Below are 72,089 nucleotides of genomic sequence, written 5' to 3' on the forward strand. Positions count from 1 at the left end.
ATGTTGGTTGGTCATTTACATTGAATGCAAAGTGTGCAGATTCATGTGGAGTGTTGAGATTTCTTATATGCCTGACTCAAGGATTTACATATACAATTTGCTACTACTTCGTCTGATCATTTTCACTGTCTTCAAATTGTTTAGGATATGCTGACAGTTCCTGCAAACTACCATACATATTTCTACAAAATTAAGACGTGAAAAAAAAAAACATTAAAACTGGTTGGCGAAATTTTTAATATTGTCACCCATGTCTTTGTATTGTGTTCCGTATGTTACAAGATAATAACACAGGAGTATCTTTTCCTTGTATCATTGTTTTGGAGTGTTCAAACCTTTTCGTTATGTTCAAAGAAAAAGATACGCAATAAAGCGAGACTCAATTTAATTATGACTGTATACCCACTGTTTTAATTTTTTTAAAGCAAACATAAATTGATACGCTGGAATATGTATAGATATGATTAAAATTCTGAATAAAAAATGTGTGTGCGTGTATATATATATATATATATATATATATATATATATATATATATATATATATATATATATATATATATATATATATATATAAGTTGTAAATTATGTTTTTAAAACAGTTTTATAGAATCAAATAAACTTTAAATTTATTTTTTAGAGATATAATTCATATTAATTATTTATATACTATTTTGGAGAATATATTATCTTCTGTAGATTCATATAAGACAAAAAGTTTTGTTTGGTTATTGATTGACTAAACTATTGAGTTTTACTTGTTATGTTATTTCTTAATATAATTATTATAAAATTTGTTTTCACAAACATTATTTATATGTTCTTAATATAATCATAGTTTTCTCACAAAAGTTTCATTAAACACTTTTGGTCAATTACTTAAAACCTATAATTTGATATACACAATATGTAAAAGACAAATCAATATATGATTGTGGAGTTAACTAACAGAGGGTTGGAGAAGGTTTTCCCTTCTACACATCCAAACACTCTTATGAAAAATATATATTTAAAAGTATAACATAGAGCTGTAATAATTTATGTTTCTTTAATTTAAAATTGTCATCGTGTTTATTATTTTAAAGTCATTGTCAAATTTCTTAAGAAATATTTCAATATATTTTTTTGGATGACAATAATATCTCTCTAACTCATAAAATTACATTTATTTTAAATATTTTATTCTAAACTTAGACCTCATAAATGTATAATTTTGTTCTAACATTGTATATTTCAAAAATTAACTTATCTTCTTTTTAAGATTTAGTGTATACACATTTATTAACATTATTAGTATTAAAATTATTATAAAATAAAATATTATCAAGATTTTTGGTCTTTTAATTTTAAATTAAAATTAAAATTAGTTTATTTTCAAAAATTTGAACTAATTTAATTTTTTTAACCAAGTTTTATTAAATTTATTTAATGTTTTAAACATATTTTTCAGCTAACATTAAAATAAAAATGTATTTAATATTATTTTAAAAAGAACCTAATTATAATTTTCATTAAAAATTAAGATAATAAAAATATAATTAAACTTTATTTTATTTTAGTGTCACTTATACAAATTTTATATTTTGTTATTTAAACCAAGACATATCGATTGAGTAATAAATTATTATTTTTAATTCACAATTTCAAAGATTACCTTAAGACGAATAACTTACTTACTTATGAATATATGTTATAACTACCAATACTCAAATAAAAGAACTTTAGATAAGGACAAATGTATTAAAATAGCTACTTATGACTAAGAACTTACTTATGAATGGATGAATAACTACTTAAAAAATATACATTAATTATATCTTCTGTCAATGATGAAAGATATTTACACTTCACATCATAGTTTTTATAAAATGTTATAAATATTTCCTGAAAATAACACACAATAATTTTACTTTAAAAGTATGATTTTTAATCAATGATATGATAATTATAGTGTTTGTCGTATTCATTTCTTAATTCTCAATCAACTTGAGGTAATAAACAAGAGTATGTTTTTATAAATAAACTGTTTAATCACTTAATTTTATGATAAAAGTTATTTTAGTTTCTCACTTAATTATTTATTAATCTCAATTTCTTAGTCTCATGGTTTTCAGTTTCTTCCCTAACCTATTAAAATATCAGTAAAGACACAAGCTTAATTATTTCTTTAAAATCATTGATGATGTTCTTGAAAAGTATCATTAAAATAATTTCAATGACGATGTATTATTTGCATAAAAGGTTAAGAGTCAATTAATACAAATATTCCTTATAAAAATCAACAATTTTATAGTTGAGGTCAATTGATAATTAGATAACTTAAAAATTTCTTCAGAAAAAATTAATTAATGAATATTTTTAAATGACTGACTTATTATAAGTGAAATGGTGAAATAAGTTAGTGTGGGAGATTTGACCGAAACCAGTAACACTAGAAGCAATAAATTGTTGGGTCCACTTCCCAACTCTCCTTGCTATGAGACTGGTTGGTTGGTGTTGTGTTGTGTGAGCAGAGTTGGGACTGAGTTTCACGCATTTATTCATTTTACCCAACCACACGAAACCTTTGACTTTTGTCCTAAACAATTAGCTAATCTTTCATCGGTGTCTTCGAGAACCTTGGTAGTAGTTTTATTTTTTAATTAAAAAATTAAAAGAAAAATATTAGAAAAATGTGAATTTTATCATGTAAGGAGGGAGAGAGGGACCATTTGAAATTGATGACAGAAGTGGAAGGTGCAAGGGACCCATAAGTGATCTTTTCACGCCGTTCAATAAAAGTGATGGTTGTTAATTTTGAAATTATTTTTGTTGCAGAAAATAAAATAATTGATAAATGGATAGAGATGAGGAAAAAAACATGAATATAGTAAATGGCAATTGTGATTGCATTGGTGCAGGGACAGCTTGTCTGGCTCAGAGGGCATTAATAAGGGAAGCAAAGTTGGAGGGAGAAAGTGTCTTGTGTGGTGCAGTGCAGCGGTGCTTTCTATGGCCAATGCTTCAGAGAAATCAATAAATGGGAATCTTATGATTATTATTAGGCCCACTCTTCAACTATATAAAATCACACATCTCAACTTCTTCCCTCTACTCAACTCTAAAAAAAAAAACAATTTTTTTTTTAAATTTTAATATATCAATGTTAACTTTAGATGGAAATCCATGTATAATTCTCATGTGAGTTCTCCATAAATTACATATTATTCACAATTCTTTTGTAAGTTTAATATAATTAAATTTATAAATAAATATATTTTACCAGTTATGTTAATTGTTAGACCTTGATTCTTTTATTTTGTGGGTATACTAATAATCTACTATCTCAGTTACTTATTTTATAAGGTTGTCTCTTCTTAACTTAACTCAAAAGTCAAAACAAAAGTTGTGTTGACTATGGATACTTTCTTGCATGGATATATAATCTAAATTTGTCTTATGCGTATATGGTAATGAATAGCAATGGTTCCATGTTAAAAGAAATAACAATACTATATGTTAAAAGTAAAAAGTTTTAAACTACGAGACATAATTTTGTAACATACTTTAGAAAACAATTTTGCAACTTTAAACATATAACAAAATCGTGCAGGACAATTAATAGATTTATTAACAATTTTTCATAAAAGAAATTATTAACAATTTTTTTATTACTTATAGATTTATTTTGGTAAATTGATAATTCCATCTTTTGTCTCGTAGTAAAATAAAATTCTAGTAGAGAGTAATACACATTTATCTTAAAACTGAGTGTATTAGTTAATTAAATAACATTGAATTAAATAATTTTTATTGTTTGGATACTAATTTGTTTATAAATTAGATATTCTTTTTATGAAAATTAACCTAATAATTTAATATTTTCTCTTACATATATTAAGAGAAAGTAGTATTCATTATGGGTAATTTTACTGAAAAATTCGTACTCTCTTAATTCTTATAAAAGTATCAATAGATGCTATAGAAATTTATCTGAAAAAAATTGTAATAGAAATATGTTAGTATTTTATTGAAAAAACCCAAACAACAACCAAGATAAGTTTTACTGTTAAAGTGTCAAACAATTTGAAATGATAAAATACAAAAGTATAACTGGGACTTAATTATGTGGTAGATTTAAAAATCTTAATAAAATTAGCGAAATATAAATTTTTAATATATATATATATATATATATATATATATATATATATATATATATATATATATATATATATGTATGTATATGTGTGTGTACACGAAGGTAAAAAATATAACAACTCCTCTATTGGTACGGTATAATTTATAATTACAAATTCTCATAAATTATACTTTATACAAATATATATTCTAAAAATATAAAATAAAACTTTTTAATTATAATCCTTTATTTTATTTTTTATTTTTTTAGTTTTTAGCACTAATTAATCTCATGTCTTTAATATTATTTACTTTCATTTCATTTCAACATATCATTACTTAACTCATATGACAATTACAAAATGATAAGGTAAGTAATAATGCAAAACAAATGACAGAATTTAAGATAAGTGAACTATTATATTATATAAGTAAGTATATTTCTTATTTTAGTAAATTAACTTTATAAATTTGAGTTAACATGAAGTTATTCTTTTAAATATCATATTATATAAACGTTTGATTTAATTGAGTTTATAGTTGAGTTTATTATATTATCTATTGTTAGAATTCTATTTATTCTTATGTTTGATGTTCTTAAAAATTGAATATTTTTAACGTCATAGGATATATTAGATAGTATATAAATAATTATAAATTTCAATTAAACTTAAAATTCACTTTTCAATAAAATAAATATAAAGAAATATACAATTAATTTCATAATATATTTCATATCTTTTACAAAATATATAATCATCAAATTATTTATATAATAATCAACTTTTTTTTACCTTAGTTAGAATCTTATAAAAGTAAAATAAACCTATGATATGATAGAATAGTTGTTTAGAAATTTATTAAAATTCCTTTCTCTCAAATATATGACAAGAAAATTGATATGGTTTTCACCATCCAATGCATTCATATATTATCTCATTGATGTACGTTTTATAATTTAATACTCACATTATACTCGTACTAAAATAAATAAAAAATTGCATATATTAATACTCATTCATATAAAAAATTAAAATTGTAAAATACAATCTAAAAAGAGTTGTTCATCAATGTGATTTATTGACAAGTATTCGCCAGTACACCAAGTCACTTGTAGTATAGTCGAATGATAGTTATTTTATTCATAAATATTTAACAAAAACATATTGATAGTTTATTTTAAGGTTTTTTGTATTTGAAATATATTGATAGTATTATATATTATATAAATAGAGTGGAGTAGAGACTAGGAATGAATTTGATCTCATTCTTTTTCACTGCACCACTATTGATCTTGTTTATGTACTTACGCAAATAATTTACTATCCCAAGAATGCTCTTTAAATGTAACTTAAATCATCAAATTTCAATATGATTCCTCAATAACTACTGAGTGAATCACTTGTATTACAATCATAACTCTATAACCAACTATAATCTTATATCTATTCCTAGCATATAAAAGCAGAAGGAAAATTAATTGGATTACAACTTGAAACATGTTCTCACTCAATCTTAAGCTAGTGAAACAAGACGAGTGATCAGTTCATCCATAAATAAACACAAAATAATTCAAATAAATTGAATTAAAGCATAAATAAATATTCAAGAAGTAGAAATAATAGAATTAGAATTGATTACATCAAACCCAACCACATTTATACATAGAATTTACAATAAGAACATCTTATATTGAGCCTCCAATACTATTCCTACTATACTCAATGCCTAAAATGAGAACATGATATATGTATTTATAAATTATCTAGGACAGTGGTCAGCTCCAACTTTAACGCTTAAGCCACAAAGATTTTATTCCAAATTATTTTTCTTAAGGCTTAAGACAAATATTTTGGGCTTGAGCTTTAAAGTTAGGTTTAATAGCTTATTTTGTCCCTAGTTTTGTGGAATTTTGTCAATTAAGTCATTCCTTTTAAAAGTGTGTCAAATTGATTCTCACTTAATAAATTTTGTGTGAATGTCGCCTTCCGTTAAATACTCACAAACAGCGTTAACTTTTTTTTTCTCTTCTCTGCTCTTCTATAACACAACAGACTTTTTTGGACTTTTTTATTTTTTTTTGTCAATGTTTTCTTTTCATACTTTTGCAATACCTAAAAAAGTTGTAATTCAAGACATTCCTTCTAAATCATAGAAAGAAACATTTCACATTTTTATCATTTTTCAACCTACCTTTATAATACGTCTTGTCATTAAATGCATGATTAAAATTGTTCAACTAAAATTAAAAACTTTTAAATATTATATTTGAGATTGCTCTTTCATTATTCCATTTAGTTATTAAATAAAAATAACAATATTTTATTATTATAAATTTTAAGAAATATGGAAAAGTATAGCTAAAATTAAAACGATTTATCTTAACGAAATAATACCAAATTGGTGTATGTTGGATTTGAGATAAAAAAACAAAATGAATTTAGGATAGTATAATTAAAAAAAAAAATCTTTTAGCTTTGATCAATTAGTTTTAGTATATAACAAAGGAACTAAAAGGTAGAAAAAGATAAAAAATTATAATTATAATATTGATATAGATTATGTAGTATGATTACATTTTTAGTTAAGAATATATTTTTCATATTTATATTATTTATGAAAACTATATTTTGTTTTTAATTAAATTAATTATACATTTGTTTTGTTTCTATATGTAAATATTATTGTTGATATACGAAGAAGTTTTATATTATTTTATAAAATTAATATAGATGAATTTGGAAGACTCAAAATGAGAGAAAAATTACAGAAAGAAAAGCGAGAGTGAAGGTGTTTGACTAAAAAATTACAAGAATTGAGAAAAAAATTTATAATTTTTTTTAAACAATTTGATAACATAAAAAAACTTTGTAAACAATTTTTATATAAAAAATCCTACAAAATAAACATAAAATTGTCAAATATTTAATATGAAAAAGAATGTTTAATATGAGTGATCCCAAATAATAAGTAAAACTAAACTTAGTTAATAACCAATTACAATAAACTTTAATATTATTAATTTCATTATGATAAATACTCGTAAGATATTATGTTAAAAGATATTTAAACTTAACTCAATATTATATAAATGAGTTATAAAATAAAATTTGCAATCATTTGGATTATCAAATAATTTTATTCTTAACATATATAAAATTTTCAACCATTTTTACTATCTTTAATAGAAAAAAAGCATTAATTACAAGAATATTTATAAGGACTGATTAAAAAGAAAACTGAGGAATAAGATATGAGAAGTTTTGAAGAGTGAAAGAAAGAAAATTGAGAAGTGTAGTGATAAGTAGTAGTGGTGCAATGAAAATATTTTGGGATTTGCAAAAGTATGAAAAGATGACACTGACAAAAAAAAGAAAAGTCTGTTGTGTTATAGAAGAGCAGAGGAGAGAGAGAAAAAATTTAACACCGTTTATGTATATTTAACGGAAGGGACGACGTTGATGCAAAATTTACTAAATAAAGATAAAAGGAGAGACTTAATTGACAAAATTCAGCAAAATTAGGGACAAAGTAAGCTATTAAATCTTAAGGTTACATTCCAAATCTTTACAAAGGTGAGTGCTTAAGGTTTCTTACTCACGAGAATTTCCTTAACCATTTTTGTGGCACTCAACACCATTTATATCTCCAAGCCACATCACTTACAATTTTTCCAAGATTAAATGATTTTAATTTAATTTCTTTATTTTTTTTACTTTAACCCTCCTTTAATGCTTAAAGCTACAAACCAAAATAAATAAGAATGAATTAAGCAAAATCTAAACAAAATCAAAATAGATAAATGTTGAAATTATCTTAAAATTCTCTTAATTTTTAAAAACTAAAAATTATTGGTATATAAAATAGTCTCTATTTTTTTTTAAATATATAATTGAATTATAAATTAAATTATAAATTGGTCTATAACATTACATGTTTTAATTAGGAAAGAGTTATTACCTAAAATAGTTCGTCATTTGTTATTGTAGACATTAATTGCATGTGTTAAAAAGAAATCTAGATTCTAATTCACAATTTTTTAATTTTTAATTTATAATAAAAATTATTTTAAATCTTAATAATTTTGAGTTTATAAATTAGTATTTAAATTAGTAGATGTAATAATTAATTATTTTTTTATCTCTAAAAGTAGATGTTTAATAATTTTCTTGTATTCAATACATTATCATAATAATTTAATTCCACAATTAATAACATAATCTAACAAATAACTTACTCAACACTCACACAAGAAATGTTGACCTAGGAATAGAACTACTTTAACCCAACCAATTTGAAACAGAAAATATCAACTTTATTCATAATTATTCGCATACAAAACTCTCACTCAAATCATTATTGACTATCAATTGTAACTAAAATTAAAAATTGAAAAAAATACTATTTTCCTTATTTTAACTTTTCTTATGCTTAAAAATTATAAATGTTTAGCATCTTAAGAATCTTGAATAATCATTCTATATTTATATTTTTGAAGTGATGAATATAAAATTAATACAATTTTTATTGTTATTGTACGGAATAACAAGATTCAAAGTTTTCTTTATTAAAAATTAAATGTTTTTATATATTTTTAGTATCTTTATTAAATCATTAAATGTTTTACAAACTTAAAACATTGAATGGCTTTGTACTTAAAACATTTTAAATGCTTTTACACTCGTAAAGCATTAATGCTTTATTAGGTAAATAAGAAGATATGCAGGATTATATAATAAATTTGTAATTAGTGTGTTTTGTTTTTAACAATACTTCGTCTTTTTAAGTGTATTAGTTTTTTTTTTCACTAGTTTTTTCAATCTTAAAATAATTTTAAAAGATTTACTGGGAATACTTTTTTTAGTTCTTTTATTTCAATAAATTTCATTGTATTTTCTTTTTTTGTTGTTATAACAAATTTTTCTCTTTTCATATTCGCAAAATTAAGTAAATTAAGGGTACAATTAAAAAATACATTTTATTTTGAAATTAAAAAAAATATTATTTAAAAATCAACATTTTAAAATGAACAATGATGTTTGAATACTCAGTTTTTATATACAATAATTTTAAAATAATTAGTCTTCCATTTTTTATAATTGAATGATACTAACTCATATTTGAATATTTAAAAATATGAAATAAAATTAGCTCATGTAAAATTAGTTAATTTCTCCCTCTTTCTCTAAGACCTTTTGTAGTAAAATAAGAAATATAAATACTAATAATTATATTTTTTAGTAAATGATACTTTTTTTACTTTATACACATATTTTAATTGATGATATATGACTTTTTAGTTTTTGACCTTTTAAGTAGTCAGGTTTACCATTTTTTCTATTTCTAAGTCATTCTAAAAAAATATATTTATGTATACATATACAAGAATTGAAATAAAATATATGAAATATTAATACAATATTCTTTATTTTGGAAGCGGTGGATAGAGAATAAATACTAGTTTTAATGTTATTGCACAATTTAATAAAGCTTAATGTGTTTTTTAAATACTATTAAAAGCATTAAATGCATTTTGGTATTTTTAATATTTTCATTAAATATTTATTTAATAATGTTTTATCATGAATAATTGATAATGTATATAAATATATATAACATCCATTTAATATTGAATATAGTGTAGTTAATGCGAAACACAATTTAAAATAAAACTCCTACTACTTATATATATATATATATATATATATATATATATATAATATTTTTGTGTTTTTTGTGCATAATAAAGGTTCATAAATTGGACTATGCTTTTTCTGATTTGCGCGTCACAAATGTTTTCGTGGAATTTATTATATTTATGTTGAACACTTTCATATAAATGCATTATATATATACATGTTTAGCAATTGTTCAAGTGCTAAATACACTGTACAATGTGTTACAGAACCTCTTTTTATATTTGACAACGATGTTCTATGTTGTTGAATTGAAAGAGTTACAATAATAGCCAAATCATTATTGATCATCAACTATGCTTGATTCATTTATTTCACCAAATGTATTTCGGTTACTCTTTGTACTTAGACAAGATACAAACTACGCATTTGTAGTATGTATATGGATACGAACATACATACATTAATTTATATGTATGTATTTATATATATAGTATACAAGATTAATATGATTCAAATCATTTTGGAGAAATTACCAGGTACAATCAATTAAAAGAAAAAAAAGAGTCTACGAACAAAATGGAAAGTTTCTTGTTCCAAAAGGACACTACCATCTGTTGGAATATATGTGATGTCATAACATTTCAACCTGTGGAAAAAGAATCAAAGGTAGAATCAAGGTAGTCCTCAACGCCATTACAACGGATGATGTAATGCAATTAACAAATTATCAAGTCACGGATCATGGTCATTTATTTAATAAATATGAAATCCTGTAATACATGGTTACGTACAAATTATGATATTTAAATAGTCCTTGTTGCATTTAAAACGATAATTACCCACAGAAAAAAAAAAGATGAAACTATATAAAGGTAATTTATCCCCAAGTTAATTGACTTTGGAATGATAATAACGTGCAACACAATCATCATGATTGGTTCATATGTAACATGGTCTTAAGTCATATTCACCATACTTATAATTAAATCATAATGTCTGCTACAATAAGCTTGTCTAGATATTATGAAGATTAATATGACAGAATAAAGAAGAATTGTTGTTGGAAAGTGAAGGAAAATATCATCCAATTTATTTAGAAGATAAAAAAAAATAAAAATTAATTACAGTAGTTACAGAGAAAGTTATTATACTGTTATTAATTCAATTTGTTATAGCAGAAGATATACAAAGATGTACTTTTTTGGAGCTGAAACAATAATAACACAGAGTACGATTAACTTTTTAATTTTATCCTATCCCTAACCAGTTACCATTAATTATAGTTTGTGTGTGTATGAACGATCTTTTCATTAATGCAGCACAGAGGTGTAGGATAACCAAGTCAACAAAATTTCTTACAACATAACATGCAGATGCGTTTTCAAAATCCAGGCTAGCATCATCTCTTTGTGTTCACACGTCAACACACTTTTTCAAAAATAAAGAAACAAACTTTACAATGAAGGTATCTCCATAATGAAAACCTTCGTCTTGGTTCATACATATGTCTGTGTTTTTACTGTAACACAGTATAAGAGAAAATCAGAATTAGAAGCTGAGCAAAAGTGTGTAGTGTTACAGTATCTATGGTAGAGTATGTGAGAAAGTAAATGGAGTGTATAGAAGCAACAGAAGGAAGTTTGGTAGCCGTCATTTGTTGCACCATCTACTCTACGGAGGGCAAAAAAATTACTTGCAAAACAAAAGAAAAATGTCACTCTCTCTCTATCTTTTTCTTTCTCTCTCATTCACTAGCAATTACACCTCTTTGGCTCACCATTAAATGCAATTGCACCATCTCAATGCCCTCAGCAATAACTCATCGCTGCCACATTTTCTCCATCTGTTTCCCTCTTTCTCATCCTCCTTTTCTTTACTCCTTCAATTCCTTTGTCTTCTCTCCTCTTCTTTCTCCCCTCTCACTTTCTCCCTTCAAACCAAGCTTTTTCCCATCACAACACTCATCAAGCTTTCTATACTTCCCACATATAACCAACTTTATTTCCATATCTTCTTTCTCCAAGTCTTTTTCTCTACTATGTTTAAAAGGCTCCCTTTTTTGGCAACAAGCTTAGCCCCAAAGTAGATCTAAATACTCATCTTCTTCTACCTATAGCTATCGTCTCCGGCAGTCACCATCCACTGGTAAGTGCAGGAGAACTCCTGGTACATGTTGCTTTCCTACACGGTCGGTATATCATTCACGCCACTTCAGATCATTGTTTTGGCCACACCAAACTGTTCATACAGCTAGCAATTTTTTTTTTTTAAATCTTACTGTTTTTTTGTGCATTTGGCTGGCTAGGGTTGCTAGAATGCGAAAGGAACGGTAGGTTTGCCATATATATATATATATGTATATATATATATGTATATATATATATATATGTATGTATATATATATATGTATGTATATATATATATATATATAATTACTGGAAAGAAAAAGAAGGTTGGATGGATTCTCCTATATGTTTAGTTGATCCTTTTTTTTTTTCACTTTCGGATTCTGTTTGTCTCTGGTTTTGCAGTATGAGAAAATTTTTCAACACTTTCTTTCTGTGCATTTTAATGTGGCATATACACTATGCATTTAATTATTTATTTTTATTTAATATACATGCGAAGTCAGTTTCTGTGCCTGGGTTTTTTGGCTTATTATGTTAGCTTGTTTCCTTTTTGAAGTGAGCTTGTCAGAATCCAAGAAGAAACCCAACCTGTGAAATTTTTCAACATAAAAGCGTCTCAGAAGATCAACACAACACTGGACACCAGAGAGAATTGAATTCTCTAGAGTTTGAAATATGCCAGCTGGTATTATGATTCCAGCAAGAAACATGCCCTCGATGATCGGAAGAAACGGCAGCGTTGGTGGCTTTGGATTATCTTCGGGGCTCTCTCTTGGCCAGGTCAGTGTGCAACCTTCATCATTTAATGTCTTCAATAATCTCTTTTTTTTTTCTCTTCTTTTTCCTATTCTTTTTTTTTTTTCAATCTCTCGAATTTTGTCCCATTTTTGTCATAATTTGGTTCTGATTCTGATGCCAATTGATTGATGTGTTGGGTTTGCTCAAATTGACTTTATCCTTCAAAAGAGACCTTGTTTTTTCACAAGTCAAAATTGGTCTCAGTATGAAGCCAAGCCAGCTCAAACTCTCTCTTCTATCCTTCTCGTTATTCGTAAAACGCGTTATTCCTTCTCACTGTGTGAAGCTACTTGCTCACTTTCCCCAAAAAAACCATCAACCTAGTTAAAATCCCCGTGTTTTCTGCACAACCTCATACCAAATAATTTAAATTATTCCATCAATTAGTCCCCCTACCTATACATGTGAATTAGACACAAAGCCAAAAAGAAACATAAAAAAGTGTTCTTGTTGCTGCTATTTTATATATACCTTGTCTCTTTGTGGGTACTATACTGTACTATATACCTCGTATTCTTGTGTTGTTAGATTGAAAACCATAAGGGTCCAGAATCTCAAAGATCTGTAGAAATGTTCCAGCCAAACCTGATGGAAGCTGGTCAACTTCTCCCTTTGGACATGCCCCAGAACACTTCAGAGAGCGATGTCCCAAGAATCCGCGAAGATGACTTTGACAGTGCCACCAAGTCAGGAAGTGAAAACCAAGAAGGTGCTTCCGGTGAAGACCAAGACCCTCGTCCCAACAAGAAGAAACGCTACCACCGCCACACTCAACATCAGATCCAGGAAATGGAAGCGTAAGGCATCCAAAATACACTCATTTCTTTAATGTAATCTCATTGGGTACAGAACCAGACTCACAATCCTGTCTCAGTCTTACAAAACCATACAGTGGAAACTTAGGGCTTGAATTTCATCAGGACTTAAATTTGAGACTATTGACTAAACTGGAATGGATTTAGTGAGAGTTATTGAGATTAATTAGTTTTTTCTTTCAGGTTCTTTAAGGAGTGTCCGCACCCTGATGACAAGCAAAGGAAGGAGCTGAGTAGAGAGTTAGGGTTAGAGCCTTTGCAGGTTAAGTTTTGGTTTCAGAACAAGCGCACTCAGATAAAGGTACACTCCATTTTTAGCTTTTGTTTCTTTTGTTTAAAAGTAAAAAGGAAGAACCCTTTAAAGTGTGATGCTTTGTGTTACAGACACAGCATGAACGCCATGAGAACACACAGCTCCGAACTGAAAACGACAAGCTTCGAGCTGATAACATGAGGTTCAGGGAAGCTCTCGGCAATGCCTCCTGTCCTAACTGTGGAGGACCAACAGCTATAGGGGAAATGTCATTCGATGAACATCACTTGAGGCTTGAAAATGCTCGCCTCAGAGAAGAGGTATATTTGGGAACTGCTGCATGGTAGTTGTATCAAGATAGCAAGGACTATTTATGCTGAGAAACCTTTTCTTTGTGTATAAAATTAACTAATTAATATCACTCCATCTTACAATACCATAATAACAATAATAAAGACAAGGTTCTATCATTTACACTATTTGTTTAGAAAATATTTAAAAAATAATAATTTAACAGAATGTTACTTTCATAATTATTTGTAAAAATAAAAAATAAAATTAATTAAATTATTCAAATTAGCCGTTTGTAAACGCTGAATTAGTTTTTAAATAAGGTTTTAGACTTGCATCTTTTGTGTATGTGTATCTTACTTAAACATAAACATGATTGTGTTTCTTGAAATATTCATAATCTAGAACTTATTTTTCTTAATTCTTATACATGTCGGTGTTCATGTTCAGATTGACAGGATTTCTGCAATTGCTGCAAAGTACGTGGGGAAGCCTGTGGTGAGTTATCCACTTCTTTCTCCTTCGTCTGTTCCTCCTCGTCCACTTGAGCTTGGGATTGGAGGTGGTTTTGGTGGCCAGCCTGCGGGCATTGGTGGAGACATGTACGGTGGAGCTGCAGGAGATCTTCTTAGGTCAATCAGTGGACCTACTGAGGCTGATAAACCCATCATAATAGAGCTAGCTGTTGCAGCCATGGAGGAACTCATTGGAATGGCGCAAATGGGTGATCCTCTTTGGTTGACTACTCTGGATGGCACAACCACTGTTCTCAATGAAGATGAATACATCAGGTCTTTTCCTAGAGGAATTGGTCCTAAACCAGCTGGTTTCAAGTGTGAAGCTTCACGAGAAACTGCAGTTGTTATCATGAACCATGTTAGCCTTGTTGAGATTCTCATGGACGTGGTAAGTAAGTGTACAGAAGTGTACAGGGAGAATAAAAAACAAAACATAAGTTTGATTATGTCACAACTTATATGTGTAACAGTTTCCGTCTTATTTTATCTGACATTGTTGTACTTAGATATTCTCCAAAAAAAAATTAATATTTAGCTTCTGACTTGTTATATATTTTGTTGTGCTCTTAAGAACCAATGGTCCACAGTGTTCTCTGGCATTGTCTCGAGAGCAATGACTTTGGAGGTGTTATCAACTGGGGTGGCAGGAAACTACAACGGTGCATTGCAAGTGGTAATGTATTTTATACAATAGAGTGTCCCTTTCCTCCTATGATAGATAGTGAAACTTAGTACATTCAATTTGTTTGTCAAGGATTCATATATAAAAATAAAATGCACGTCAATTTATATTATTACGCAGATGACAGCAGAATTACAAGTACCTTCACCCCTGGTGCCAACTCGAGAGAGCTATTTTGTAAGATATTGTAAGCAGCATGGTGATGGGACTTGGGCTGTAGTGGACGTATCCTTGGATAACTTGCGACCTAGTCCCTCAGCCAGATGTAGAAGAAGACCTTCAGGCTGCTTAATTCAAGAAATGCCCAATGGCTACTCAAAGGTTAGATATAATATCATTAATAAATCATTGTAAGGAATGAAATTCATTGCATGTCTTTTCCATGTCTCACTCTTGAAAAATAAGATGTCCTTTTTTAACTTGTAAGCTTGTTTGAACCCTGAGCATGAATCATATCATATCCTTGAGGAATTATATATATAAGTCTTGTGGTTGCATTTGGTAAATGTTTTTGCTCTTCATGTGGCTTAACTTGAAGCTAAATTTTATCCTAGGTCATTTGGGTTGAGCATGTTGAGGTGGATGATAGAGGTGTTCACAATCTATACAAGCAGCTTGTTAGTTCTGGGCATGCATTTGGTGCAAAACGTTGGATTGCCACCTTGGATAGACAATGTGAAAGGCTTGCTTGCGCCATGGCAACAAACATACCCACAGTAGATGTTGGAGGTATATATATGTATATATATATCACGGAATTCATTTCACACACATTTCTTGTTTTTCTATTTTTACATATCAATCTTCTCCTTAATCAACTAATCAATCTTACAAATATTGTAATGTAATAATTAGTGATAACAAACCAAGATGGGAGGAAGAGTATGCTGAAACTGGCAGAGAGAATGGTTATAAGTTTTTGTGCTGGAGTGAGTGCATCCACTGCACACACATGGACAACACTCTCTGGAACTGGAGCTGATGATGTAAGGGTCATGACACGTAAGAGTGTTGATGACCCAGGAAGGCCTCCTGGCATTGTTCTCAGTGCTGCAACTTCTTTTTGGCTTCCAGTGTCACCAAAAAGGGTTTTTGAATTCCTCCGCGATGAGAACTCCAGAAGTGAGGTAACATGCATTACTTATGTGTTCAAACCAGACAATAATCATGCACCAATGATTTTCTTCTTGTCCAATGTTCTAGGCTGCATTATTGTCTGCTCATAGATTACTAGACATTGTTGTTCATTGGGTAAAATTGCCTAGTTTGGTGTGTGATGTATCTCTATGTTGATATATGTAGTCATAATATTTAGTTATCATACGTCAAGTTTCTAAACTAAGTTATTTCATATCAATTACTTTTAATTGCAAACATCCTTTTCAAAGGGCAGAAGACAAAGTGATGATCATGTAGACCATGAAACTTTTTGTTCATATTATTTTATGCCATTTTACATTTCACAAATTAATTTTATCTGATAGCCTATTCTAATCCCTTTTGTAAATTAAACTCTTTTTTTTTAACTTTTCCGTCAGGAAATTATTTTTTTAAAGTTTTTAGACTTTTGTATATGACCTCATGTTGTCCGTCTAAATTGTCTTAGTTTTTTTAATTAAGAAAGAAAAATACTTGTGTACACTCATATCTTATAAATAACAATTTGAGTCGGTGCAGTTTATATTATATTATAAAAAATATTATTTTTTCAAAACATTCATATTTGTTTTTATCTGAAATTGTCATATAACATGAAATTGTCATATTTTGAAGTACTATTTTATTAAAAAAGTAGAAAGAAGATAGTATATGGAAGATTGAGGGAAGATTTTTCAAAAGTAAAATTAGAAGTGACTGCAAAATGAACAAAATGGTATAAAATTCTAAAATTCTTTTTCCAATTATAAAACTAATACACAGATTTAAAAATAAGAGAAATGACATTCAAATGATATTTAAGAGAAAATATAAATTTAAAATATTATTTTGCATATGGAAGAATTACATAAACTTTATTATATTTATAGCAGTTTTTCTTGTTTATTCAACTGTGCACGGATTTGTAAATACTTTTTATAAATATTAATGAATCTGTTCTTGTTAATAAAAAAAATGATGAAATAAAATATGGAGGGATAATAGGTGTTGATGTATAAGATCTTTAAACATAATAATATCTATGAATAGTTAGTCTTTGGATTAATATTAATTATCTTTTTCATCTCACTGAAATTTGTTTATTTAATGATTCATCTAACTTTTTCAACCCTTTGAAAACAGTGGGATATTCTTTCTAATGGAGGAGTAGTCCAAGAAATGGCACACATCGCCAATGGAAGAGACACAGGAAACTGTGTCTCTCTACTTCGTGTGAATGTAAGTTTATCAGAGTCACATTGAAACAGTTTCCTTTTTCATTTACAGTGAAACTAAGTGAAGATTAAAGCAACCTATGTAATATATGTTTACAATGTTGCAGAGTGCGAATTCAAGCCAGAGTAACATGTTGATATTGCAAGAGAGTTGCGCAGACTCAACGGGTTCATTTGTGATATATGCTCCAGTAGATATTGTGGCAATGAACGTGGTTCTGAATGGAGGAGACCCTGATTACGTGGCCCTTCTTCCTTCAGGATTTGCTATTCTCCCAGATGGGACCACTGCACATGGAGGAAGCATAGGTGACACTGGAAATGGTGGATCTCTTTTGACTGTAGCCTTCCAAATCTTGGTTGATTCAGTTCCAACTGCAAAACTCTCTCTTGGATCTGTTGCCACTGTTAACAATCTTATTGCCTGCACTGTTGAGAGAATTAAGACTGCTTTATCTGGTGAAGTTGCTTGATCTAAGGGTAGGTAAGAACAATATGGTTTGGTTCTCATTTTCTTCTTTGCAATTAGTCTCTTTAATCTTATTAATGGTTTGTTTATTTGTTAAGTTGGATGCAGTTTAAGAAAAGGATGCATTTTGGAGAAATGGGAAGGTGTTGGAAACTTCGGCTTATAAAAAAAAGATGAGAAGTCAAGAGCGCACCTTGCATGATCCTTTCTTAACAGTCAAAACGAGAGGATTAAGGTTCGGGAATTGACTTCCATGGAAATAGTAAATGCTATAAGAGCTTAAAAATCAATGAAGACCATATACTTTTCTTCACCTTCCAAAAATGCTTATTTATAGTTAGCTTTCTCGTTTGTTATTATTAGGTTGTAGCTTTGAGGTAACCTCTCGTGTTCCTTCTTCGGTTGTTATTATTTGAATTTCAGCTCAAGCACCAACACTATAGCTAGTAATTGGGAAGCTTGAACCTTTAGTGTAGTGGTTAAATTATCACTATACTATATGTTTGATCCTTCTAAGATTTTCAAATGAATGTTTCTTCCAATTTGCCAAGCCATCTCCCATGTTCTTTTATTTTTGTATATGTTATTTTTAAGTGTTGAATAACCTTTGTGTTTTAGTTTATTTCAAAAGAAATGTAGAAATGTTTGAAGGATCAATCCATTGGAAAAACACTTCAGACTGACCCCTAGGGTTTCAATTATACAGTGTTTTGGAGAAGATAAAATACAGTGGCCAAAGTTCCTCTTTTTTAATAAGGTATATTCTTTAAATGCATGTGTTACATAAAAGGACAATTAAGTTAAGGAAAAAAGATTTTGAAAATACCTACAACTCATTATTACATAAGAAATTTATTTATTATATGATGGAAAAATTAATATTTTTTTATAATTGATCCAATGGATAAAGAGTTGTTTGAAATCTATATCAATATCCATCTTAGTTAACAAAAGTTCAATGGTGAAATTTAAACCAACTAAAGAATTAAGGCAAACAAAAAAAAAAATCCATTAGTCTCATTTTAATTTTTGTGGTAAAAAGTTTAGTAGGAGTAGTTAGGCAAGCTATGGGTAAAATTTTGCTAAAAGGGATGGAGATGAAGAAGAATGGAATAGATAAAAACATGCAAGAATTTATTGATGATACATTGTTTATTTGTCAAGCAAAAATTCAAAGTATTTTGGCTATTAAGAACATTATAGGGATTTGGTTCAAAATAATCCTACCTTTTAAGGTAGGACCAAATGATATATTAAACCTATTTTTAATTGTCATCAGGGTTCAAGATTAATTTTTTAAAAAATTAAAGTGGGGCATGAGTAACCAGCTCACTATAGAAATATTTTTAATTGTAAAATGTCTATTTCCTTTACTTACTTTGGCTTAATAATGGGAAAGTGCATTCTAGAATTGTATAATACAAAAGATTAGAAAAAAAAGTAGCTAATGTGTACTGATAAAATTAGTCATATAGCCTTACCATTATTTTATCTATCCTGTTTAGGACGTTAATAAAAGTGACGAAAAAATAAAAAGGAATTTAGAAGAATTTTATGAGATTAGGGATATGATTGCAGGAATATAATGGGTAAATTTGGATAATATATGCAAATCTAAATATAAGGGGACTTAGGAGTTACATACGAGAAAACATTTAATTCGGTCTTACTTACAAAATGAAAATGATAAATGTGAAAGAAATTTTGGTATGAAAGTAAGGGTGTTGGAGAAGGCTGATGAACATTATAAAAGGATATGTAAGATTGATGAGTAATTATTCTATGAAACATGTTAAAAATGATATGTATGAATTTTTTATTCTAAAGCTTTTGATATAATCACTAGGCCAACCACATTCCTTTCAATATAATTGATTTTGTTTTCCATTTATTTGCATAAGATGAAAGTGCCGGAAATTGACACATGGTTTGTTATGATCTGTACCAGGAAGGGCCGGGTGGTCGACACAAAATACCGTCCGCCCATTTTAATGCCAAAGGACCAACGACCGTCCGCCTTCCGCGATATTGGAGGCGGACACCCATATCACATGGGCGGACGTCCGCACGCCATTAACTGCCCAAATCACTAATCATCGTGGCTTAGGTAAATTAACCTGGTTTAGAGGTAAGTGGGGATTAGAAGCTATTGGGCTACTTTGGGCCGTGATTAACTTTTCACTAATCCTAAGCCCATAGCAAAAACTATAAATACAGGTCCATGGTGAGTGGTAGTTAGATTACATTGAATGCACATTTATTGCTGTCCTTGAGAAAAGCCATTGCTCTGAAACTGACTTTGGCATCGGAGAGTCTTTTGCAGGTCTCCGCCCACCAGGATTGAAAGGAGAGCTAAGACTTGGAGGAAAGATCAGCAACTGAGACAAGAGCGCAGGAGAATTGGGAGATCCGGAATAGCACAGCCCTACACATCCGAAACATGATCCATTATATTCGAACCAACTCACTGATCACACATCTCCCATATTATTTTGGTTATTTTACAATCAAAGAAGAGATGTTTAACACTTTTCTCACTTTTTGCAAACAAATAAGTAGCAGAAATATATAAATTCTACCCCTCACATTCAGAAAAACATTCCAATGCCTACTCAAATACATTGTAGACTGATATAAAAATTAAAATAAATAAAAGTAGTTTAAGTATTGTTATCTACTAATATTACCAACTAATATAAAATATATATTTATTAAAAATTTTGAAAAGGAAAAAGTAATATTTTTGTTTGTTGAGAAGTTTTATAGCTAATTTCAAAACTTGTTGCTTTCTAAAATTGGAACCTCAATCTGAAATGATGTGGAACCTTGAGGTGGATATGAAATACTCTTTTAAAAACAAAGTTATACTATGAAAAACCTAAATCACTAATGCATTATTCAACTTATATTTTTTAAACTCAGAAATATAATTTATAATTAAATGTATTTTACGAAAAACTAATAAAAAACATTTTAGGTAGGTTCTTACAAAAAAGAAACAGAGCGAACATTTAATTTAGGTCTGATAAATATAAATATAACCAAAAGGAGTATAAAATTAAATTCCTTCCGTCTCATTGTTAAACAACATTTTATAATCAAATTAAAAAAATCATTATATGTTTTTAATCAGAAGTTATGATTAATTAATTCAGGTATTTGACACTGTTTTAAAATTTGGCTCGCACCTTATACTAAAAATTAATTATACAATTGGCCTAAGTTACTCATTATATCAGAAATTAATCATAGCTAGAGAAATTAATCAACAAATTGTATGATATGGACAGATCATGAGATGTGTTTATTAAATACAACAAGAGAGACACACTCAAACATTAGGAAATTTTCAATGAATTAACTTACCATTCATAATCATAATTATTTAGTTGAACAAATAATTATAATTATAATTATAATTATATCTATCTATATATAATTTGATTATCTTCCGTTAATTCAAACAATATTAACTCATTAATTATGAATTTCAACTTATTGAGAAGATATTTATAGTTCTCCTCCAAATGATGTATTATGAGATGTAATCATCATTTGGTTGAAAATTTCTCCAATTAATGGAACTCTTCTTTTAGAAAATAATAAAGTTAAATAAGTTTTCTTGTCCAGTAATTTATCATGATAGAGAGTACCTACTGATTTTGACAATTGTGATTGATGATTTTAATGATATGTCTTGATTATATAATTTTTTTACGCTTGTTTAATATCTTTTTAAAATATTTAACTAATGTTCTAAAAATACTTAAAAAGTTCCTTCTTCTTTTTATATATTTTTATTTGCCATGGACTTGTGTTGGGCTTGAAACGTTGGAAATTAAAACCAACTTTGCTTTTCGCACCTCCTGTGTTAATAATACGCTTTCTTTCCATTTCCGTCATGTTCAGTTTTTCTGTGTTCTATGAACTAGTTTATGAGGAAATCTATTTCTGAATGTTGGTATAAGTTTTTTAGAATTAGTTTCTTGAAATATTATAATTGTACAATTTAAAAGCGAAAAAATAATTTTAGGTGTAGGTGGAGGTTCTAGACTTTAATTTGCAGAAACTCTATTATGGAATGTATATATATTTTTTGTGTGTTTACATATCATAATGTATTTACAATAAAATTAGATAAGAAGTGACTTTTTACAATACTATCTTTTATTTTTTTTTATCACGTAGAATGGAAAAGAGTGTGAAAAATAATCGTCAGTGTATGAAACTGTGAAGGTAGAGTAATGAGTTATAGAATGTTGGGATCAGTTCTAGAACATATTCTGGAAACCAATGCATAATATGGAACTGATTTCATATATATATATATATATATATAATTAAGAATAGAACTTATTAGAAAATAAGTTCTTTGGATTTATATATACAAGCTCAAATACAAGTGTTACGCATTTTTTTAAATATTTATAAATTATTTACATTTTAAAAATGGTAATTAAAAAGGGAAAATTGAAAAACATAAGAAATATATAATTATAAATAAAATAAATTTTAGTTATTCAAGTAAAAATATTATAAGTAATATTGTGTAAATAATTTTATTATTATGAGTAATTATTTAAATATAAAAAAGTAATTATAAGGATAAAAGAGTAATTATTTAAATTTAAAAAATAATAATTAAAATTGTAAAATCAGAAAAATAAAATAGGACACTAAATAAGTGTATCCTTAGGTTAGTTTATATATATATATATATATATATATATATATATATATATATATATATATATATATATATATATATATATATATATATATATATAATATTAATTTTAACTATAAAGAGCAAAATAGTAATTTACATCTTAATTTATTAAAATATTTTTTTAATATATTACATACATTAAATCTTTCATAAACTTTCATATATTATATCCTTACGCCTCTTCACTTTCAAAATCGTAAGAAAAACAACAAAAATTTTAAGTTTAAATTCATCAATTCATTCTATTTCATATTACTTTTTTATAAAAACACAACCTAAGTGTTTTAAGTGACTTTCGTCTCGCAAATTCAATCCAAAAGAAAAAAAGTATTAGAGTAAATATTCACATACTTAACTACTAGGTTCCTTTTAAATGTAGTTTAAGATTATTTTAGAAAAAGTAAGAAATGGAATAAATGTTTTACTTGAATAAAATATTTAAAATACATTCTTTATCTTAAATATTTTCAATTTTACAGCAGAATAAATTCTATTTAAAGATTAAAAAAAATAGTTAATATTATGATCTAGCTAAAGTGTTTGAGGAATTTTGTAGCATAGTAGCCCAAACATTTAGAAGTGTATATCCCCTTAGACAAAATAACTATGCAAATTGAAAAGAAATCTTTGCTTTAACTTTTTCTTTAATATTAAAACAATTTGGGAAGAAATTTGTGATAATTATATTTTTAAATTAAGTTAATCTTTAATATAAATAATAATAATAATAATAAAATAGTAATAATAATTATTATTTTTTTATCAATTAAATATTTTTTCTTTACCCAAATTCTCTTAAAAAACAACAGGGAAATATTATTACTGAGTTACAGCGTGTTTGAAGAAGAAAAGAAATAGGGTTTTATTTCTCTTTGTTCTAAGGGAGTGTGTCCCAACAAGAGAAGGAGAGAACAAGAAAAGAGGAAAGATGAGTAAAGAATCAAGACCGGTGCCGAGGAGAGAGAGTCCATGGGGAATCACCGGAGACAATCATCCTGAACCCAAAGCTCACCGTTGCAACGACCGTGTTGAGGATGTTATCCAGGTTTAGCTTTTTCCCCTTTTCCATTTTCAATTTTACCTTCACTACTTCTCATCGATTTCTTCATGTGATTCGGGATCTGTCTTCACTTTTTCTTGTTTTTCGTCTGTTTAATTGGAACATTCTTTCTGTTATTATTATTATTATTATTATTATCCATAGGTCCTGAATAAAGGTGGTGAATTGTGTAGGCTTGCTTTGAGGGAAACCCATTCAAGACTGTTCCGGGACCTTTCAAGCTCTTCTGGCAGTGCATGCGTTCAAAACCTGGGTCAGAATTATAATCTACCTTGCAATTATATCTACTCTCTTCTTTTAAGATAATTTCATTTTATGAATTGAGCTCGATCGAGATATTATTGTGGATGGATATAATTTGGGAAGCACAAATGTGACAAGGGACATGGGTATGACACGATATGGGATAGGGAAATATGATACATTATATTAGACATAGCGCAGATGTAAAACTTTCTATAAAATACGAAAGAGAGAATCTGTGGTTTAGAAGTGAACTCGAATTGTTTTAAGCATAATAAAATAGTTTAGGTAAAATTACATTGACCCTTTTGTTAAGTTTCCTAAATAACGATCATACCCCTCTAATTTTTTACAACACTTGTTTTCCCTGAGATAGCACCAGAACATATGACCATCCTCCAAATCTCATAAAAAACATGCAATTAATAGAGAAATGAATGGAATGTAAAGAAAGAGCAAAGGCATTACTTGCAAATTGCAATACTAGCAGAACTCTTGCGAATCCAGGAATGCATAACATAGCTCCGCGTCTGTAATGTACAGCTGCTTTTATATTCTCTGGAATTATAGGATGATGAGTTGTAAAAGAAGTCTTTGAGTAAGTACCTTTCAATTGGTGGAGTATATGATCTTGCAGGGGATGTGCCCAAACAAAGAAGTGAATGCTCAATGTAAAAACTAGAGAGTATGATCATTAGTTGAGAAGACTTTAGGAGATATGAGTGCAGTTTTCCTTATAACTCATCATTTTGTCGCATTACTGTGATATTCTCTTCTGAAATGGCATACAAATTTAAAACATATAAGTAAAAGGATTAAACACAACTAGGAACTTTTTAAGTGTCCGTAAAGTGACTGACATATACTTGCGAGATAAGTGTGATTATCAGTTACCATTATTTCAAAACCTATGGTTATTTTATGTTGAATATATATTAATTCAAGAATAGTTCTAATAAAGTTACTAATCATTCTCATTTTCGTTTTCTCGTCATGTAATAGTTATGAAAGAGTTACTTATTAGATATACTTGATTCCTTAGAGATTCTTGCAAGTAATTTGATCCTTTCCATGTACGTGTATGAGTTATTATATTATTAGCAACATCAGTTCTTGAAACATTGGGAGGCTCTGATAGCAAAGAGTACTTCATCCCAGTTTGGGGTGTTTCTGTTTATGTAGGTAGATGGGAGATAGGAAAAAAAGAAAATGAAGAATATAGATTGATCTTGGATACTGGACGTTATATAGATTTGAACCTTTCTACCGATAATCATATATCCTAAGGTCCCAATGAATTAGAGTAGTTTCTTGAATTGAATTGGAATGTATGCATCATAACATTGGTATCAGAGCAAGGTTGGCTCATGTAATTTGTAGAATAACTGTAATGTAAAGGTTTCTAATGTGATGCTTATTAAATTATAAATTTATTAAAGTTATGGTAATTATTGTACAGTTATTAATTAAAATCAATTCCCTCTCTTCTCACTTTATTAAGGGTATTATGGTATTTAAATAAATATTTCAAATGGCTACCTAAGCTACAATACAGTTCATCTGTGAATGAGAGAGGTTACGTTCCTGAAGAAAAAAAAAAGGCAAGTAACTTGAAAGAAGAAACATTCTCCGGACACATTCTATATCATCAAGAAAGTCATCAAAGGAAATATATAAAGGGAAAATATGCATCAAGAGATCTTTTACAATAGATCCAAGTAAATTCTTGAACCCTTCTAACATATAATTTTGTGAGAATCATAGACCTTAGGTCCCTATGAAATAGAGTAGTTTCTTGAATTGAATTGGAATTTTCCCCAAATTGTAGAAATCCTAATTTTAAAATTATGAAATTTTGTGGATTGCATTTTGCTGCAACAATTCTTCGTTTTTATTAGTGGTTGCTGCATTTTAAGATCTGAATGCATTTGATTGAAGATTAAATGGTCATTTATACTGTTACAAGATTCATGCAAATTGAATTACTTGAAATAGAATTAAATGCTTTAAATTGAAAAGTGCATTCTCTTATCCTGACACGCATGGTGTTTTGCTTCATGAAGTAATTATATGTAATTTCTAGTTTCAATTGGATGAAGTAAAATTGAATTCTGCTACTGTATTGTGAGTTGCAATTCCGATTGGAATTGAATTGGAAGGTGAATTGCAATATAAGAATTGAAAAAGCATGTTCACTGTTACGTAAAAGTGTCACTGTCAATCATGACCATTTGTTTTTAATGACATTGCTACCTATATATATTTGGTTATGGAATATTGTATTAATTTAGGAATTAATGGTATGATAGATCTGTAATCTCCAAAGTGATTAAATCTTTTTGTTTTAATTAATTCCAACGTAGAGATGATTTTATTTCAATTAACCTATAAACTAATTATTTATAATTGGTAATTAAAATCTAAATTAATACAATATTCCATACCAAATATATATATATATATATATATATATATATATATATATATATATATATATATATATATATATATATATATATATATATATATATATATATATATATATAGAAAAGGGTAGCAATGTCATTAAAAACAAACATGTGGTCATGATTGACATTGACACTTTTATGTAACAATGAACATGCTTTCTCAATTCTTATTGCAATTCACCTTCCTATTCAATTCCAATTGGAAATGCAACTCACGGATACACGGATACAGTAGCATAACTCAACCCATCAAGTATTGGGACATGTGGATTGATCTTGGATATATATTTGGATTGGTGTCTCTATGTACCTGGATGTGCTAGAAGTTTAGTTTCTGTTGCAATGTTGGATACATTAGGATTTTATTTTAAGATTGGACACAATGTTTTTTCTTTATTTAAAGACACCAGTTTAATGATGTAGTTTCATACATCCCAATTTAATTCAAGAAACTAATCTATTTTATAGGGATCTATGATTCTCACAATTATATCGTTAAAAGGGTTCAAGAACTTACCTGGATCCATTGGAAAGGATCTCTGGATGGATATTTAATGTGTTCCGTAGGATGTTTTCTTCTGTCAAGTTACTTTTTTTGGTTGTTCAGGAATGTAATCTTTTTTGTTCACATAAGAACTATAATGTAACTTCTAGATAACTTTTTCTAAATATTTATTAAAATACCATAATATTCCTAATGAAGTGAGAAGAGAGGGAATTGATTTTAATAACTATGAAGTAATTCCCATAACTTTAATATATTTATTACTTAATAATCATTGCATTAGAAACATTTACATTAAAGTTATTCTATAAATTACATGAGCCAATATTAGATTAAAATAATCTAACAAGAATTACATGTCTTACGAATGAAAAGAAAGTGATAAGAAAATGGGGTGAAAAATATGATGAAAGAGAAAGTAAGCATTTGAGTATGATTATAGAATAGCAAAGGGTTTGCCCTTGTAAGGATTAAATCAACTGCTGCTTGGGGTGGCTCTACAGTGAAGATTAATGTTATTTTCATGCCTTGTCATTGCTTTCCTTTCCCCATACAGTTTTTCTATTACCTTGTTAACCGTGTGACATTTATTTTGTGGCTTTTGCAGTGAGGAACCTACAGAACCATATACTTATCTAGATTTTGATCCTCCAAAGAGAGAGGCGAATCTTGAGAAACCTGATCAGTAGTGGCACAAGATGGTCTTGTAGTGGTTTTCAAAATTTCCTTCCTTGTGGATGTTTTATGAGAAGGAAATATGTAACTAAATTGTTTTTGTTTCTTACAATAAAACAGACGTCCTATGCCTTATTACTTAATAAGAAATCATGGCTAGTTGCGTTTTTGAATAATTTGCATGATAATCGATTGGTTATTTGTTTGATGTTATGACATCATTAACTAAAATTATGCTGGATTGGTTTTAATTTTCCATGTAATAGAATTTGTATGGCAACAAAACAAGAGATGAAAGAAGGGGAGGAAATGGGGGAGGAAGAAAAACTTGTGAAGAGATTGACTGATATCTATTTATTCTAAATTCAAAACTGAGATTCAACCTTTAAATATAAAATAAGAAACCAAAATAAGAATGAAAAGTTAAGCAAGGAAGTCAGAAAACTATATATAGTCTTCTTTCCTTGCCTTTATTTTATGTTATTTATTTAAATTTTCTGGACTAAATAATACTTGACAAGTGAAATCTACTTACTGTTAAAAAATATTCTTGGTTGTCAATTTTGATATATTTGTATGAATCACGTTTATGAATTTTAACCTATAGAAATTGTACTCGAAATCTTACTAAATCCTTTTTCATTGAATAAAATATGAATAATGGTGTTGGTTTAATTAAAGAAGCTAACGAAAGAGTTGGTGTAGCTAATTTGTTCGTTGTGGGAGAGGTTTATATGGGATGGGACATCATTTCTTCATTCAACAAATAATATCCATTCATGATAGCAGGAAATCTGTTTCCCATTACAATGATTGAACATTTGATGTCTCTGTTGTAATTCAATTTATCTATCTACAACTTTGCATACTCAGCAATACTTTCTTTTTTAATTTATAAAAGAAAAATAACTAAACTAGTTCCTTGTAAAAAGAATTGTAGGGACCATATCATCATAGAAAATTTTCTTCCAAGAGGGTTATCACGAACATTTAATTTTTTTTTTACTGAATATCTTAATGCAGTAATACTTTTAAGATATTCTTCTGTAAATATAAAATTTATAGTAGTAACAAGTTTTTTGAAAAAGTAGTTTAATAATTAATAAATTGTTAAGGTCCTAGTGAGCTTCTGAACTAATTCACCAAAACTTTTTTTATAATTTTTTTAATACATGTTATGAATGTGAAGTTTTTGAAATTTAGAAAGTAGGGAGGTAAAATTATTTGCGAGAGTTGTTTACTATTTATAAAAATACACTATTTTAATTAAGACACTAGATTTACACTAATCTATCATGTATTTCTTTTATTTTGAAACTTGTTAAATTAAAGAGCACTCATTAGAAATAAATTTTCTGTCCTGCTTTATTTATTTTTCTTTAATTTGTATCGTATTCTCAAACATTTAGATGTTAATTCAGTCATATTAAAAAAAAAACCGGCAACTAGAGCAATAAACGTTTATGTTTATGTTCATGTAAGTTTTTTTTAAATTGTTTTGTTATGATTTTTTTTCTATAAAATCATTAAAAATAATTCAAATAAAAAAAATTTCAAACAATTTTAAAAAAAAATTCACAAATAAAAAAAATGCTTTTAAGCACAATTTAACTAAGAAATTTTTTAATAAAAAGTTAAAAACGTATTATCAAATACTTTAAGAATATTCATGTAAGCAAAGACGATATATTTTGATTACTATTTTTTTAAAAAGATTACCTTTGTCGAGTGTCCAACAAATTACACTATTTTTATTCATAAACCCAATAATAACCACACTATTATATTAACTCATTTTTCCAAGTCTGGAGACCATCCATTTAACTCGTTCCCACCGGAAACATGTGCAATGACCACAATGATTTGATGAATCATTTTCAGTTTTCGACTACAAGCTATGGGCTCCACATCGTCTATCATTTATTTAGTGCGTGTACTAACAATATAAAAAGTTTTGCAGGTTTGTGAGCTAAGAACTTTGTAATTAGTTTAACTTCATTTTTCAATAAAATAATTCAAAAAGTGAGGATCAACTTTTGAAAAATCTTTCCTCCTTAGGTCAACTAAGTAAAGGATAATTTCTACTCACAAAGAAAACCTTAAGCCTAGATAATGTGTGAACTTGGTTGGTAGGGTACAAAGATTCTCCTACAATGGGAGACAGAAGATTATATAATTAAACTTTAATTGGCTGCATTTGTTTTCTTCAAGAGAAAATACTTTTCTTAAATATCCCAATGCTATAAATATGACATAATAAAACAATGATATTTGAATTTATGTATCTTTTTCTTTTTTTCTTTATATGTTGTTCAAAATTTTTCACTTTTACTCACAAGGACTTACATTCATATTTAAATTCTCTGAACAAATAATTCTACTCTTAAACCATTATCTGAATGAAAACCTCTTATTCATGAACAAGTTGGAGACTTAAAAAACTTTTGTGTATGAAAGTAGATTTGTCTAACTCTAGTGTATATTGGCCTGAAGTAGACCGTGATTGTTTATTTTCTCTCTATATATCCTAGCAATCTCACAGGCCAAGGTACCTATCCAAGAAGGTATAAATTAAAGTATTTCAATGCTGACAAATTTGTGTGACTACTGTTATTATGGTATGGCCTAAACAAGAGAAGTAAAAGAAGAGGCTACAAAAATATACATGGATACTCAGGCGGATGAAGAAGATTGACCATCTGAGCTCAGACTGCGTCTTCTTTTCTTACTCTTCTGCTTAAGTATCTCTTTGATTTCTTTTTCTTTCTTATCCACAAAATAAATCAAGTCTCTGAAGCTACTAGTGGTTCCGAAAGGTCCTTTACCTTTAGGCCTGTCTGGTGAATTTTCCTCATCATGTTGCTCAGGTTCTGGGCTGAATTTTGTGTACTGAAATAGAACTCTAATGAAGAATGCAGTCAAAGCAAGGAAACATGCAGTGCCACAAACCAGAAAGAGACCCCAGAAGCTACTCAGAGATAGTTGGTTTAAATCCACATCACTTTCTTGTGTAGAACAATCCTGTTTTAAGAGCCATTTGTCATGGATTTTTTGCAGGTCACCATTCTCTGAGAGTTGAAGAATGGCAGTTGACATGTCAACAGCAAGGGGAGAGTCCCTCTGGAATGCCTGTTATCATAATGGTATCGAATAAGAGATGAATATGAGTTTTGTGTAAGGTATAAACAAACACTAGAATACTCATAGTAAGAGTATTCTCCATATTATTGATGAATATCTATGAATGTAAACCTTAGACTTGATAAGAAAGATACTTACAAATCCCCAACCACTTTTAGTGAACTCCTGCCCAACGGTTCTGAACTTGCAGTTGGTATTTGACATTAGTATTTCAATATAAGGAAGCTCATCAACAACAGCTACAACCCCTCCATCTTTTGGTCCACGCTCAAGAGCATCAATGTATGCCTCCATATTTTTCAATGTAACTATCCTTGATGGTTGTATGTTGAGTTCTTCTGTCAAATACTTTCGTGCAAACGACCCTTCTTGAATTCCAATGGGTTGATTGCTTGAGATCAAGCTGTCAATTCCTTCAATCTGTGATGACAGTTGCTGCACTGTGAGGATTGATGTTAAGCTAGCTGTGTAGCTTGAATTGATAATTAGCACCACAAAAAGCCATATGATTAGAACCAATCTCCCAAGACCACTCACTGTGTTCTCTCCTGCACCAAGTCAAAACAGGAAAGTCAGTCACAAAATATGGACTGTAACAAGCCAGAATTGAAGTTATGTCGTGAATGAGAATCTTTGGGCACGTACTGTGTGAGAAAAACATTGTTGAGAAACTAAACCTGCAAAAGAGGAGCTTATCTCAGCAAATGTTGAAGTAAGCCATGCATCTCCTAGTACTATGCATGCTATGCGAGGGTTGGAAATTCAGAAGGAGACACATTTATTCCAAGACATTCTTTCAAAAGAAAAAGAAAAGAGAGGTAGATATGAAATCATATATTAACCTCAATTCTAACTAACAAATTACACTCCCCTATAACCCTATTCAGTGGCTGCAGTATGTTATGATAAATGATGATTGCATTGTCAAAGAAAACCTGTGTCAGATTCCAAAAGATTGAGCTAAGGGCCATGAAATGGTCAGAATATACTAACCAAAAGACTGTCATGAGTTGTTTCTTTGGTTTACCACGGAACTCCGGATTGTGCCGGTGCTCAAGAATCCATACAACGGTTCCCACAAGGATAAAAAAGGCACCAGTAACACACCACATTTGAGGAGTGAATGGCTTGAGGAAAGACCAAGGACTTGATTTGATCTCCTTGACAGGAACAACAACAACCAGGCCTGATTCTATGTAAGGTTGTGTAAAATCCAAAAACCTTGTCCTGTTGGGGACAATTGTAACATCACCAACAGCTGCATCATAGTTCTGAAGAAGTAAAAAGAAGTAAAAGGCCAAATTAACATATCAAATTGAAACACAAAACTGTATTCTACAATCTAGATACTACATGGAAAAAACTATAGAAGCCTATTGGGCTGCAAAGTACTTTTAGAACCTTACATTTAGTGCAACTTGACTAGCAAGGTCATCGTAGCTAGGATTTCTATCACCAGGTCCAAATAATATGTATTGTCGAGGGACAGGATAAGGCAACAAGTTTATGGCAGCTTCAAATACATCAATGCAATAGCCTCTTACTCCAGGGGGGTTCTTGTCTTTAGAAACAAACTCCAAGTAGCTTACTCGGTTAGGCACTGCAATTCTCAGTGGCTTTCCATTGTTGGGAAACACCCATCCCCTTGGTTTGGCTGCAGTTTCTCCAGGCCAAATAACACCGTATAGTTGCTGGCTGCTTGTTGAAGTGTTAGGTGGCTTCTTATACAGAATTTCTGGAGCCACAACTGAGAGACCTGAGTAATTAGACCAATAACCAATTCTGCGCATTCCAGATCCACCTATGTTCAAGATATCATATGCTGGACGAATTCTATTCCTTTCATTATCAAACTGAACTAGTCCTGTCAGACCAGTGAAGTTGGTTCCCAAAACTGTCTGCAGAAAAGTAGGGCCTTCATCAAAAACATGAAGTGATTCTAAATGCAGTGTGCTTCCATTTGTATCGCTTAACTTAGGGTCAGAGGAGAAAGATACCACACCACCTTCGTTTAAAAAAGTATCAAGAGCCCGGGCTACTAACCAAACTGTATCATATGCATACACTGCATAGGAATTGAAGCTTGGAGTCTCCTTGTTTCTCAGTCTCTTCATTCTGGAAAGAAAATTCTTCTTTTCATTAGTATCAGGAGTGTGATGACGTAAAGCCAAAACCCCTTGTAGGAGATTCAATATCTTAGGATCAATTGGGTCTAATGAATCAAGTGCTGAAGCAAGCGAATCTGTTGCAATCCATACATAGCCACTGTCCATCATTCCCAGCTTCTGAGCAATAGAAAAAATGCTCAAACCAGTTTCAGGATTAACGTGCAAAACGAAGACCCTTGATTCCATTAAGTTCACTCCATTTAACAAGTCACTGATGTCTTTCCTGGGTGCTCCAGGAGGGAATGCAGCCTTGTAAGAGATCTTGGCACGTTTTTTTGTTAGAGCATCTCCAAGTACTGAAATTCCATTTCTTCCATTATCATCATCTACATAAATGGCTATTATCTCCCTCCATCTGTAATAATCAACCAAATCTGCAATTGCATACATCTGATAATAGTCACTTTGGGTGCTGCGAACAAAATATGGGTACTGAAGGGAAGATAGAGAAGGGTCTGTTGCCCCAAATGAAATAAGAGGGACATGGAGTTCATTGACCACATGAGAGATGACATGGGCTATTCCTGAGGACTGTGGACCAATTGCAGCAATCACTTCATCCTCCATTAACTGCAAAGCTGCATAAATTATCAAGAAAAATCAATGAAGCTTGTTCACCTCTTTTCCACACTTCCAGAGAGGGGACTAAAAGAGAGAATGTGCAAATATAGTCTTCAAAAATTCATCCCTAAATTCTGTCCCAATATCTATGCAAATGGCATAATATGAAGCTAATGAACTTAGTCAATTTTTTCCCACAAATTAAAATCAACATATAAACCTCAGTTTTTGGAACATTATAAAAAAAGTAGCTGTACTTAGTTGATTTTAATTCGTTTGAAGTTTGATTTTGTGTTCTCTTCTTGTTCTTAGTTTCACTTCTAAACTTGATTTAGCAAGATTGATAAGAACCCAAGTTAATGTGGAAGAAACTGAATGATAATCTTGAAATGAAAGATTCTCGAACATGACAAATCAAAATGTTACATTGTTGAACATGATCATACACAGAATGAAACATACCACGTGAAGGTAATCGGAAAAATCAAGAAGTTTAATTTGAAAATAAATAAACTCTTAACAAACAAGGCCTCAAATTGAACAAAGAAACAGCACCTTGGTAGCTTCATAGATTCAAGTTTTGACAAGTACCTTCCATTGTTCCAGCAAAGCCACTGCAATTTGTATCATGCAAAGCAGCTTCAAGTTTAATGCCAGGGAGAATGCTTGAATCAGCATTAACATCTTCGAAAGCAGCCACGATTGCAGGTTCAGCCGATCTTCCAATTATAGAATCAAGACTGAACAGTGCTCCAACTCTGAAAACTCTCGGTGTCGAAGAAGTAGAAGAGTTTGTGACATTAGTTCTTGTCCTTCCCACCACTGCCTGCGTCTGAATCCACAAGAACAAAACCAAGAGAAACAACACCCTTCCCACAAAAATTCTTCCATGACTTTTGACCCACATCACCTCCATCAGTGAGAAAAATCCTCAAAGTTCTTCAGTTTAAAGCAGCATCAGAACTCAGCACCTGTCACGTGCCAACCGTTTCATTAGCAGCACATGATAAAGCAAGAATAACCATAGCTGGAACTACCCAAAAACCAGAATCTTTTGGTCTTAAAAGTTAAAATCAAACCGTTCCTATTCCTGAAGAAAACATAAACACCCCCAGAAGACTAGTAGTTTCAAGCACCCAACAGGAACAAGCCATATGGTACTATCAGCAATTTGGATTATAAAATTCAGATATTCACTTACCCAGATGCAAATAAAGAATTCTATTATCGTATCCAGAACTTGTATTTTATTAAATTTATAATAAGCAAATCCAGGTCAGAACTTCTATGGTGAAAACCACCACTGAAGCATATAAAAAAGTTGATTTGTTGGTGAAGACAACACCCACATGCCTTGTTTCTTGAGAATATCAAGAAAGAAAGAAAAACATTATTTTATAATATAATATAATATGATGCAAGAGAAAGCACGAGAGGAAGACAATGGAGATGAGAGTATCTAAGATTACCTCAACACCAAACTTAATGTGTGAAAGCTTGCCGTGTTGCAACAGTTTTGAAGACTGGTTATATATGATCGAAAGCATGTGATTGAAGACTGAAACTTCCCTCTTCACTAGTAAAAAGAAGGAAGCTATTGTGTTTCACACTGAAAGCAAAGAATCACAGTGCCTTCAAGTTTAGACCATCAACTTTGCCTTCTCTCCGACTTAATTTTCAACAAGTGTGTTACAAAATCTTTGTCTTCTCGTGTGACAGAGTCATAACCATGATATTTCGTGAATCACATTTTTTTATTATGAAAAAGTGTCGGGATAAGTTCATAATGCTGGTGACGGCATCTCTACAAAAAATAACCACATCAACACCTCCATTATATATATATATATATATATATATATATATATATATATATATATATATATATATATATATATATATATATATATATATATATATATATATATATATGCATATGCTGCTAATATTTTTATTAGCACATGTTTTAATCAGGGGTACACATCGTCGAGTGTGACCCAACAACACAGTCAAGACTATCATAAAGGAAAGTTATAGTGAGAAACTAACAGTAAAGGTAATATTTTTTAAAGGAAAAATGTATGATAATGAATTTTAAATAAAGAAATATCACATTCATTTTTTTAATTATAAAATTACACTAATAAAATGTTTTCAGTGTAATTATTGTAATATAAATCTTACATTGACGATAATCTAAAAATACACGTTGTTTTAGTAGTACAAAAAATGTGGAATGTAGTTTAAAAAATCTGTGCAAACTAATGTTGAAAGTAAAAATTGTTGGTTGAAAATTTATTATGAAATTTAGAAATTACTGCTTTCGGCGTCATCAGCAAATGTGGACATCATAAATGAAAAGGTTGAAATTCTTTCTATCTCCAACTACTTCCCATCTTGGGTGCATTAATTTCTGATAATTTTTATAAATACATATCACAAATTTTAAATAGTAAAATAAAAAACAATTGCTTGTAATGTATCATTAAGCTAATTGATGTTTAAAAAATCCAGTTACTTAGTTTTATTAAATTTGGGACCAAAAGAATTAATTAATGCTTCATCATATCAGTCCGATCTCATATTTTTTTTTTAATAAAACTATTTAATTTAGCGACGTTCTCAAAATTTTAATATAACTTCAAGAATGATAAAAGCGTATAATTATCTAACATGAAAATGATAGTACAAAATTTAATCTCAATACATTAAAAACATATATGATAATGGATTGGAAAACTATACTTAAAAAAAAACTACGAACATTCATCTTTGACCAAATACCATTATTGTAATTAAAATAAAATACCCTATTTAGTCAATGCTTTGTTCTAATGAAAGAACATAAAACACTTTTAAACAACCAATATATGATAATGGTGTTTACATTGCAAAATTCTCCACTAAACTTTGGCTGATTTAACAAGTATTTGATACATATCCACTTTACATATATAATCATTTTTAAAGGCTTAGAAATGTAGTATATGGTAAGAATATTATATTGTATTAAACATAATATCTTACTCTAATATGCTAAACTTTAATAATTTTTTTATTAAACTTTAAAAAATGTTTATTTTTTTATTTTTGGAATTGATTCCTAAAGCTTTGTACATACTAGTTGGCCACCGATCCCAATGGTTGTATAGATGTGTTAAAGTTGATGAATAATTAAGTTTATATTTAGTTAACTCGTTTCAATCTTAATTTTTTCTAATCAAAATCTTCTTGAGGAAGCTTTTAAAAGCAATAATTTATTTAAAAAGTGATTATTGTAAAAAACGGCACTAATGACAGTTACTCCAACTAATACGTTTCTAACTGGGGCATCTTTTTCTTTTTTATTTGCTTGTTCGATTTTAATACATTTATTTATAATATCTCTGCTTTTTTAAGTAAAGTTGATATGTGTATTCGCTAAGGACATAAAAGGTGGGAGGGTTACAAGCTCATAAATATATTTTCAAGCTTTTGGTGAAAGAAAGCTGAAAATGACGTTCCAATTCAATTGATGTCTCCATATATTTTGAATAGTTTTTGTTGTAAATAATACTTTTTTAAATTAAAGTGATATTATTTGTAAAGGATACACTATAGCATATTTATTTCTTAAAAGATGTATGGTATGACTGAGACCCAACAATCAACTAGTCTATGATCCCATATGAGTTGATCGATAAATCGAATGGTTGGACTAAAACCAGAATTAACGCTAAGAATAATTACCTTAATCTTAAGTCAGATCATCATGTTTGAGTCGTAATAAAGCTAACACTTATCAGAGCTATAAATATATGTTTGATATTCAAGTAGTTGGTTGCATTGATTGCACATTTATTACTAACTCTATCAGATAAACACACTTTAACATCGGAATGCAAAATCAAATAGCATCTTAGTTCAACTGAACCGTAGTCATAAAAAATTAGAAGTAGAACTTTAATCTAACCTTAAAGATTGAAGATCTTTTGTAAAAATATATTAATATCTTTTGTAAAAATATATTGATATCGATCCATTAATTAATCAAAACAAAAAGAAAAAATATAATTAATAAAAGATAAAAAAAGATAATAATATAACTTAAAATATCTATTGGAGAAAAAAATTGCTTTAATGATAAACACCTGTGTAGCTTTTAGAAACCAATTATGGCTTATATAATTAATTAGAGGAACTAATTTCCAATCTATAATTTGTATATGTTGAATGAAGTAAGTGCTTTGCAAGTATGTGATGATGGTGACCTTGAAGGATTGGAATATGATTGAAGTTCTTTTGACTATTAAGAGTTAACCATATAATATGTTTTTATTGGGTAAGAAAAAGTTGAATTAGTATAAGGTAATACGAAATTAGTGGGAGAGACATCATTATTTGAGAAATTGGAAAAAGATGAAGAAAGTTGTCTTGTCAACAAAAGGCAAGGCACTATTAAAAGATTGAAGTCTGGTAGGGACTTAAAGCAGTTAACTTTGCAAGATAAGTACATAATTTTCACAACTTGCCCCCAAGATTCCCATACAGTCGTGCTTGATGTTAAGTTTGACTGTTTGGAAGTCCTTCATTCATCTGTTCTAAAATTAAATATAACTAAAAACTGAACTATGAAGATCATTAAAAATGTCTAAATTAATCTGAGGCTAAAATATTCCATTAATTATCGTATTTGTTTAAAAATTTTAAGTAGTTATCTTTTTATATTTTAATTAATTTTAAATTGGTTTTGTTTTTGAAAATATATCACAGTTGAGTGTATTTTATTAGTACTATATTAACGGCGTTGAATATATATCATGATTGTTTTTTATCTTCCATTATATCTAAATCTCAATATGATTTTTATATTTATTATTTTGATTCAACTCGCTTTCATTTTAATTTTTCTATATCTTTATTAAATATTTTTAACCATATTGATTTTATTTAAATTTTGTTTTAAAATTTTAATTGTATGTGTTGATTTTATTACATCAAACTTTAATATTGTTTTTTTATTTGAATTTATATTCAAATAATTGAATAGAAATTTATACATTTATACTTTAAATATTATATAACATTATATGTTAATAATTTCTATTCAAAAGTTGGAGTTGGTTTAAAAATAATAATTTTATAAATTTAAGTGTAAAATCTTAAAATAATTTTATAATAATTTAAAAGAAATATATTTAAAATTAATTTAATATAAAATATAAATTTAAATAAACTTAATATTGTTAATAATATTTAATAAAAATATCAATTTTGAAAACAATATTATTATAATATTTATATAAAAATCAAATTTAGTCTTAGTTTGAAAAAACATGAAATTACTAAATTTTGAAAAAATTAAAACTGAATTACATTAAAATAACAAATACCAAAACTAAATTGAGTTTCAAATGATGACTTGACACATAACAAAATATATTTTTTAAATAAAATAATATGAAATAAATAAATAAAACTAAAAAAACAAAAAAAAAATATCAAAAATCATGACATATATTTAATGCTATTAGTATACTACTATCGAAAATGACCAAATTATTACACATTTTAAAAATTAAAAATTAGAGACTTAATTAAGAACAATCAAAATATGAAAATCTAGTTGAGATTTTCTAACAAGCAAGGATCATCTAACTATTTTAACCTTAATCTAATAACAAAGTTGTATTGGAAGATGCAGTAACATCGAATTACTAACAAGTAATGGGATAGCAGCTGCCAAAACTTAGTCATGGAGAAGCAGGTAAATGGTATAACTCCGGTGTATAGATTATTAGCACTCAAATTGCACAACATGTTGCTGCAATGGACATGAGTAAACCCTCTTATGCAGCAGCACTTCTATTTGACTATAGAGACTGTCACAGAACAAAACCCCAGTACTGCAACTAATATACAGGACCATCATTATTTCTCACTATACAAAGACTATATTTCAATCAGGTATCATATAAACATCTTAAGTAAACAACCTGAATGACATTACATTACTGAAACCTCCAAATTCGTGCCCTTTTTGCAACACAACTACAATGAACTCAGTTGGGGTTGTGATGATTGTCAGATGGAGCAAACATTTTCTTGATGGCCTCTTCCTTCTCATCAATGAAGTTAAAGAAGTTAACAACAACCTGGGAACAGTGACTGCCTGATGGTTGTTCTGAGGAAGAAGAAGCAATATCCTTTTGCTTTTTTTTGAAGCGGGCGTATTGCCGAATCATTCGCAGCAGAAACAAAACGAGTGCAGCAAGAGAGACAACACCACATGAAAGATACAGGCCCCAAAAGCTAATCAAGTGAAGCTGGTCAGGCTTGGAGTTGCTTGTCCTTTCTTCAGGACAGCCCATTTTACAGAACCACCTCTCCTGTATCCTACGAAGATCCCCATTCTCAGAAAGTCTCAAAATTGCTGTAGACATGTCAAAGGCAAAAGGAGATTCTCTTTGAAAAGCCTGATGTATTGTTACAAAATGTCAGGAAATGCGAAATATACCATAGAACATAACTAAACAACAGATCATTTTTATAAGGACTGCTTATAGCACTTCTCATGTATGATGCACCACTACATGCCATATCCAGCAATCCCTTGAATCATAAAAATACCACAAGGATAACCCTTTGTTTCAAAATCAGTTCTAAGAATTTAGAAAATCATATATTGCACAAAACTCTTCTTGTTAGATGTTTTTCCCATTAGAAAGTTACTTATATTTTAGTCTGGTTTAAGGAAACAAGTTGCTACTACAATCTATATTATCACTGTCATGAAGAAATCCGGAGCATTTAATTTTAATCATATATACTATAACATGTTTACTTTGATATTCTAGTTAGATGGCCACTTACAAATCCCCAACTGTTTCTTGCGAATGGCTGTCCAATGATACCAAAATCAGTTTCTTTTGACAGAAATAACTCAACATACGGAAGCTCATCTACAATAGCTGCCACCCCTCCTTCAGAAGGTCCCTTCTGCAGTGCTAAAGCATATTCCTCAGGGGAGCCTAATGAAACAAGCCTTGATTTTGAAATATAAAGATTATCTGCCAGATAGCTGTAAGCAAATGACCCCACTTGGTACCCTATAGGCCAGCTACTTGCAATCAAGCTCTCAATTCCTGTGATGGGCGATGAAAGCTGCTCCACTGTAAGAATTGAAGTCAAGCTTGCTGTATAGCTAGCCGTGATCACCATCAACAGAAAAAGCCAGACTATCATCACCATTTTAGAAAGGGAGCTTACGGTATCTTCCTCTGATTTCATGACACAGTGAAAGATTATCAGAAAGCATAATAAAGATGCCAGAAATATCATTCTTCACAATATAATGATGAATGCCACCAAAAAAGTTCATAACCAGTTTGGTTTTGTCTTTGTTGATTTTACATTGAAACAATACAATATGGTGCAAATGGAAGCAAAACTGAACGGAGAATGATATACTCAATTTGACCTGTTTATGTGAGCATACCATCCATAAAAGATACCGATGGTCTAGCACTGTTGCATGACAATATTGTTAAATAAATTTTCTGTGCAGATGTTACAAACATTTACTTTGTGCAAGACTTATATTGACTGATTAAATAAACACTAGAAAAAAGCACACACAAAATTAAGACTTTAACAACAAACTAAACAATTATCTATATAAATAAAACTTGGGAAACGAGATGGAATGGATATTAGCTGACATTATTTGGTTTACACGTTGAGCTCATGGATTAATTATATGATGACCTTGAGAAAGAAAAAGAAAACAAAGGAACTATTAGACTTTGGAGTAAGATGTTTTCTTACGATTTTTCTTAAACAGGGTTGAGAGGCTGAACCTGGAAAACAACAAAATGACAACATGCAGTTAGAATCTAAAACAAAAGATGAACATTGGGGCACCTATTGCTGCACCAAATTCAATAAACTGACCCTTAAAGGTAATCATACGACGCTACAAAGGCTTACATTAACATTGTTACAATTTGCTTCTTAGGAGGACCACGGAAGTCATTATTGATTCGGTGCTCAAGAATCCATATAACAATTCCAATCACCAAAAATGAGGCAGCCGTAGCACACCACATATCTGCTGTAAATGGTTTGAGGAACACCCAAGCACTTGATCCTGATTTGTTGATAGGAGCCACTATGACAAGGCTAGATGATGCAAAAGGCTGAGAAAAATCCACAATCTTTGTACGGTTTGTCACAATTGCAATGTCTCCAACAACAGCATCATATACCTAAACAATTTTCAAGGATTACATGGTTAACAAAATTAAGACAACATTGAAAAGAAACCAATGCTGATTACAAATTTTTCAATTTTTGTTCCCTTCTTTTCTCACTGCTATTTTAACCAAAAAAAATTATAAAGGAAGAAGAAAAAGAAAGGACAGGTAAAATTTTTTACAAACTTTGGAGCAAGAAAAAACATAATACTATGTCATCCATCAGAATTTTTACGTATAGGTTAGCTGCTTTTTTAGTAAAAACACTGTATGTCAACTCAAAAACAATCGTAACTAATTTTGAGTAGATACATATGAATTAACCAACGTTGAGTATGTTTCTTTTTTTCATCATGGGTATCACTTACATTATCAGCAACCATTTTGACAAGTTCGTCATAATTGGGATTTGCTTTACCATTGCCGAAAGGCTTGAATACATAGGGAACTTCATATGGAATAAATTCTAGGGCTTTCTTGAACACATCGATGCAATACCCCCGAATTTCATGACTAGTTGGCACTTCAGTTACAAATTCAACAAAACTTGCTCTTTTTGGCACTCCAATTCTCAGTGGCTTGGTATTGTCAGCAATCACCCAGCCACGTGGTCGATCTGTCTTTCCACCAGGCCAAGTAATGTTGTCAAGCTTCTGATCTTTGGAAAACCTGCTGTGTGCCCTTTTTTTAAGACTCTCAGGGGGTACAACTGAAAATCCAGAATTATTAGACCAAAAACCAACCCTAGAAATTCCCAACTGATTGATATTGATAATATCATAACCACCACTCACAATATTTCTGTCAGAATTAAACAGAACTTGACCACTCACACCAGTAAAATTTGATTGTAATAATATCTTGACCAGATCAGATCCACCAGTGAAGACTTTGAGTTTGTCAAGCTGAACGCCAATTCCTTCTGTATGAGATAGCTTATAGTTATCATGAAGCATGAAGGTAAAATTATTTACTTTGAGGAATTTATCAATTGAAAGTGCAATTGCCCAAACCGTGTCATAAGCAGAAAATCCATAGGAGTTCAAACTAGTATTTGTCAATCCCTCTTTTTGCCTTTTCATCCACCGAGAAACAAAATCTCTCTTTTTTCGGGAATCCAAAATGTGTTGACGAAGACCAACAACCCCTTGGAGAACACTGAAAGAGGTTCGATTCACTGGGGATAATGAATCTAGTGTAGCTGAGAGCCAATCCGTGACAAGCCACACGTAATCCTTGGCCATCATTTGAAGTTTATGGGCAATAGAAAAAATTCTCAAGCTCGGATCAGGGTTGGCATGAATAACATACACACGAGGACCAATCAATTTAGATTGATTGAGTAAGGTGGTGATTTCATCCGGATCAAACTTAATACTCAAAGGAAGTTTATAAGAAATTTTCAATCTCCTTTTTTCAAGTTCATCACTCAAAGCAGATACTCCATTTCTTCCATAATCATCGTCTAAGAATACAACAATGACCTCTTTCCATCCATTAAAGTCAATAAGATCAGCCATTGCAGTCATTTGTGCCAAGTCACTTTGCGTAGAACGAATAAAGAAAGGAAACTGGAGGGAGGACAAGGTTGGATCAGTGGCAGCATATGAAACAAGAGGAACTTGGAGAGCATCAGCAATTTGAGAAACCGTGTGAGCTACAGCGGATGACTGGGGACCAATGATGGCTGCAACCCCTTTCTCAAGTACCTGAAAAGCTGCATAAAGATAATAGATAATGAAGATAATGCAAATTACAGATACCCCCATGTTTAAATTTGGACATTTTACATCCAATGGACAATGTTTATGAATAGCCTTGACCAAGTCCTACAGCAGACCAAACCTAAGAATGCACCCAAGTCTTTACTAAGCACAATACTCAAGCCTAGTTCCTCACCACAGACTAGCTCACAACACGGGCCAACCACTGCAACTAGTTTATCCTACTACACAATTATCATAGGCCACAAGACCGAAGAGATTCCAGTGCTTCCTCACATGTGACTAAGGTGCAACACAGGCATCACTACCTCTCACGTGAGAAAGGCACCAGACCCAACAAAAAGGTGGGAACAGTTAAAGAACATACTCCATAGATATGTGCAATCCTCTCCTTGGAACTGTAACATTGGAATAAGATGGGCTGTCCCTAAAAATCTAAACATGGTCTAATCCAAAAAGATGTTGTATCATAGTATCAAAAAGGCATATTACCAAGCATGATTAATATTCATTAAACAGCATAAAAAAGTTTATGCTGGCTGAGAATTAAGACGTAAGAAGTAAGCAACATTAGAAATAAAGGAATTCAAGCTTAAACCTAGAAACTGCTAAAGGGGGAACTTCTATAGTTAGCTACTCCAGCAACAGTAACAGCAACAGCAAGAAGAAGAAGAAAATTGATGAGGTTCAGGGTTGGCACCTCCAATTGATCCCAGAAAAGCATTGCACATGGCATCCTTCATTATCAAGTTGAGTTCGGTTCCGTTAAGAACTGTGGGGTCCTCGTTGACATCAGAAACGGCCATTTTCATAGCTTCCTTCGCAACTCTACCTATGACCGAATCGAAAGCAAAAACCGCACCAATGTTCACACTGGCAGGCGTTGTGCTGTGAGCAACACCACATATCCAAATCCATGTCACAAGGTGCAAAACCATGAATTTCTTCATGCTTGACCCGGAATTTCAAGGGACCACAAATTTCTTCACCGTAAATACCCGAACTTGCAGACACCCAGCATCCAAAAGCGCAAAAACATGGTTGAAATTGAAGAAAGTTTACACTTTGACCGGTGCCCAGATGAGTTTAGCTGGAAAAGCAGAAGTACAACCATGTCCTGTAGCCTAAGAGTTGTTGAGGTGAAGTTATAAGCATTCAATTCAACCCATTCACTGGCACATAAGAGAGATGCTATTCCATTTTTCCAAAAGATTGAAAAATGATGCGTGGACCCAGAGAAAGAGAGAGACAGACGTATGTACCACATATATCATACTAAAAACAAGATTAATATTATTTAGACATTAAATATTGAGAAATGTCAATATAAACACTTTATTATTATCCTCCATTTTTGTATATAATATTTTTAACAGATTATAAAAATGACGACTAATAATCTTTTCTAATATTAACAAAAGATAAAACAGCTTGTTTTATTAATTTATAATATTTATGGACCAAGTTTTTAAAATAAAAACATTTTAATAAGAAATAGTTTACGCCGATCAAGTTTCTGCATAAAGAAATAAATGTAGTGTTTTTCAAATTTATCAAAATAAAAATATAAATAGTACTCGTAAAATGTTTTAAATAGTGTATTTGAAAATGCTGTATTGCTAACATTTTTAAAATTTACAGAAAAACAAAAATTATATGAAGAAAAGAAAGAAAGAGAAATAAAAAAAAAGTTATTACAAAAAATATTGAATATATAATATTATTCAATGAAAATAATAATAGTTGATAATGAGGATGAACTCTTGGAGTGTGAAAGTGCGGCACCTCCTAAGGACATGTTTGAACACAGTGTGGTTGACGACAATGTCAATTCCCTCAAATTGAGGTCAAATTTTTTTGTATTTATTATGCAAAAAGTTGCATTTATTTCTCATTCTTTTTACATCTAATACTACAAAAAAAAAACATGATTGAAAAAGACTTTAACGTGAATATATAAATTGTCTTGCTTCTTGTCTTTTGATCGAAAAAGAATGTGACTAAAAAAAATAGAGATTTTGTTAAAATATCAACCAAAATTAATAACAAAAATTAACCAATAAATATTATGCATTAATAATATAATTAAAAAATATATAACTTCAAAACTTAGATTAAAAATAATAAATAAACTTGTTTTGTTAGGTATTTTTGTTTCTACTTTTATGAATAATCTTTGAATTAATGGATATTAATATGATACTAATATGAGTATAAAGAATATTATTTTTTTTAATTGAGTATAAAAATAAAAATAAGAATATTTACATATTTGACCCCTCATTATCTTCCCATCCTAATAAGTATCTTAGTCTTAATTTTAATCTTATTACATTACTAAAATATTTATAATTTATTAGATAACCTAAAACACCTATTTATTTATTTATATTTGTATATATATATAATATTATTTTCTTAATATTTAATTTTGTAACTTTTTTTCCTTTTCTTATATATGTATTTTTTTTTTGTCTTTTAATTGTTTGGTTTGCAAATTCATTCACATCTCAAGGTATTTTCTTTTTTATCACAATTTTGATTGCACATTCTTTTATATAAATATATTCAGATAATGTATTATCAATTTCAGTAAAACAAATGTTTTTTAAGTCTCACATTAATTTTTTTTCTACTCATTTTAGTATTTTTATTTATCATTTACTTTTTTTATGTGAAAATGTTTGACTCTCACAATTTCAAAACTCAACCAGCTAAACATTTCATTTACCAGTAATACAAAAAAAAATTATCCTTTTTATTCTCTTTTATCCTTAATTGTTTTTTTTTCTCAAATAATTTTTGTTATCTTTCTAGAATTTGACTAGCTTCATATCTTCTAATAAGATACTATCATTCTTACCATCATATCCTTAATGATGCATTTTGTACAATTTCATCCAATGGTATATCAAATTTTTTCTATAACACGCATTTAAATTTTTTACTTCATTTTAATATTTTTATTTGATGATTTTTTTTGTCTTATAAAATATTTTCTTAATGATTTTTTTTATAACTGTTTATTTATTGTAATATAATAATGCAAAGTATTAATAGTTTAATCTTTTCTGTAGGTGTGAATTCAACTGGTATTATAATTTTTGTTAATTATAAAATTAAATTTATTTATAATTTAGAGAAGGAAGTAAAGAGACACTTGAGATATTTTTAAACTAGATATTTTATAATTGTATAAAAATATATTTTTTACTTTATCAACTTTGTTTGGTAACATTTTCAAAATTAATAGATATTTTAGTTGTTATGAAATTTTATTTACGTGTAATTGTGAAAATGTTTTTACATAATTCTTTCATTTACGTAAAATAAAATTTTCATAATTATTATGTATACATGGTTATATGATACTTTTATTTTAAAATTTATACAATATCATTTATTTTTAAATATTTGAGATTGGACGTATTTTTTATTAAATATTTGATAATATTATAAAATATAATTAATTAATATTGAAATAATAAGAAAGTGATTATAAACATTAGTACAGATATACCAATTAATTAGTATAACAGGAATGAAACAAAAATTTCATAGTTATTAGATATTGATTGGGACAGAGATGTGTAAGAATTTTTACTTCATTAACGAGACGAGACAATCAAATTGATAGTCACACCATCATAAATTAGAAACGAATAATTTATTCTAATTTTGTAAAATTTAGTTGTGTGTAATAAAAGAGAAGGTATAAATATTTCATAAGTTGATTTTGGTACTAATTTTTGGCGATTTTGGCTCTTCAAGTAACTTGATTGTCACTCATTTCATTTTCATCACTAAAGTTGGAATCCTACCAAGAAAATTTCCATGTAATGAAAATATGTATTTATTATCCTTGTCAAATTAATTTTAAATTTTTAATAAATTTTATATACTTTTAGATGATTCTTTTTTTATTTTATGAGTACTAAATAGTTTTATATTTTTCAATTAAATTTTTATAATTTAATTTTCTTTTTTATTAAATGATGTGGCTACCTATATTGTCATCTTACTTTTATTAATATTAACATAGTTTTGGAGTGACTTTTACTATTAGATGAATGTAAATTGAAATGAAGAGAAAAACAAAACGAAATATAAATTAAGCAAATGTTTGACCAAAGAATTATTTATGACTATAAGACCTTTTTCGACTCTCATTTATCTAAAATTCAAAGTCTTTGTTTGCATGGCTTCATGCGTATTCATAAACTGAGAAACATAACTCTCATTCAAGTGCATATCAAAACTAACTATGATTTCTAAGATAAACCAACCACGTATGAATGTTAAACTAAGTTAGAGCTAACATGCCAAAACTAGAATTACAACATAACTCTCATTCAACTACATACCAAAACTAATTATAATTTCTAAGATAAACCAATCACGTATGAATGTTAACCTAAGTTAGAGCTAACATGCCAAAACTAGAATTACAAAAGAATATATCTTCAGATTCCCCAAATTGAATTACATTCTTACCTATAAATTTATATAACTCAATGAAAACAATTTTAACTCCAAAATTATAACTTCACTCAACCAACCCTCCATTTAAACCAAGAAAGCACCATTACACATTTTTTTACAGCCTCAAGTTAGTTAATTTCTCTATGTTCATTTTATCACAAATCCAAACAACTACCAACCAGAATTCATCTACAATTAACCATTGGAATAATCAAAATTTCATATATGATCATATCTTACTCCGTTTCATTAAACACAGATTTCAATTATAAATCTCAATAGAATTTATCATACATCAAATACACTGAATTTTAAATAATAATCATCAAGGAACCATCAATTCAAATAGATATCAAAGTCAGAATAAAAAAATTAGCTTTCATTACCTTGAAAGGTAACTTTAAAGGCTTTAGAGATCAAACTCTCACAACTCCAAAAAATGTTTTATCTACACATAAAAACATCACAAACATGATTAGATCATACCTCTACGATTAGTGATCAACCGAGAATCATAAAGATGATTCTAGGAGCACATGCAAGCCAAAAAGATTGCATGCATGAATAAGGGCATATTTGAACATACAAAAAGATAAAAACTTACTTGAACAGAGAAATTGATTTGTAGAAATTGACGAGCATGCCTCAAGGATCACTCTGGCGATCTTAGATCTTCAACCAGACAAACAAAAAGTGAGAAAGAGAATAAAGAGGGTAGAAAACTTTAAAAAAAGTGATTTCTAGATAGATAATGTGTTTTCAAAGTAATGAGACTAGCTTGTGATAATTCTATTTATACTCAAGCCTTTTAATATTAAAATAATTGAGTCTTGCTATTCTAAAGGCACTATCAACTCTAAAATATAACTTTATAGGTTCTTACTCAAGGTTCTTACACCAAGCACCAAGCATCAATTAACATTTGGGCCTTGAAAGCCTTTGGATGAGTTTTTGGGTCAGTATCTCTTGAAAAAAAGGGACCTTTAGCATCATGAATTTTTGAGGTAGTTGCTCGTCCATGATTTCCCTCACGAAAGGATGACCTTCCTCTAATCCTCAGTGGATGAGCGAAAAATCTCGTATATCTTGAGATTACCATTTTCCTACATCCACTAATGTAATTCCTTGCTAGCTTTTTACAACTTTTCTTGCTGACGCAAAGCTTTCTCTAGACAATGGTGTGATTCCTCTGCCTCTATGTGCAACTGCTCGCGTTCTGCCTCAACTTCCTATCGTAGACGGTTGCGCTCATCCTTAACTTCTCGCTGAAGTCTTTCTCATTCAGTTTCCACTCTGACATAGCCTTCCTCTAAACTTTGTTATATTGTCTCATTCTCCCGTCTTAACTCTTCAATACTCTGCATAATTTGATGCATGATTGAGGCATCTTATTGTTGTTTATGGTGTTCCTTGTGGTCATTAGTTATTTGTTAAGTGGAGTCGGGATCAAGTTTTACTAAGACCCCACAGTGGACGTCAATTTTTCTAGCAAAAAAGTGTATTTTATTGAAAAAAAAAAGTATGATGAACTCTCTTAACTCAAAGCAAATAACACTTAAGCCAAAATAGTTTCGTCCTTTGGTTGTGTGATTTAACATTTTATTTATAAGTAAATAAGTTACAAATCATTTTTATTCCCCAAATTAGAGAATATTTAGTTACAAGGATAAAAACTAAAGGATTACAAAGATAATACCCAAAAGATATCAACTTGGCCCATAATTGGTTACAGTGAAATCAAACTTATCACGATTATATTGAGGTCAGTCAAATATTTTCAAGTATCTGAGCATTAGTAGTCAACTCATTGATGATCCATGGTTAACCTTATTGGGTGGTCTAATGATAAAGTTATTACATGTGATTATTATGCTCGACCCTCAAATTGACTTTAAGATTATTACATTGAGATCAGTTAACTCTAGATGGTACAATAACATATTACTGAAACTCGTATAAATGTTTACCTCGCAAGGTTATTTCTCTTTCTTTCCTACTCTTTAATTCTCTAGCATCTTGATTTCTTTTCTGATTCACCTTCTAAGCTCGCAGAACTTATTCCTTTTCTTTAATTCTTATTTTCGTTGTTATGGTGGTGGCTCATGGTGTTTATGTGTGAAGAGAATGAAGATGGGCGATGAAGTTGAAAGATAGAATGTGGAGGAAAAGATGTGAGAAGGTGAACCAAAAGGATATATATAGGTTGTGTCATGATGGAGAAAACGAGATTTAAAGGTGAAGAGAATTGAAGGATGGTGCAGGACGAATATATCTTGATACCTTGGTTGTGAATGTATTGTCCCTATGTTGAGATGCAGTGAATGAGTGTGTGTGATGATTTTGAGAGAATTATAAGTCTCTGGAGATGGAGATGGAGAGAACAATACAGAGGTATGAATATGGAAGATGAATTGCAAGGCAAGAACAATGAGTAAAGATCAAAATGTTTCGAATAGAAAAAAATTTGTAACAGAGAATGGTTAAAAAGAAAAGCATCAATGTTAAAACATTAGACCAATAACTCAAAATGTAAATAAGGGTTAAAAGGAAAATAAAAAAAGGGTTAAAAAGCAAATAAGAAACTGAAAACATTAAAACGAAACTAGACTGTGAGTCTGATAAAAAAAATGTAAACAAAAAAATACGAGTAGAGGACGTGAATGTTAAAATGAAAATTATGCCCAAAACAAAGCCCAAAATAAAAAATCTTGTTCTCTGTTTTTGGAAAAGTTTGGGCCAAACAAAAAGAATCCGTATTGGTTTCTATTATTCTTTTCTCTTTTCTCTTTTTATTTCCTTCTTAATTTTTTTAAAGAAGAATTTTCTAAAAGAAGAATTTTCTAATTAATTTTCTTTTCATTTTTTAACTAAAATTAATTCTTTTATTTATTTATTTTATAGTTTTTATTAATTTTTTAAATTTGAAGAAATTTGTATTTCATGTCATTTTATTTAATAACCTTTTTTTTTATTTTTTTTGAAATAAATTTTGGATGTTGGCAAAGACAAATAAGCAAGATATCTTAATACATTAACAGAAAAAATTAAAAAGTAAAAACTTAATTAAAAAATATCAATTTTTTAGTACTCAATAGATTAAAAAATTATAGTAAAGATTCAAAAATAATCAAATTTATTAGAAACTTAAACTTAGTTAAACCTAATTTTTCTTTTGATGATATCTCTACTTAACACCTAGGCAAACACGCACGATTCTAATATAACACATGATGTGCTATAAAATATCACATGATCTATTATTTTTCTCTCTCACCAAAAAAATATTAGATGGTGCAAAATTGTTACTATTTTTACTAGTTTATAGATAATACATAATTGGGTTTATTAATTGTTCTTTTGGAAAATTTTAAATGTGTCATGTATATTGTGGATACCAAGTGACTTCAAACTACTAAATTATAAATAAGCAGCTCGAACACTCTTTCGCAATGCTTGAATTGGAATAGTGTACTTTTTACTTTCGTGGATCTTAGATATTTTTGTTTCATTGAATTTCAAATTGCCCTGGAGATCCCTTTGTCAAGAATTATTTCCACGATTTCTCACTTTTTTTCTCACCAGGTTATCATAGCCTTTACCTGTTAAGACTCTGTTGCTGAAAGATGGGGAAAAAGTTCAGTCTTATTGATTTCTAAAAACATGACTACTTATTATAGCCGTTCTACAAGAAGAGAAAATGAAAACAGATCACATTTACATATCCCCTAGAATGTGATCCCTAAATTATTGAAATTGAATAGTCATTCTCCTTAATTAATCACAGAAACAAAACAAAAAATCTAACACAAAAGGGTAGAAAATATCTCTAACAAAAATGGATAGTTGTTCAAATATAATTGTTACATGTCACAACACACATGAAAGGAACTACCAATAAGAGTAGAGATAATAATAATAATAATAATAATTATAATAATAATAAGGAGCTCTCTAGCCCCTACATGAACAAGTCATCCTCTTCAGTCTAGTGCTTCCTCCTTCTTGTCCTCCCATTTGCTCAATCTCTTGGCTGCTTCCTCCACCTACAATCAACAAAATTGACAGTGACATCAAGTTACCCCTTTTCTGCATTCTTATAAGCAAGAAAACCTGTATAGAGTGGTCTTTTACCTCCTTATTCCAGTTCGTTCTAAATGTAACCCACAATAGAATCACTGTTTGCATGGCTGTGCCACCAAGCATTCCCAGCCATATTCCCTGCCAAGTAAAGAAAAGTGTATTTGTTTCTACTCAAATATAGAACAGTTTTTAGAAGAAAATAAAAACTAAACCCAACTTTAAATTAAAATGCTCATGCATAAAGAAATAAATGAAGAACAAATAACACATGTACACAAAGGATAAAGTTGGTAAAATAGTCATGTTTAGATACTTGTCATCGTTTCCTAGTAATAAAACTGATATTTACAGAATAAAACGTATGCTGGAGTAGATGCTCGTAATAGCTAAAACTATATATCAATTTTCAAATGAAAAGGCCAAAAGTACGTACCTTGGCACCGTAGTCGAAATAAAAGCCTAGAACCGCTCCCAGTGGTAAGCCAACTCCATAATAACAACCCACGTTTACATAAGCCACGAAAGCTTGCCAACCACATCCAACAGCCACCCCTTCATTCATATGCGACAGGTTAAACTGCATGCAACAATTTCTAGTGTACGTACTTTTATTGAGTATTCACAATCAGTTTACTAACGATTATTCATCAACTTGTTTGAACTTGAAGAAGACAACGAATAATTCGATTTACAATGGAATGAAATGTGATACTCTTAAGGTTTGTTGGAGCAATATGATTATGAAGTAATTAATATTAATTACCAGATAAGACGGGCTGGACGCCATTGAGGAGAATACAAAGAGCAAGCAGTGGGCAAAGATCTGAAACTGCAGCAGCAACCACTTCACCCCCTGTGAAGGCATAGCTGATGACATCCCTAAGTATAAGAATCACTATTGCTATAATAGCTGATATGATGAAAGAAATCGCTGTCACCACCACCACCGAAAAGGACGCTGATTTTGGATTTCCTGCTCCGAGTTCGTTACCCACCCTCACGCTGCATTCATCATTAAATATCAAACTTCCCGCTTTTATAGTTTCCTATACGCTTTACAATAATTATTTATTTAACAATTTAATCTATATTTTAAGTTTAATTTAATATCGTAACTTAATATTTTGTTATTTAAATGGATGTACGTACTTTTAGAAACTCTCCAATATAACTTTTCGGTTATGATTGATGATTCTCTGCATAATTTTTTTTTTGCTGATAAAACAAACTTTATGAATTTCCTGGTGCTCGATGTATCTACGCAAACGGAAATTTTGTAAGAAATAAGAAGACAGAATCTAACCTTGCCGCAGCTTGGAATCCAACGGAGATCATGTTAAACCAGCCAGAAAGTGTAGTACTGCAATAACAAAAATAACACGAGTAAAGAGTAGTGCTTGTTTGATAAGGTTAATTTTGAAAAATATATAATAATTTCCCTAAACTAAATAATAGTAAACACACAATTTAAATAAAAATTACATTCAGTCTCCAGTATTGAAATATATTTTTATTCAAACAAAAAGTATTAATAAAAATTAAATAAAATAAGTGTATGATAAAATTAAAAGATTAAATATGTTTTTATATCTAAATAATATAAAAAAATTGAAATTCATAAAACTTTTATATATATTTTAATTTTTAAATTTAAAAAATAACGAATATAATTATTTGAACTTAATTATGTTAAAATTTTTTAGGTGATGTTTCAAACTAACATTTAAGTTATTTACATTGTAATTAGATTAAAATATTATATTCATTCCGTTTTAAAATTAATGATTAAAATGAATCAAAATTAGAAAAAAACAAATTTTAAATAAAAGATTCAAGTATTAAAAACAATTTTAACTCAAAATGGAACGAAATTACTTTTGGACCGTAATGGATCTTTAACCAATTTGGTAGTGAACATTGTATCTTAGAAAGGCGAAATGCATTACTTTTAATTTTTATTAACTACCCATGAGAATAGTCTGAATAAATTCTTAAAATGCTTTATGTATAATATTAGACTATTAAAAGTATTCTACTGCTTTAATTATTTTAAAAAATATATATTCTCAATTATTGATGGTTCTTTTCGTTTAAAAACAATGGTAAGAGAATGCATTAATATCGTAGGATTTTTATAGTCTTTTTTTATTACTGAGAGAATAAAGTGAGATATTTGATGCATGTTATTTACTATTATTTATTAAATTCAGAAAACTAGTTCATAATCAATAACTTTTGTGAAAAGTAATCAAACAATATAATACACGTTATAGACTACTCAAACCCGCTTCTATTTTCGATATTATATTTAGTTTTAAATATATTTTTAATGTCTAAAATATATTAAATCTTGCATTTTTTTTCTAAATTTAAAACTCATTATTTCAATAGAAGAGTTTCTTTTAATTCATTTGTCCAAACCTTTTTATGTTGTCAAAATAATTTTAAAAAATCGTATAATTGAGTTTTATTTTAAAATGTTGTTAAAATAATTTTAAAAACAAATATTTAATTTAGATCTATATATAGTCGATTATATGCACTTTATTCGCAAATCAATGTATATTATAAGAGAAATAGTTTGTATTATATGCATAGTGTTTTTTCATCACGATTTTTGAATTTTCACTTCAAATGTATTTGCCTCAGGGTTATTGTATTGAAACAAACAGAGGTTTATGTTATATATATAGAATTGAAAAGACTATAAGATTAATAAATTTGTAATTACAACTCATGAAAACAAAATGTTAAAATCTTTTCCAATGATATTTGAAACACATAAAATATAATTTTCTTTTTAAATTATAAATATTAAAAATTAATTTCAAATTTAAATAAGACAAGTTAATTTACTCATTTAGAAAAAATATTTAAATATGACCCTATATTGAAACCCCAACTGTCGGGCAAAAGGTAACATGGTGAACTGGTTGCACACCAAGAGAACATAACTGACTTCAGTTTTGGCACAGTCCCTTATGGTGTCTTAAAATTGTTTAAAAATGGGCTAAGTAAGATGGTTAGTCATACTAAAATGGGTTAAAACTCACATTATTAAAGGAATAATCTTTTATTTTTTAATTTTGTTTTTTTTTTTTAAATTTTATTTTATATACACATTCAAATTAAATTTATTACATAAATATTTTTAAATTTTTTAATTAATTAATTAGTGTATATAATTAAATAAATTAAAATCATTATTAATTTAATTAAAATATAATTTACATGTAATAATTTAAGTTATAATATTATATATTTATAATTTTAAATAATATAATAAAGAAAATTAACCTTTTATAATACTTTTTAATTTAATTTTTAATTTTAAAATATGACAGCATACATTTAATTAATAAAATGAAATAAATATTTATTATTTAATAGTCTTAATTAGATTAGAATAAAATTCACAGTATCACAAAAATTAATCTAATTTATTCATGTTTAAATTAAGTGATGATCTCAGGATGAATACCTGACCGGAGTCTGCAGTTGGCACAAGAAGGAGGACAAGAAATCATTAAACTCGGAAAAGGACAAAAAAAAGGTGAGAGGTAAACAAAAGTATTTTTCTAACCATCCATTTTACAGATATTTTGGTTATTTAAAAAAACTTAAAATGTGTAAAAATTAATTAAGTGTGGGAATAATATTTTGGGGGTAATAAATATGAAAGGCAGAAGAAAAGGACTAAATAAATATGAGGGTCATAGAAAGTGACAAAAGAGAATGAAATTCTTACCAGACTGATAGCGAATCAAGGGCCAATTCAGGTTGAGGAAGCAGGCCTGCGAGCAGCACCAGAATTTGAAAATACCACGTCTCCAAACACAGCATAACGGCGGAAGCAGCAGACAGCTTGAAGAACGACGGTAACCCGGAAAAAGCCTGCAACGAGAACCCCTGCCACGTCTGCTTGCACTTCGGGCTCTTCACGATGTACACGAACTGAGCAATCACGATGATCCACCACGACAGACTCAGCGTCAGTGACGCTCCCAAGAGTCCCAACCCAATCTTGTACACCACCAACCAGCTCAGCACCAGATGCAACACTAACGCCCCCGCTGAGATGTATGCGCTCGGCGCCACTATGCTCTGCGCCTGCATAAACTTCTGGATAGGGAAGTTCACCGCGTACGCGAAGATCTGAGGAATCAAACCGTACACGAAAAGCGCCGCTGCCGCCGCAATTTCCGCGGACTCGCCGAGGAAGAGTAAAATTGGCTCACTTAAGACGTATACGACGGTCATAAGGATGCCGGCCAATGAAAGAAGCACCGTTGAGCGCTGCATGTATATACCTAGCATCCCGAACTTCTGCGCACCGTATGCTTGTCCGCACAGCGTCTCAACTGCACTCCCCATGCCTAACTGCAATTAGTTACATGTTAGTTTCTAAAATCATTTTTAATTAATATGTCAATTTCCTTCTTTTACCGTTATTCATAAATAAAATTGCAAAAAATATAAATCATGTTTTCGGCAAAATTAATTAAACTTTTAAAGCATAATGTTGAAGAGCTTTATAATGAATAAAAGTAAGAGTGAATATTATTTTATTTTATATAAAAAAGGTGTATATATATATATATATATATATATATATATAAATAACTTTTTAAAATGTGTAAATATTTGTTAAAATGAACAAATATTTATTCGAACGCAGTATTTGAAGAAGTGGTTGCATATACCATGAGGCCATAAGCTAAGAGTTGGATGCCGGTGTTGCCGAGGGAGGAGGCGGCGAGTTCAAGATTACCGAGGTGACCGGAGAACATTTGTGTGGACATGGACATGACGTAGTTGACGACGTAGACAAACACAGCAGGGGCGGCGAGGAAGAAGAGGAGCTTGAACTCCACCCAAAAGGCGGCCCCGAGACGGTGGAAGAAAGGGAGGGTGTCGTCTGTGAGAATTCTCTCGAGTTCCCCATCGGACACGTGCTTGGAATTTGAGCGAGGAGTTTCTTCCCCTGCAGAAAACCCTGACAAGAGCGGTTCCGTCTCCACCGAACCCATCGATCTGAATAGAAATAAGAATAATAACAAAAAGTAAATATAAAGTGAGAGGAACTGCAGAGGCTTCTCTCCGGTGCTTGTCTCTGGGGTGCTCTGCTATGTTTATACAAGTGGAGCTAATTATTTTACGTTGTTGCCTCCTCTTAGCCTTCACACCGCACAGTGCACAGTACACAGTGCCAACTCACCTCAATCACCCACCACCAGCATGTCAGTGTATTATTATATTATTCTTTAACAAAAGTTATGTCACAAACAAAATGTAAACTAAATGTGTTTGTTTAAAAAAAATAAAAATTAATTAATTAATTAAAATAGATGATAAATAATATAATAAATCTTTCTATGCTTAAAATTTTTCATAAAAAAATTATTTTTAAAATTTTATTAATAAAAATCTATTTTTAAAATTAGTTTTTTCACTTAATATCTTAGATTATTTTAATCTCCTCCATCCCTCCTCTACTCTCATTCACTGTATCTACCATTCAATTTTGAATTTATTTGTTCAACAACCAGTTTTGGTGGTCAATAAATAATAAATATATTTTTTACTTCTTCCGGTATTAAATATATTAAATAGAACAAATATTCTAATTGGTACTTTGTTTTAAATGAGGGTATGTTAAAACATGCTAGTATAAAGATACATGGTTTAAAAAACGTAGTATTGTTTCAGAAACATACACTGATATTTTGAAGGTTTTGCGGTAAAAGTTTATATCAGCAATTCTTGAAAACCAAATTCATATTTTTTTCTTAACAAGCTAAATCATTAGTTTTTTTTAGGAGAGTTCAAGTTATTACATTTAATATGCTTTCCATCTTTATTAATACTCAGCAAAATTTTGTAATTACAATATTTATTATTACCTGTTTAATCCCGACACCGTGGAAACTCTTGGTCTAAAAAAACTATGTAACACATAAATAATGAAAATAAGAGGAAAATAAAAATAGCATGTTAACCTAAACACGCTGCTATTAACCAGAAGTTACTCTAAGTTTCTTCCTTTGTGAAGTCAAAATATAAAAACATTTTATAAAGATTACATGGGTTCTTATCAAGTCAAAATAAATGAAGTAGTAAGTGTTTTGGTTAGAAGTAAGTTTAAGATAAATGTACAACTGAGATGAAAGCATGTCCAAAAGCAGTATGTGGTTTTTTACAAGGTTTAATCATATGGTTTTTATTTATAATAACTTTTTTTCAAATAGGTCATTAAATTTAATTTTTTTGTTTAATTGAATCTTTATTCTTTATAAATTTAATCAATTAGGTTGTTATTATTATGTTGATACTAACGCTATTAAAAATGGTGTTACATTTCAATTCCTAGTTCATTTAAATTTTTTAAATAAAAAAATTATTACATGTCAGACATTGTGTTACGTGACAATAATAGTGGGATCGATAGTGTTATATGTCACTGTCATACCATGTATTATGACATAAGTCTTTTTAGTTTGTTTCAATTTAGTTCTAATTTTTTTAAAAATTAAACAATTACATAAATATTTTTTATTAAAATTAATATTTTTATTAAATATTTTTAACAAGATTATATTTATTTATATTTTCATTTAGTTAATTATATAAATTGTAATTATGTTATTTAAATATATCTATAAGAGTTAAAATAAACAATTAACAAGTTAATGACGTGAAATTCTTTTTTCAAAATAAAAATTAGAAAACAATCTCCAAAAGTTCTAATTAATATGAAAAATCATAAATTATAATTAATATGAAAAATCATGTAAGAAAAAACTATTTTAATTATCAAAACTTTCTCCAATTTCATATTATTAAACATTAAAAGATTGACACATGTTAAAATAATTAAAATTCATGGGCGAATAGTATCAATAAGAAGGTATGATGCAAATGTAAATATTAATAGTCTAAATTCTACTATTAATTTTGTTAAATGATAATGAGAGGGATATAAAGAGGTATTAAATTGTTTTATTTGTATTGATTATATATGTGTATAAAACACAAATATGATGTATTTATTTTACGTTACATTTTGTACTTCTTCTTTTTTATGCCACTTCTATATTTTAAAAGCGTATATAATCAATTCAAATATTATCCTAAAGTTATGTTATAGCATTAGTTTAGGATATTATTTGTTGTTACGATTTACTGTGCGCTTTTTATTTATTTTAAATGCATATATATCATCAAATTAGATAATTCAATATTTTTTTTCATTAAATTTTCTTCAATTTTTTATTTTAAGAAAATGAAATTTTACGTTATTGATTTGTTCAATAAATTGTTATAGGTATATTTAAATAACATAATTAACATTTATATAATTAACTAAATATAAACATAAATAAATTTAATTTTATTAAAAATATTTATACAAATTAAACTTTATTTGAATGAAAAAGATAAAATTATTTACTTTTTAAAAAATTAAATCTAAATTGAAACAAAATAAAAATATATAGATTAAATTAAGATTAATATAATTATACATAACCTGATAGTGTCACGTACTACATGACACAACGTAAATTTCACATGTGATAAAATTATTATTTTTAAAAAGTATAAATAAAATAACAAATAAAAATAATTAAAAAGTATTTAGAAAATTAAAAAAAGCATGATGACACCTTCCTTATTAGTAGTGTTAGTAAAGACTTAATTGTTTCAATAATATTTTAAAAATAAAAATTCAATTGAAAGAAAAGTAAAAATCTAAAAAAAATCACTAAAAATGAAATCATTAATTAAACCTATTTATAAAGATCATGTGTTGCATTTTTTATGTATGAATTATTTTTTAGAAATGTATTTGGTAAATAAATTTTATAAAAATAATTTATAAATTGAAATTTGTTCATATCGAAAATTCAACTCACAGTTCTCATAGTGTAAAACTCACACGTGATGTCCCCCTGTCTCTATGCATTTTTTTTCTTGTCTTTCTCTCCCACACTTCCAGAGTCTTCTCATCTCTTCATTTTCTTTCAAATTTCACTATCAATTTCTCTTCTTTTTTTAAAATCAAATTACATCACCACGATGAAACCGAGAAATCAAGAGATATTTAAGACCGAACAATTTTGTATTTTTAAGTAAGTTAAATTTTTATTCGAACAATTATTTTCTCTTTTAAATATGGATTTCTTTGATTTTATTAATTTTTCTATCTTTTAAATAGATTACTTTTTGTACTTTGATTATAGATCGATATTTTCTTTGTACAGATAAAACAAATAAAGATATTGTTGTATATATATATATATATATTCACAAAACATTTAAGTTTGAAGAATTTTAAATTCTAAAAGTAAACATTGGTTTGTAAAAGAAAGTTTTAAATTAAGGAAAAGAATTTAAAATAAAAATATATATATTTAGATTGATTTTAAAAATTTTGTAAATAAAGTCTAAAAAGTTTAATTAGTGAGAAATATAAAAAATTGATAATAAAACCTAAAATATAGTATAAATATATATCTTGGTTAACATTTATAAATAAGATTTAATTTGAGATTTTTGAAGTAAGGAAATTTGTATTCTCTGGTGTAGTTGTAACAATAAATGTGCATGTGGGCGTATTAATGTTATGGAGATGAGTATATAGGAATTCTCTCCATTATAGGTAGTCGTCTGAAAAATGTTTATGTACTGCACACACACAAGACATTGGTCCAAGGTGAAATGACAGAACAATGATAAACAATATGAGCCATGAAAAATACCGCTAAATTTCACGGTTAAGATGTCTGACAAATAGAACTATAAACATGTGGTCGCAACAAGGATGTCTGATTGCAAGTGGTTGGGAAATCTGAAGATACAGGACATTAATATTTAATGCGATATTTAAGTTTCAGCAGACACCCCATATCTGGCTTAAAACATGTGTATATTTTTTTTTTACCTTCATTCAAAATTAGGTATTGTTTGTGATAGAACCAGAAAGTGGTTGTAAGTTGACGGAAAATGAAATTAATAGATTTTGATGTGATGATAAATATTACTGTTTACTGTTAGAGATGAGTCACTAAAAAAAAGTGAAATGATTATACTTTCACTACTTTTGCTATTATGTAATTGGTTTAAAATTATTTAAATAATAATAATTATAAATATTAATATAAATCTATCAAAATATTACGAAAGAAATTTTCAAAGTATCGTTATAATGATAAAAAAGCTAATCCTTATGGATTTCCATAGAAGAAAGTCATCCACACATTTTTGGTGCAGCGATCTTCTTTAAGTTTTTTCCAACATCAATCATCCCAATGCATTGGTCAACTTCCCATCATGCTCCCTTCTCTGTACTTTCACTCCTATCCTAATAATGTAGTCTTAATTTTTAATTAATATTTAATTAAAATAGTTTATTATTGATTAAATTCATATTAATGTATTTTTATTTTTTATTTTAGTATTGATTAAATTTTAAATAACTTCAAATATAAAACATTATTATGAACTTTATTTTAATTTTTTTATTTTACTATTGATTAAATTTTAAATAACTTCATATTTATAACATTATTATCAACTTCTACGTCTTAGTTATCATAATATTCAAAACTTCTAATATGGATTAAGTTAATGGTAAATGAAATATATTTCCAATTTAAGTTAATTTGTTTGAATGTGGAAGACGGTAATAATAGTAGTTTTAATAAAAAAATATTTTAACACTTTTAGCTTTAATAAAAATAAAATATAATATTTATAAAAAAGAAGGAAAATATGAATAATATATATATATATATATTTGAAAAAAATTATATAGAAAAAAGAGAACATAAAATTGTAAATAAAAATCTTTGTCATATTTAAATAAATATTTAGATTGAAAACAATTTATAATTCATATTTATTCACACAGATATTAAATTAATAATATATAAATTAATATCCAACTTAATCAACACTAAATTAAATAAATATTAAAAATATATTATATTAAAACTTGTATAATTAACATTAAATTATTAATAAATAAAATTACTTTCAATATATATTAATATCGACATTAACTATATTTACTTTTAATATTTATTTCAATCAATAAGTTAAATCGATATCAATATAAAATTTACACAAATTTTTAATTATTTAAAAGAATTAAAATACTTAACATCTACTTAGAGCTAACTAATATGGACTAAAATTAATGTTGGTGCTAAAATGTCATTTTCTTTCAATTGTCAATTCGATAATTGAAAATAACACTTATATTTTAACTTATATAACAATAGATTTAGGAATAAAACTAATATCGTTTTAAATTTAATTTATTGCTATTTCTATCACTAAATTACTTAGATGCCATTTGTGTTTCTTTCAATCATTAAAATTAGTCATGGTCTATTTCTTTTAGTGATTACATTAAACAAATTTCATTAACATCGACTAAACTAGTGTTGGATTTATACTAACATAAATGTTTATATTTATTAAAAAATAATATTAGCTTAAAATTAAATAAATCAACATTTACGTCAAGAATAAAGTCAATTTTTTTAACATAGACGTAACACAAACTAAAATTTAAATATAATTTTAAATATTCTTTATTTAAAAATAATAATATTTTATATGATGTTAAAATCAACTTAGTTGAATTTAATAATATTAAATTTTTTGTATCCACGTTATCAGTGATAGCATTTATTATATTGTGTGAAGTCATGGAAAACCGTAAATGCAGCAGCATTATTAAAGTAATCCTTTTTTATCTATACAATATTATATATTAAGAGAATTCTACGTTTTGATGTACACATATATAATTGTTTTTAAATTTAATCGTTTTTCTTATATAATTACCTTTTTAAATTTAATTATTTTTTAAAACTAAAATAACTTTTTATAATAAAAAAATTACACACAAAATAAGTAAAAATGACCTGTTTGTACACAGATTATTTTTCAATTTTATCCTTAAGTATCATTTTAAGTGTTTATTTTTAAATTTAATCGTTTTTTCTTGATTTAACTACTTTTAAAATTTAATTATTTTTAAAACTAAAATATTTTTTTATAATAAAAATAATAATTTTATTATTCTTTGTTATCATGAATATATTTTCATTATTATTATATAACGAGAATATATAATATATATTTAATATATACTCTATACCTTTAGCAATGATCTCCATTAAACTTAATGTATTGAAGGACATGAAATCCTAAACTTTTCCACATTTTTTTATATAGTATTGTATACAAGACTGTAAAAATCATTAGAAAAATGAAGACTATTATTGGTAACACATGGTTATATAACACAAATCAATTTTTTTTTCTTTGTAGATTTATTCCGATCACATTGTAAAGAGCAACGCACCATTAAAATACTCTTAAGCTTTTTTGCTAAAATGTTTTTTATTCTTAATTAAAATACATACCAATTTCTTACTATTATTAGTTAATATCGAGTTATGCGTGTCAATACTTATATATATTTTTAAAATAGAATTGAATTTTTTTAAATGTCACATGTCAATATAAACCACAGTCTTATTTTATCGAACTTAAGTTTTTTATCTTCTTTATCAAAAATAAATATTATGTAAACCTGATATTCCCATTGTATATTATATATTTTTATCGTACTAATGGCTATGAATTTTCCTTATTTTCTTCACTGTTTTTGGTGGTTAATAAATGGTCAAGATAAATGTGATGAAAGTTTCCTATAGCAAGATAAAACTAATTTTGAAGGTTCATTTATCAAAGAACAGAACTTTGAAAACTAGAATTTAAATTTGTGGAAGTCATTCTTTTGCAATTATTATGGAAGATCATAATTATATTTAACATGAAAGATTTTCGGCATCTAAATTTCGAAAGTTTGAGTGTAGTAAATATGAAAGACAAGGTGCATGATTTGTCCTCTATAGAGCAACCAAAGGTTGTGTTCATAAGCAAACAAAGTAGAAATTTTTTTATATTCAACTCTTGTCATGAAATAAAAGCATAAATTGCTTTTTTATAGTTGTACTTCAATATAGATTTGGACTTTATGTGAGAGCTACTATGAGTTATTTGATGATAGTGACCTATATGTATAGATAGCCTATTAGTTATTGGCAACATTAAAGTAGAAATAAAGAAGTTTAAAAAGAGAATTAGGTTGGAATTTAAGATGAAAAACTTGGGATTAATATCTTATTTTTGGGTGATGAAATTTGTATTCATTAATGATGGAGTTCTCATGCAACAAAAGAGATATTCACTTGAAATATTGAAAGAATTTCATATGATATATTGTTATTTTGTCCAACCAGTTAATTATTGTATAAAGTAGAGTTCAAGGAACTAACAAGATAATTCACGAAACCTTTATAAATAGATCGTAGGTTCATTAAGGTCTCTGTGCAACAAACATAACTTATGGAGTGAGGCTAATTAATATATATATATATATATATATATATATATATATATATATATATATGGTACATCCAAGGTTTGCTCATTTGTTTATAACTAAGACAATATTAAAATATGTTAAGGACACTTTACAATATGGGTTGTTTTTAAAACGTGAAAGAAATATTTATAATAAAGTATTTAGCTATTGTGATTCATATTGGTGTAATGATAAAAGCGACAATCAAAGTATAATGGGATATGTGTTTATGATATGTCAAATACTTATTTATAAAAGGAGTTAGTGATAGCATTATCTTTATGAGAAATTGATTACGTTACAGCCTTAATGAGAACATGTCAAGCCTTATGGCTTGAAAACTTAATAATACCAAAAATAAAAGTAGAAAGATAAGAGCCAATTAAAATGCTAATAAACAACAAATCAGCTATAAAGTTAGTTAGACATCCTATTGCTCATCGAAAAAGCAAGTATGTTGAAACAAGATTTTACTTATTGTGAAATCATGTTAACAAAGAAGAACTAGTGTTAATATATATTGTAATACTCATTAACAAGTGGTTGATATTTTAACAAAATTTATCAACGCCAACAATATAAAATTGATTAGAGAAATAATAAAAAGTATTGAAAATAATTCAATTAGTATTGTATTATATGATAGTTTACCTAGTGTAAATAGATTACCTAGTTTAATAGTAATGATTTATTCTATTATCTGTATGAGAAATGTGAAATTTTATATTAAATATGTCTTTTGTCATTTTTTTTTCTCTTGTATGTCTATTGGGTTATTTCCAATAAAAAAATTTCAAGTATCATAAAATTTTTAAGGGTGTTGCTCCCTCCACCACCACACCTTTCTCCCTCCACCTCTCTTTTACTATTTTGTTCCTCAGTAAAATTTTATTTTTAGGATTATTATTTTTTAATTTTACCCATTCACAACCTATTTCATTAATAACTTATTCTAGTCTCGTACATGAGTAAAATATTTTTCTTTCATTTTAACATTATATTTCTTCTTCTCTTTCTTTCGTCGTTGTGAGATACTTCAAGTTGCAAAGGTTGGTGATGGTGAAAAGAATTATCAAGCAGTCTCCCTCTCGTGGTGCAGTATCGCTCTCGTGGTGCAGTATCGCTCTCATGGTGCAGTGTGTGGAGTGGTGCAGTGTGTGTCGTGCTTCCTCGTATTCGAATAAACCTTGAAATAAAACCCTAAAATAAAAAACGTAACCTTTAAACGTGACATCCTTCAACGGATGTCAACATCCGTTTAAGGAAAAACGGATGTCGACATCCATTAAAGGTTACTTTTTTTATTTTAGAGTTTGTTTTTGATGTATACTTCCTCACGCTGGTTGATGCTCTGGACGCTCCTCGATGTTCCTCCACACCACGGCAACGACGCTCCTTCACACCACGACGGCAATGGAAGTGCGGGAGGTGGGGAGGTGAAACGAAAATGGGGAAAGGAAAAGAAAGTTCCATGGGTGAGTGCTGGAAAAGTAAAATTAGGGTTTCAAATTATTTAAAATAAGGTAAAAGTAAAAATCTTTTTAACTTAAGGATATATTTAAAATAATGTGGGGAGGTGGAGAAAGTATAGAGTGGTGGTGGAGGGAGCAACACCCAACTTTTAAACTTGAAATACTCTCTTTTATAATACTTAAATAAGATAAGTATATTTCAATATTCATTTAATAAATTTATTTATTTAAATAATTTAATGACTCAATTAAATTATAAGATTAGTTATTATTATATAAAATCATATTATTTATTTATGGCATCTTAATAATGTGATCAAAGAAATTGAAAGAGAATCCTCAAAAATGAGAATTACTTCAAGTGGCTCTCATAAAAATAGGATACTAAAATTAAAACGTAAAAGTAAAAACTGAGACATAAATTACTAATCTTTAAAAACAAGAAAATAGATATTAGATGTAATGTTGAAAGTCTTGACATGAACAAAATCTTTCACCGTTAATTACTTCTATCAAACAAAACCCTATCAACATATTTGATATGATAATTATATTTATAAGTACGACGGTCATTTTTTTTATTCATCACCATACATGATTATTTAATTTATTTTTCACCGATTTCTTTTCAAAATGTTTCTTTTTTTTTCTCTTAAATGGGTTTTAATTCCCACGGTTGTGAAACTAGATTTACTGTCGCACATGATTCTTAAGTTGTGAATCCATACTTTTATTACCTCATTCACATCTGATTTAGTATTGACTATGATGAAATTATTTTGTAAGTGGTTATAGAATGCTTTTACTAATTTACCTTTTATCTATTTTATTATCAATTTTCTGCACTTATTCCAAATAAATATTATGTATTTTATTATTGATTTTCTGTAATTGTTATAAATAAGTATTATCTATTTCATTACTGATCTTTCTGTAATTGTAATAGAAACATACAATTACCTCGCCTATTTTGAACGTTATTGGTGAATTTTTGTATGGAACATGTAATTGGTGGTGGAGAACAACCACAAAACTGTAAGGGAAACATGTCACAAAAAGTCAGACATAAAATTATGTATAGGCCAGATCAAACTGTTATAAATGTCCAACAAAATCTCAAAAACCTTACAGATTAAGAAAATAAAAAATAAAAAATAAAAAAACAGATTCAAAACTCAATTTGATACAACTGCTATTTCCATCTCACCCTGTACATAATGCTATATCATAGAAATTCTTTATCATCCATTTATAACACAATTTTAGCCTGAAAGTAAAATTATTTTCTTATTATGTGGGCTGAAAGTTCTGCACCTCCAATTCAGTTTCAACTTCTATGTAGACATTAAAAGAAAATTAAGTGGAGTATTTAAATTAAAAAAATATTCACTGCCATCGGCACGGATCACGTCAGCTTATACAAAAATACAATCGTCCCCATTGTTCAATGGGCACAGAACGCAGACATGAGAAATATAGAATGGATGCACTCGATGTTTTACAGGCCTAATATAAACACCTTGAAGTGTCAAAAAATTGCCTTTCCTATTTATTGAATTTAATTTATCTCATTTTATTACCACTCGAAAGGTGTGTGTACACGCAGTGGCAACAGCATTTAATATTTTCCATCAACGATGACTTCACTGCTTAGTGAGGTTCCTGATCACATACGGAAGTATGCCCCCATTGTTAAAGTAAGCAAGTTCCACCTGAAAATACAAGGGTGTGTTACACAATAATCTACGGACAAGTTTTTGGAACACCGAAATATGGTGCTCAATAATAGACCACAATTTACATTAAATTGCATCAACGGACAAACATGAATAAGGGGCATGTTTAAATTACCTCAGTGTCGAAGCGAACTGTGCAGGTGAAAGATTTTCCATTATCCGTTGTTACGGTGACATCTTGGCCAGGCCTTATCTCGCTGATTTTACTCGGGAGATCAATAGAATAACGCTCGTGACCGGTCAATCCTAATGTGTCAGCGTCCTCACCAGATTTAAAGCAAAGAGGTATAATACCCATTCCTACCAAATTACTACGATGGATTCTCTCAAAACTTTTAGCTATCACAGCTTTGACACCCTGTCAAAAATAAGTACATGTTATCATGCTAGTCAGGAATAAGTCTCGAGACATGTCATGAAAACAACCAAATGACAGGCTATATGTGACTTACCAATAGCATGGGACCCTTAGCGGCCCAATCTCTGGAACTCCCACTACCATACTCAGCTCCAGCCAGAACAATGGTGTCCTTCCCTTCGGCCTTGTATCTCTGTCGTAAAACAAAATTCATGGGGATTAGAAGCTCAGAGCTAAAATCATACTGTTTATCTCATTGTCCTAGCACAAAGGTATCCCACTAGTTCTTCTACTATAGCTGGAAAAATAATATTTTACTTTCATATTAAGGTAACCGGTGGATTTTGATCCTTTATCCAGTCTATACTTGGTTTACAACTTTTCTGGTTTAAAATCTACTTGAAGTTAAAATAACTAAAAAATAAAAATTGTCTGATAATCTTCATATATGTAAACTCCAGAGACAACCTTAGATCTGGTTGGGGGTAAGAAGATAGTGAGGAGAGAGAGAAAAGAGTAGAGAAGAGGAGTTGGTTTTTGCCAAAAAGTTCCTTGCCTTAGTTCCTTTTTCCTTTTCTTCAGTAAACGTTAAACTGTTTAATTTTTTAAAAAACTTTCTAGAAAATGCATTGTTCTGCTCAATAGGGGAGGGTCCAAAATTGGAGATTTAGTTGCAATAATAAGCCTTGCAGTCATTGCAACAAGTCGTGAATTAGTGATTACCTATTTTATTGATGTATATAACATGCATTATAAAAAAAATTCAACAACGTTTTTCCTCGTCAGCAAATAGTTGTTAGTTTAAATTTTGGAAAGTACTTTAGGAAAGAAAAGTAAATATCACACGAAATAAAAAGTCAGCCACTTGAAAAGTTCAAACGCAGCAAGAAACAGCATGTTATACTTATTTAGTACATAATTTACCTGCGCGGCATCAAACACGTAAAGCTTCTCCCCTGTGGGAATGTGAACTGTCTTGGGGCCAACCTCCCCATTCAAGAGCTTGTTAACAAGACGAATGTTTGCAAAAGTTCCCCTCGCCATCACTTCATCATTGCCACGGCGACTTCCATATGAATTGAAGTCTTTTTGTTCCACCCCTCGCTCCAGAAGGTATTTTGCAGCTGGACTGTCCTTGTTAATGTTTCCAGCAGGAGAAATGTGATCAGTTGTTATGCTGTCACCAAAATTCAGCAGACAGTAGGCATCTTTCACACCATGTGCTCCGGGTGGATCCATGGTCATGCCCTTGAAGTATGGAGGTTCATGAATGTATGTTGACTTGGGGTCCCATGAGTACAGGGTCTCGGTGGGAACTTGGAGTTGGTTCCACATAGTGTTACCTTTGGTAATAGCTTCATATGTACTTCGGAACATGTCAGGCAACACACTGGATTGAACAGCCTATGAATCAAGTAACCAAAGTTAATCTCAGTACAGTCAAATCTGTAAATTTTACACAAGGAGGAATTTAAATATCATTTACATCTGCAATTTCTTGAGTGGATGGCCAAATATCCCTCAAGTAAATATTCTTTCCATCCTTCCCTGTTCCTATTGGCTCCTTTTCAAAGTCAATGTCCACCTGGTAATTCAACCAAAAGGTAATTGATATGTTAACAGTGTATCACTCTAAGGGCAAGTTTAGTTTCAGAAAATGTTCAAGATTTTCTGTACTTCCACTTTTAATTACAAAAAATGTCATTATTTCAACTTTGTTTCTTATTTATAAATGTCAGCATAAAAAAAAAATAAAACAAGAAATTTTCACCGTTTCATATACAAATATTTGAAAACAAAATATACATGAAAAAACATGGTCGTTTTGTGGTCAATCGTAGAAACAAAAAATGGAAATAAAAAACACCCTCTCAACGTAATAGGTCTTATATTTCATCAACCTTTTAACGGACTAGTTAATAAAACAATGTTCTAGATGACGCTAATACAGTTGGCAGAACACGGGGACGTATTAGTGGGAAACATAACAGAAGAAAAAATTAAAACAACCTAAGCCCATAGCTAATTGTAAGTCCAGATCCCAAGTTCTAGATATAAAAATTTGATAAAGAATTGAAAATAACACAACACTGGATTTGAATTCAGTGTAAGTCTACTATACTAGAAATAGCATGAACCAGAACATGTACATATATATATATATATATATATATGAAGAAGATCGACCAGACAACATCATTTGTCTGTGGTCAGACTCCAGACCAGCAGTTTCATATCAGTTTTTTTTTTTTCCAACAAAGTACTTGAAAATCATAATCTAATCATTCTTAATAACAAGGTATGGAAATAAGACAATATGAACAAAGAAATAATAAAAACCCTTTCATAAACAGAACAATATATGGCTTAGGGAAACATACTGTGCCAGCAAGAGCATAAGCAACAACTAGAGGTGGTGACGCAAGGTAGTTAGCTCTTGTCAAGGGATGCACACGGCCCTCAAAATTACGGTTCCCAGACAACACAGCAGAAGCCACTATGTCTGCCCAAGACAATTATAAGAATTTAATCAGTTTAGTAAATGTTAAGCAGAATTCGATTAGTAGTTTATCTAAAAAGTCGTAAGCACTACAATTGCAAAAATGACAGAATTTGCTTCAAGTATAGAAACTATATTTGATATCTCACCATTTTCAGAAATAGCGGAAGCTACTGACGGGTCTAATTCCCCAGAATTGCCAATACATGTGGTACAGCCAAATCCGACAATATTGAAACCCTGTTCATTTAGGTACTTTTGCAGGCCACTGACCAGAAAATGTAAACCAAGTTCAAATTTAGTATACAATTTTCACGAATTGAGCAGACTGAACAGGGAAATACATTTATAATACAAATTACAAAATTGATATTCCACTATGAAAAGTACCTCTGAAGTAGATATTTTGTAACAACTCCAGATCCAGGAGCAAGACTTGTTTTTACCCATGGCTTAACCTGGCAACCAGTGAAAGCATCTACAGTTACAATCTAGAAATTTACAGCATACATTGAATACAATTTGGCAATTTTGGAAGTGGAAGGAAAACTGGACAACATCATCTAAGCACATGTTTAGAAGTACCACGATGACAGTTTCTAACGTCTATTTTGATGCCTAACCTTCAAACCAAGATCATGTGCCTTCTTTGCCACGAGACCAGCCCCAAGCATAACACTTGGGTTTGATGTATTCGTACAGCTTGTGATTGCAGCAATCACAACACTACCATGCTTGAGCTCCGCTGGCTGCCCATGAAAATCAAATTTTGCAACTTTTCCTTGTACATCTTTTGGTATAGCAAATCCCTAAATCAAAGAAAACATGCAAGAAGATTAAACAGCTGCATGCTTTGTGACAGCAACAGTGTCACCAAGTTAAAGTACAACTTGAAACTATTAGAATGGTTAATATTAGAAGAAAGATTAATATCTTTCATTCTTATTATCATACCCTTTCTGAAATCTTGGTACAGTTGTCATAGAAAATAAGAACTATAGTAAAGGAAGAACAGTATTCGGGAAATAGGAATCACTTCACCTCAGTTAATATCAAACATATTTTATATCGAAGTTTCAAGAAAGAAAACTGGCAATTTCTTTCTCTTAACGTCGTCATTTCTCATGCACTGGGTAGGGCTACTTATAATGCTACCACTTGATTGCCCAAGTTTGCAGAAACAAAGTCATATAATCAGTAAAAAGGACTCACTTCACCTCGGATAATATCAAACATGTTTTAGATTGAAGTTTCAAGAAAACGGCAATTTCTTTCTCTTAACGTCGTTTCTCATGCACTGGGTGGGGCTACTTATAATGCTACCACTTGATTGCCCAAGTTTGCAGAAACAAAGTCATATAATCAGTAAAAAGGACTCACTTCACCTCGGATAATATCAAACATATTTTAGATTGAAGTTTCA

General features: G+C 29.1%; 6 protein-coding genes across 12 annotated transcripts in view; 2 read left to right on the plus strand and 4 right to left on the minus strand.

Annotated features, from left to right (window-relative positions):
* Window positions 1-11,571: 11,571 nt before the first annotated feature.
* LOC124820985 (homeobox-leucine zipper protein HDG2-like) lies at window positions 11,572-18,639 on the plus strand. Of its 4 annotated transcripts, none has more exons than XM_088092726.1 (13): window positions 11,572-11,903; window positions 12,444-12,667; window positions 13,214-13,482; window positions 13,684-13,801; window positions 13,885-14,073; window positions 14,495-14,950; window positions 15,134-15,235; window positions 15,365-15,565; window positions 15,799-15,973; window positions 16,100-16,371; window positions 17,525-17,620; window positions 17,724-18,100; window positions 18,184-18,639. In XM_088092726.1, exons 2-12 carry the CDS (start codon window positions 12,563-12,565, stop codon window positions 18,087-18,089), a joined length of 2,349 nt encoding a protein of 782 aa, XP_087948852.1. In that variant the 5' UTR covers window positions 11,572-11,903; window positions 12,444-12,562; the 3' UTR covers window positions 18,090-18,100; window positions 18,184-18,639. The 4 variants fall into 4 exon arrangements, with proteins under 4 accessions (XP_087948852.1, XP_087948855.1, XP_087948853.1 ...); XM_088092729.1 differs by having other exon boundaries at window positions 18,194-18,639; XM_088092727.1 differs by having other exon boundaries at window positions 17,724-18,096.
* A 5,036-nt stretch (window positions 18,640-23,675) lies between these two features.
* LOC124820989 (hexokinase-1 protein) lies at window positions 23,676-27,941 on the plus strand. Its single transcript, XM_047292782.2, has 3 exons — window positions 23,676-23,859; window positions 24,048-24,127; window positions 27,698-27,941. The coding sequence occupies exons 1-3, from the start codon at window positions 23,743-23,745 to the stop codon at window positions 27,777-27,779; spliced, it is 279 nt and encodes a 92-aa protein (XP_047148738.2). The 5' UTR covers window positions 23,676-23,742; the 3' UTR covers window positions 27,780-27,941.
* Window positions 27,942-30,317: 2,376 nt separating this feature from the next.
* Window positions 30,318-35,343, minus strand: GLR3.4 (glutamate receptor 3.4). Of its 4 annotated transcripts, none has more exons than XM_088093235.1 (7): window positions 35,106-35,343; window positions 34,227-34,552; window positions 32,313-33,652; window positions 31,900-32,177; window positions 31,552-31,583; window positions 31,045-31,454; window positions 30,318-30,894 (listed from the first exon to the last, which is right to left on the minus strand). In XM_088093235.1, exons 1-7 carry the CDS (start codon window positions 35,180-35,182, stop codon window positions 30,439-30,441), a joined length of 2,919 nt encoding a protein of 972 aa, XP_087949361.1. In that variant the 5' UTR covers window positions 35,183-35,343; the 3' UTR covers window positions 30,318-30,438. The 4 variants fall into 4 exon arrangements, with proteins under 4 accessions (XP_087949361.1, XP_047148074.2, XP_047148075.2 ...); XM_047292118.2 differs by having other exon boundaries at window positions 34,227-34,606; window positions 35,105-35,311; XM_047292119.2 differs by lacking the exon at window positions 35,106-35,343 and adding an exon at window positions 34,837-35,009 and having other exon boundaries at window positions 34,227-34,606.
* A 4,039-nt stretch (window positions 35,344-39,382) lies between these two features.
* On the minus strand, window positions 39,383-44,819 carry GLR5 (glutamate receptor 5). Its single transcript, XM_088093056.1, has 6 exons — window positions 44,294-44,819; window positions 42,238-43,586; window positions 41,604-41,881; window positions 41,442-41,473; window positions 40,488-40,894; window positions 39,383-40,090 (listed from the first exon to the last, which is right to left on the minus strand). The coding sequence occupies exons 1-6, from the start codon at window positions 44,541-44,543 to the stop codon at window positions 39,677-39,679; spliced, it is 2,730 nt and encodes a 909-aa protein (XP_087949182.1). The 5' UTR covers window positions 44,544-44,819; the 3' UTR covers window positions 39,383-39,676.
* A 6,873-nt stretch (window positions 44,820-51,692) lies between these two features.
* On the minus strand, window positions 51,693-57,389 carry LOC124820431 (protein DETOXIFICATION 40-like). Its single transcript, XM_047292114.2, has 7 exons — window positions 56,859-57,389; window positions 55,904-56,535; window positions 53,459-53,515; window positions 52,919-53,157; window positions 52,589-52,707; window positions 52,207-52,293; window positions 51,693-52,118 (listed from the first exon to the last, which is right to left on the minus strand). The coding sequence occupies exons 1-7, from the start codon at window positions 57,183-57,185 to the stop codon at window positions 52,056-52,058; spliced, it is 1,524 nt and encodes a 507-aa protein (XP_047148070.2). The 5' UTR covers window positions 57,186-57,389; the 3' UTR covers window positions 51,693-52,055.
* A 10,034-nt stretch (window positions 57,390-67,423) lies between these two features.
* The window catches only part of LOC124820435 (aconitate hydratase, cytoplasmic), an 8,876-nt gene continuing 4,210 nt past the window's right edge, over window positions 67,424-72,089 (minus strand). The window contains exons 12-20 of the mRNA XM_047292120.2: window positions 71,290-71,475; window positions 71,057-71,124; window positions 70,816-70,934; window positions 70,548-70,669; window positions 69,653-69,751; window positions 69,091-69,570; window positions 68,261-68,359; window positions 67,924-68,166; window positions 67,424-67,784 (exon numbers count right to left, since the gene is read on the minus strand). Of these exons, the coding sequence (XP_047148076.2) occupies window positions 67,716-67,784; window positions 67,924-68,166; window positions 68,261-68,359; window positions 69,091-69,570; window positions 69,653-69,751; window positions 70,548-70,669; window positions 70,816-70,934; window positions 71,057-71,124; window positions 71,290-71,475 (1,485 nt within the window). The 3' untranslated portion in view covers window positions 67,424-67,715. The remainder of the gene's footprint in view (window positions 67,785-67,923; window positions 68,167-68,260; window positions 68,360-69,090; window positions 69,571-69,652; window positions 69,752-70,547; window positions 70,670-70,815; window positions 70,935-71,056; window positions 71,125-71,289; window positions 71,476-72,089) is intronic.

Source organism: Vigna umbellata, chromosome 6 (assembly GCF_029865625.1).
Source record: "Vigna umbellata cultivar VRB3 chromosome 6, Vumbellata_1.0, whole genome shotgun sequence".
Lineage (NCBI taxonomy): Eukaryota > Viridiplantae > Streptophyta > Magnoliopsida > Fabales > Fabaceae > Vigna > Vigna umbellata.

Coding starts and splice junctions, on each gene's coding strand:
- GLR5 (XM_088093056.1), bottom strand. CDS start 44,543: ATGAAGAAATTCATGGTTTTGCACCTTGTGACATGGATTTGGATATGT. Junction 41,474..41,603: donor CAAATTGTAACAATGTTAAT/GTAAGCCTTTGT, acceptor GTTGTTTTCCAG/GTTCAGCCTCTCAACCCTGT. Junction 40,091..40,487: donor CAAGAAACAGTTGGGGATTT/GTAAGTGGCCAT, acceptor ACAATACATCAG/GCTTTTCAAAGAGAATCTCC.
- LOC124820985 (XM_088092726.1), top strand. CDS start 12,563: ATGCCAGCTGGTATTATGATTCCAGCAAGAAACATGCCCTCGATGATC. Junction 12,668..13,213: donor CGGGGCTCTCTCTTGGCCAG/GTCAGTGTGCAA, acceptor TTGTGTTGTTAG/ATTGAAAACCATAAGGGTCC. Junction 13,802..13,884: donor ACAAGCGCACTCAGATAAAG/GTACACTCCATT, acceptor TTTGTGTTACAG/ACACAGCATGAACGCCATGA.
- LOC124820431 (XM_047292114.2), bottom strand. CDS start 57,185: ATGGGTTCGGTGGAGACGGAACCGCTCTTGTCAGGGTTTTCTGCAGGG. Junction 52,708..52,918: donor CGTCCAGCCCGTCTTATCTG/GTAATTAATATT, acceptor ATATGAATGAAG/GGGTGGCTGTTGGATGTGGT. Junction 52,119..52,206: donor GAACGAACTGGAATAAGGAG/GTAAAAGACCAC, acceptor TGTTGATTGTAG/GTGGAGGAAGCAGCCAAGAG.
- LOC124820989 (XM_047292782.2), top strand. CDS start 23,743: ATGAGTAAAGAATCAAGACCGGTGCCGAGGAGAGAGAGTCCATGGGGA. Junction 23,860..24,047: donor GTGTTGAGGATGTTATCCAG/GTTTAGCTTTTT, acceptor TGAATTGTGTAG/GCTTGCTTTGAGGGAAACCC. Junction 24,128..27,697: donor TGCATGCGTTCAAAACCTGG/GTCAGAATTATA, acceptor TGGCTTTTGCAG/TGAGGAACCTACAGAACCAT.
- GLR3.4 (XM_088093235.1), bottom strand. CDS start 35,182: ATGCTTTCGATCATATATAACCAGTCTTCAAAACTGTTGCAACACGGC. Junction 33,653..34,226: donor CTTTGCTGGAACAATGGAAG/GTACTTGTCAAA, acceptor TAATTTATGCAG/CTTTGCAGTTAATGGAGGAT. Junction 30,895..31,044: donor CTAAAAGTGGTTGGGGATTT/GTAAGTATCTTT, acceptor TTATGATAACAG/GCATTCCAGAGGGACTCTCC.